The sequence below is a fragment of the Cervus elaphus genome, chromosome 15 (assembly GCF_910594005.1).
Source record: "Cervus elaphus chromosome 15, mCerEla1.1, whole genome shotgun sequence".
In the NCBI taxonomy this organism is placed as follows: Eukaryota; Metazoa; Chordata; class Mammalia; order Artiodactyla; family Cervidae; genus Cervus; species Cervus elaphus.
Genome location: NC_057829.1, coordinates 81,744,815 through 81,809,990, shown reverse-complemented (window position 1 = coordinate 81,809,990; position 65,176 = coordinate 81,744,815). Strand labels below are relative to the sequence as shown.

General features: G+C 47.4%; 1 protein-coding gene and 1 long non-coding RNA gene across 4 annotated transcripts; both read left to right on the top strand.

Annotated features, from left to right (window-relative positions):
• Positions 1-14,311: 14,311 nt before the first annotated feature.
• LOC122708622 lies at positions 14,312-16,449 on the top strand. Its single transcript, XR_006345235.1, has 3 exons — positions 14,312-14,448; positions 15,424-15,602; positions 16,203-16,449. It is a non-coding gene; the product is annotated as an uncharacterized LOC122708622 (long non-coding RNA).
• A 2,973-nt stretch (positions 16,450-19,422) lies between these two features.
• Positions 19,423-60,657, top strand: RGS10 (regulator of G protein signaling 10). Of its 3 annotated transcripts, XM_043926483.1 has the most exons (6): positions 19,423-19,570; positions 20,090-20,188; positions 33,231-33,349; positions 34,518-34,604; positions 45,754-45,897; positions 60,195-60,657. In XM_043926483.1, exons 2-6 carry the CDS (start codon positions 20,140-20,142, stop codon positions 60,339-60,341), a joined length of 546 nt encoding a protein of 181 aa, XP_043782418.1. In that variant the 5' UTR covers positions 19,423-19,570; positions 20,090-20,139; the 3' UTR covers positions 60,342-60,657. The 3 variants fall into 3 exon arrangements, with proteins under 3 accessions (XP_043782418.1, XP_043782417.1, XP_043782419.1); XM_043926482.1 differs by lacking the exons at positions 19,423-19,570; positions 20,090-20,188 and adding an exon at positions 27,206-27,350; XM_043926484.1 differs by lacking the exons at positions 19,423-19,570; positions 20,090-20,188 and adding an exon at positions 27,366-27,411.
• Positions 60,658-65,176: the final 4,519 nt, after the last annotated feature.

Sequence of the window (65,176 nt, the reverse complement as noted above, 5' to 3'; positions counted from 1 at the left end):
CATTATAAACATTGAATTTGCATTTTTAGTGTGTATTGAAAAGATACAGAAATGATTTAGACATTTACTATTTATATAAAGCCTTCAGAGGTTCAAATGAGTGGGTTTTGTTTAATAAGCATTCTGTGTATAGTAATAAATTGTCCTACTTACTATGTTCAGATAGATCACTACAGATTGTATTACCATCTTTTCCACTTTCAAATAAGGAAATTATGTGAATAATTATGACATTTTAAAAATGTGTCATTCCAAGTTGTGGTTAATTAGTGTGGTATTTAAATGCCATATGAAACCTAGGCTTGTGCCTACCTCAGTTGGGTCTATTTTGGGAGGGGGGCTATTTTTAAATATCTGCAGATAAACTAGAAACTATAATTCACAAGGTACTTTGTATAAATATCTCTTTGAGGGGCACGAATAATTTAATTTTAGAATTGCCCAAATGTGAAGAAGATTCAGTTTATATCTAGAAAATAGAGAAAGGGGAATTATATGTATTTGTCTTAGAAAAAGGGGGTGTTAATAGTCACCCTTTTGTTAAATTAGACTTTTGTTTGAAGGAATAGATTAATTCACGTAACAAACATAAATTTGGCTTTTGAACAATGTCAATTAGGGTAACAGGTGATGAAAGGTACATGTGCAATAAATGAATCCCTTAGTGTTCCAACTCAGTTCTAATACATAATGCTGAATTTTCACTTTTCTAGATGGTTGCATTTTTCAAAATCCAGTAACCATTGTGTCTTTGAGATATTCCTCTGAGAAAGTGATTCACATCTAATATTTTGAAGTCAGCTTGAAAAGTTAACCAGACATGACTAAAACTGAACTGCAATTGGATAGCTGTCAGAAGAAAGCCAGGATGGTTTTACACTGAAAAGTAATCTCTTGGGGTCAAGCCGTCCAGTTGTTGATTTTGCAACTGGGCTTAGTTTGCCCGTGGACCTCCTGTTTTGACTCTGAGTCACCCTTGTGAACTGACACGAGTTTGCAAACAGCCTGTTATCAGGTGGTTCTGCAGAACTGTTTTTTTGAGGTAAACCAGGTTTTCCTATGTATAACTAGTATCCTAACTTTCCCGACCATGATGTTTTTTTCCCTTTTGTTCCTGTATCTTTCTTCCTTGGGTTTCAATACACCAATGCAGAGAAGTCCACAAAACCATCTGGACGAAATGGGCATGAAAGGTATAGCCATATGCAACTGTGCCTGTTCTGAAAATTGATACTAATACCATATAAATTTCAGATTTTCACAGTTCACTTTACTGGCTAAGAGTTGTGAGTTGAGTTGTTCCATATGTGGAGTATATGATTGCTTTTGCTCATGAAAAGAAAGCCAATTCATAGGTCTTAGCTAAACAAAACATTTAATAACTTTAGTCTTTTTTGAAGAGGACTAGGAAGAACATTCTTAACTAAATTGGATAGGTTATATTAATATTTTGGTATAGGGCCCCATTCATCCTTGGTTATCTGGTTAATGAGATTGGGAAAGAAATGGTGGCTAGAGTAATAAAGATGGGAGAGGCCCTTGATTCTGAAGAGTGTTAACGGGAATAAGACAGTCGTGGGCAGGTGTAGTAAGCCATGCATGATGTCAGCACTTGGGTGCTGACACTTAATATGGTAGCATACACTCTGCACATTTTGTCAAGAAGACTGAACCAGGTTATTGAAAATAAAATACTACCAACTTATTTGTCTTATTTACTGGCCTTGATCATTTCAGCTTCCCTTAATGTGTATTTTTATTTTTGTACCTGTGTGTGTATTAGAATGTTGGGCACTTGGTGCTGTTTTATTAATGTATTTTAAAAATAATTATTTATTTTTATTTATTTGGCTGCACCAGGTCTTCTTTGCAGCATGTGGGACCTAGTTCCCCAACTGGGGATTGAACCCAGGTCCCCTGCATTGGGAGCTTGATGTCTTATCCACTGGACTACCAGGAAGTCCTGCTGCTGTTTTAAAATATTGCCTTTGAGCATTTTCAGTAAAATGGGATTAAGATATCCTTCAAAATCCATATTTAGTTTGTCATAACCAGAAATCTTTTAATGGATAACCTTGTTCCCAGGTTGCCTCACTATTTTTCTATCTTTGGATACTTCAGTTTCCCTCCATTAGAATGTAAGCTGCATGGGGGCAAGGACCTTCTGATAGCCACACAAATCCTAGGACTTAAATAACAATATTTGGCACATGGAGGATAGTCAGTAGATGTTCATTGCATGAATGTGATTGAGGAAGTAAAAGCAAATGAATATTTTAGTCTCCCTCTTAGAACACTGTATGAGTAGACCTTGATCAGAATCAACCAAGTGCTTGATAAAATGCAGACTATTTTAGAGTGCATGATTACTATGATTGTTACCCAAAATAGTGTTACGCATCTTTCAAAGGTGACTAGAATGTACACCTTATGGTAATGTTACCAGTAGGGACCATAACTACTCTTCAAGAATGTGAGTGATACCAGGCCATGGTATCAGGTTGGGGAACATTTTCTCAGAAGAGGGGCTACCAGCAAGGCAGAATTGGGTTCCTAGGCAGGCAGTATCTGAGTATAGTAGACTACTTGGAAATGACCATAGGAAGTGACATAGCTGAGATTCTTGAAGTAGCAATTATTTATATGTATATAATTGCTATATATATATCATAGACATCTAAAGTCTGTGTGCTTCAGCAATACTGATAAACAAGGACATTTCTTAAATTGCTTAAGTGAAAATTAGTTTGTAAAAGATTTGTAGGAAAACAGGAGGTAATTTTAAAAGTTGATTTTTCATGGTATCACCTGTGCGTGTACATTTAAAATACTGTGTTGCTTTAAAATTTGATCTGCCCTCTATCACAAAGGGTAATGCCTTATAGTCTATATTTATAGTTTGATTAGGTATTGAAACTGAAACTGCTAGTCACTCAGTCTATAGTCCGCCAGGTTCCTCTGTCCATGGAATTCTCCAGGCAAGGCATTCCCTCCTCCAGGGGATCTTCCCGACCCAGGGATCAAACCCATGTCTTCTGCACTTCAGGCGGATTCTTTACTATCTGAGCCACCAGGGAAGCCTCAAGCAAGCCCTTCACTTGGTCGGGTCTTAAATGTGCCCTGACAAGGTATGGGACTATCTAGAAAATCTATAAAGCATAATATCATAATGGATAGAAGGTTTAAAATAAAAAAAGTGCCCTGAATCTAGTGCTGTCAAACACAAAGCTTTTAAATTCTAATATGTCTGGAAATTACTTGTGTTTACTCCCAGGAATTTACAGCTGTACTGAAATTTACTACCTCTTTCAAGCAAACCTGCCTGCAATGTGTCTGAGTTGGGAAGATCCCTTGGAGAAAGAAATGGCAATCCATACCAATATTCTTGCCTAGAGAATTCCATGGACAGAGGAACCTGGTGGGCTCCAGTCCACGGGGTTGCAAAGAGTCAGATACGACTGAGCAACTAAACTTTTCAAGCAAATACGTTGTCTTGACATTCAATTTGCTGGTGCTTTTATTAGACCTACAGAGACGAGACAAAATGCAAAAGCAGAAAAAAAAAATACATCTCAATTTATAAATTTTGTCTTCACTTGCTCTCTATTCTTAAGCCAAGTTTGACCTACCATCTTTTTTCATCTGGAATACTACAGCTTCCTACCTGGAATATATCCTTTAAAAAGTTAGGACATAGAAAGGTACACACATGTGCACAACTCTGAGTTTTGAGCATACACATTCATGTAGTGCCACTAAGATTGGGAAAGAGGCATTCACAGCACCCCAGAAGCCTTCACTCCTTTTTATCTGGTCTGTAACCTCCACTTTTCCCCATAAGATAACCACTAGCCTAATTTGTATGATCTTAAATAGTTTGTTTTTACCCTCTATGACGCCTGCTCCTTGGAAGAAACACTATCTACCTGCTGTCTTTCAACCTAGACAGCATATTAAAAAGCAGAGATATTACTTTGCCAACAAAGGTCTGTCTAGTCAAAGCTATGGTTTTTTCAGTGGTCATGTATGGATGTGAGAGTTGGACCATAAAGAAAGCTGAGCACCAAAGTATTCATGCTTTTGAACTGTGGTGTTGGAGAAGACTCTTGATAGTCTTGGACTGCAAGGAAATCGAACCAGTCAATCTGGAAAGAAATCAGTCTTGAATATTCATTGAAAGGACTGCTGCTGAAGCTGAAATTCCAATACTTTGGTCACCTGATTCGAAGAGCCAACTCAATGGAAAAGACCCTGATGCTGAGAAAGATTGAGGGCAGGAGGAGAAGGGGGTGACAGGATGAGATGATTGGATAGCATCACTGATTCAATGGACATGAATTTGAGCAAACTCCAGGAGATAGTGGAGAACAGAGGAGCCTAGCCTGCTGCAGTCCGTGGGGTCGCAAAGAGTGGGACACAACTTAGCAGCTGAATAACAACAATGGCAGATAATGATGGTAAAGTAGGGACAGAAGAGAAATAGGGGCATGGTGTACAAAACTGGAGCAGCAGTCTGGTTAGATCTATTAATAAGGGAAATACATTGCTTTGGGAAGCAATATGGGTCATTCTTTTATTCAAGGCACAGTTGCTGACCTCTCACCTTGTCACTGCCAAAGTCAGGTGGGCCCTTGAGAGCTTCATCTGGGTGGTCTAGGTAGCTACTGCTGGTGGTGGGAGCCTCAGTTTTCAGCTGTTTGGGGAACAGGCAAGTCAGCTTCTTTTCAAGAGCTCCTGTTGGTGTTCATGAACATGCTTGTGGCAGTGATTGCAAAGAAAATCTTCAAGAGGGAAGCCAATCTACGTGCAAATCTAAATCTTCCCTTCTCCACTCCTGTCATGTCCCCCTCGTCCCTGTCTCACACTGGCAGCTGTTCCTATGTTCACAGTTGAATGAACCCTTATTCATCTTTTCCTTGATCGATCAGCATAAGGACGGGGTGTTCAAAAGAAAAAGTAAATATCTAAATAATTTGGAGTTAAATTTTTAAGTTCTGGGAGCAATGATCTGGTTGACTATATACATTTAAAAATTTTGAAAAGTTTTAGACAATTATTTCCTTTTTTTTTTTACCCAACTTTTATTCTTACCTTAAGCTGAAAACTTTACTGTAGATGTAAAACGTATATCTGCTTGCTGCTGCTGCTGCTAAGTCGCTTCAGTCGTGTCCAACTCTGTGCGACCCCAAAGATGGCAGCCAGCCAGGCTCCACCGTCCCTGGGATTCTCCAGGCAAGAACACTGGAGTGGGTTGCCATTTCCTTCTCCAATGCATGAAAGTGAAAAGTGAAAGTGAAGTCGCTCAGTCGGGTCCGACTCTTCGGGAGCCCACCAGGCTCCTCCATTCATGGGATTTTCCAGGCAAGAGTACTGGAGTGGGTTGCCATTGCCTTCTCCAGTATATGTGCTTAGTCGTGTCCAACTCTTCTCGACCTCATGGACTGTAGCTAGCCTGCCAGACTCCTCTGTCCATGGGAATTCTCCAGGCAAGAATACTGGAGTGGGTTGCTGTGCCCTCTAGGGGATCTTCCCAACCCAGGAATCGAGCCCAGGTCTCCTGCATTGCAGGTGGATTCTTTACTGTCTGAGCCACCAGGGAAACCCCAAAGCACAAATAGTTCTGTTTTTTAATCCAAAAGAAAAAAAGCAAACCAGAAAATAACAAATATTGATAAGGATGTGGGCAATTGAAACACTTGTGCACTGTTGGTGGGAACATGAAACGGTGTGACCGCTATGAAAAGCAGTCTGGAGAGTCCTCAAAAAATTAAAAAATAGAATTTACCATATGACCTAGTAATCCCATTTCCAGATCTATATCCAAAAAAATTGGAAGCAGATTCTCAAATAGATATTTGTGCACCCATGTTTATAGCAGCATTATCCACAAAGCTAAGAGATGGAAGCAACTCAGGTGTCCGTTGATGGATGAATGGATTATGCAAAATGTATATACATACCATGGAATATTATTCAGCCTTTTAAAAGGAGGGAAATTCTGATGCACGCTACAACCTGGACAAAGCTTGAAGGTGTTGTGCTAAGCGAAATAAGCCAGTCACAAAAAGAAAAATACTGTGTAATTTTGTAATTCCTCTTATGTGAGACATCTAATGTAGTCAAATTGATGGAGACAGAAAGGAAAATGAAAGTTACCAGGAGCTGAAGGGAAGAGGGAAAGGGGAAATGTTTCATGGGGATAGTTTCGTATTTGCAGGATGAAAATGTTCTGGAGGTTTGTTTCTCAACAATGTGACCCTGCTGAACTGTACAGTTAAAACTGGCTAAGATGGAAAATTTTACGTTGTGTATTTTCAACACAATAAAGTATATAACTTTTGAATTTTATGGATCACACTAAAAAATAATGATAAACTGGAGAAAGATTATGGTTTGGGCCTAGCCACTATTTTCCTTTCAAATTTGTCAGTGCTCTCCGACATATTCTCATTTTCTCGCCGACAGAATTAGATCCTCTGTGTAAATTTACTCTTTTCTTCCTGTTAGGTGACTGTCCTTAGATACTTCTCCTCCTGAGAAATAGTACTCTTCCATTGTTTTTGCTTGCTCAGGTCTACATTTGATGTAACTGAACTTAGTTATTTAAGACGTTAGGTGAGTTAAGATCTCAGCAAGTCGTCGGCTTATTGGTGAATTTCCTCTTGACTTAAACTACCTTAAGCTGATTTTAGTCTACTGGCATTTCTTAGCCAGTGGCATAAAAATATTAGACGTGAAGAAATTAAGTTAGGCCACCAACCTCAACAATACTAGGAGGACAATGTGTGCAAAATGTAGCAGATAGCAGTCTGATCCTCAGTTGCTGCATATCCATTTAGCCTATAAAGTCAAGAATGGTATGTTTGCCCTCGGAGAATTTACTGCTGTTTATGTTAAGGGTGAAAAAAACCTGGTGACCCTGACTTATAAAGGTTGAGGGTAGTGGTGGCTGAGAACAGACATGGTCTCAGCTGGCAAGATTGTTTGAGGTTGCAAATAGTGCCTGGCAACAAATTTCACCTGTATCTATAAATCCCTTCAAAACATGGACCCCAATCCAAAGTGTCACTTGATAGCCCATTTTATAAATGTGTGGGATTAACAGTTTATTAAAGAAAGTATTTTGGTATTTATGACTGGAAGCATGTAAAAATAAGTACTGTTAGTAGATTCTCCTGTCTTTATCAGTAGAGATCACCTAACAAGACTGATAACCAGAAATTCGTGGTATTTGCCTCCCTATAAAAGTAACTCCTTTTTATGGGCTTAAAACTTTGGGTCTGTCTGACAATTGCCAGATCTCTGTGTGGAACTACTGCCTACTCTTGAGAAGGGTAGTGCAGACTAAGGTGCATTTATCCAGCTGCTGGGCCAACAGTCCTCACTGCTCTCAGCTTGCTTACAAACTCATTTAAGTGTGCATGTGTAGATACAAGTTAATTTGTGTATGGTGGCAGTGGTTTAGTCTTTAAGTCGTATCTGGCTCTTGTGACCCCATGGACTGTAGCCCACCAGGTTCCTCTGTCCGTGGGTTTTCCCAGGCAAGAATACTGGAGTGAGTTGCCATTCACTTCTCCAGGGGATCTTCTGACCCTGGGATCGAACCTGGGTCTCCTGCATTGCAGGTAGATTCATTACTGATTGAGCCACCAGGGAATCAGCCTCATTTGTGTATACACACGTGTATTTTTCTACCCCAAGTATCTTCAAGATCTGAGTTTTGACTTTGTATATTACTTCAGCATTTTTTTTTTTTTTTGGTTTAGGGTACAAAAACAAACATGTAATGTTTAGTTTTTAATTTTTATTGGATTACAGGTGAGTTACAGTGTTGTGTTAGTTTCAGATGTACATCCAAGTGAATCAGTTATACATACATCCACTCTTTTTTAGATTCTATTCCCATATAGATCATTACAGAGTACTGAGTAGACCTCCCTGTGCTATATGGTAGGTTCTTATTAGTGCTTTTATATAGTAGTGTGTATACGTCCCTCCCAATCTCCCAATTTATCCTCCCCCCACCTTGGTAACCATAAGTTTTTCTACATTTAATGTTCCTTCAATATCTGATAAAAATATGAAACTGGTGAGCCAAAGTACACTTTCTGAGAACTTGGTCAATGAATATCTAAGAAGCAGTGATTCAGAAAAGTTTCTGACTAAAATTTAAGCAAGAACAACATGATCTACAGTCCCTGTATTTTGTCAGATGAATTTCTTACGTGTTTACCACCATTTTTAAACATCTCAACAACATACAGAACAGCTATAAAATAACTTTTAGGTGAAACTTGATGGCTGATCAAATGGTACTTGGAAATGGTAAATGGGAACGTCTTGATAGATAATCTATCTTTTGAAGATTGCTAACTTTCTTGGTTGGGTTTTATAATTTTTAAAAGCATTCTGGAGATTAGTTTATATGTGTAGAGGAATAATCAGAAGACGTTTAATTGAAATCATTAAAACTTTTGTATTTTTCAATATCAATTAGGCTTGGGTTAAAAAATGATTTTGTAAATGTTTTTCATTGAATTCTAAGTCAACTGAGTAGTTTACAAAATGTCCATTGTTTTTACAAGTACCAAGGAACATTTGTATGTTATATGATGGCCATAAACTTCAGTAATGTAACTTTTTGCTTTCATAAAGTGAATTTCTTTTAATCGTGCCAGATTTTATATATCCAAAATGGGAAGAATATGCTCATCTTAAAAACTAGTCACCCATAATCCTCTTCCCAAATGTGGATTCTTATGAAGTCATTTTCAAGAGTAAATTGGCCCAGCTATTTTAGAGCTGTGTCCCACCACTAGCATTTCACTACTGTATCACCCTCCTCATTATTCCACTTTTCATCAAATAGCTTTTAGCGATTTTCTAAAACTAATTATGTCCACACTGTTTGCTGTTAGATATATCCAAGAAGAGGTTTCTCAAAAGGTCTGAGCAGTGGTGGCACGCGGTTGTCTCAGGAGAACGTCTGCAGGACCACACTGAAGGGACCACACTTAGTGGGGCATGGGTTGCGGTACAATTGTTCAAAAAACCCAGTATTATTCTGTTAGTAGCTCAGTCGTGTCTGACGTTTTGCAATCCCATGGACGGTAGTCCGCCCGGCTCATCTGTCCATGGGATTTCCCAGGCAAGAATACTGGAGTGGGTAGCCATTCCCTTCTCCAGGGGATCTTCCTCACCCAGGGATAGAACCCTTGTCTCCTGCATTTCCGGCAGATTCTTTACCGTGGTCACGCCTCATGTGAGCATGTGTGAGTTTGTGTGCACTAATGCACTTCCGTTCACCTTTTCTTTTCCTTTTTGGCCTTTCAGAGAGCATTTTTCGTCTGAATTTTAAGGGTTTAAAGGTTTACCCCTTAATTTTAAGGGTTTGGAAATGCCAAACCCTTTTTTAATATTTAAAAATAAGATGAGGAAACAGTGTTACAAAGTAGACACTAGGGATAGCAATTTTAAAAATCATTTTTTCATAAGTTCATTTCAGTTCAGTTGCTCAGTCGTGTTCGACTCTGCAACCCCATGGACTGCTGCACACCAGGCCTCCCTGTCCATCACCAACTCCCAGAGCCTACTCAAACTCATGTCCATCACATCAGTGATGCCATTGAACCATCTCATCCTCTGTCTTCCCCTTCTCCTCCTGCCTTCAATCTTTCCCAGCATCAGGGTCTTTTCCAATGAGTCAGTTCTTCGAATCAGGTGGCCAAAGTATTGGAGTTTCAGCTTCAGCAGCAGTCCTTCCAAGGAATATTCAGGACTGATTTCCTTTAGGATAGACTGGTTGGATCTCCTTGCTATCCAATGGTTAAACTCTCACATCCATATATGACTACTGGAAAAACCATATCTTTGACTAGACGGACTTTTGTTGGTAAAGTAATGTCTCTGCTTTTTAATATGCTAAGTTGGTCATAGCTTTTCTTCCAATGAGCAAACACCTTTTAATTTCATGGCTGCAGTCACCATCTGCAGTGATTTTGGAGCCCCCCAAAATAAAATCTTTCACGGTTTCTATTGTTTCCCCATCTATTTGCCATGAAGTGATGGGACCGGATGCCATGATTTTAATTTTCTGAATGTTGAGTTTTAAACCAGCTTTTTCACTCTCCTCTTTCACTTTCATCAAGAGGCTCTTTAGTTCTTCTTTGCTTTCTGCCATAAGGGTGGTGTCATCTGCATATCTGAGGTTATTGATATTTCTCCTGGCAATCTTGATTCCAGCCCAGCATTTCTCATGATGTACTAATATGAGGCACATGTAGAAGAGCACCAGGAGCCTGAAGACCTTCATTCCAGTCCTATTTTTTCAGTCTTTTATTTACTTCCATATAACAAGAACGATATACAATCCTGTTGTCTCTTAAGGCAACCATATTAGAAAGCCTTACCACTCTGTCCAGCATCTCTACAGGCACTTTGCGTGTCTTCGGGGTTGGGTTCCCTGTTCCCAGAAGCCTGTGTTTTCCTTTCTTTTTGCATTTCCTCATATTATAGGAGCTTCCCGGGTGGCTCAGATGGTAAAGAATCTGCCTGCAATGCAGGAGACCTGAGTTCTATCCCTGGGTCAGGAAGATCCCCTGGAGAAGGGAATGGCAGCCCACTCCAGTATTCTTGCCTGGAGAATTTCATGGACAGAGAAGCCTGGCCAGCTACAGTCCATGGGCCCACAAAGAGTCAGACATGACTGAATGACTTTCACTTCACTTCATATTGTTGTAGAATATCCTCCAGTAGTTTTCCAAGAAGTTCAATGACAATTTGATTTCTTCTTCTTTTTTTTTTAATATTTATTTATTTGGCTTTGCTGGGTCTTCATTGTGCCTTGTGTAATCTTTAGTTGTGACCTGCAAACTCTTAGTTGCTGCATGGAGGATCCAGTTCCCTGACCAGGGATAAAACCCAGGCCCCCTGCATTGACAGCGTGGAGTCTTAGCCACTGGACCACCAGGGAAATCCCAACAATTGATTTCTGAAAATTTGTATGTGAGCTGGTTTTGATCTTTTTTAAAAAATTATGTATTTGTTTATTTTTGGCTGCATCTGGTCTTAGTTGCGAAACACAGGATCTTTCATTGTGGCATGATGGCTCTTTCTTGCAATGTGGGGGCTCCGGAATCCGAGGGCTCAGTAGTTGCAGCTTGAGGGGTTAGTTACAGTGCAGCTTGTGGGATCTGAGTTCTTCAGCCAGGGATTGAACCTGTCTCCCCTGCATTGGAAGGTGGATTCTTAACCACTGAACTGCCAGGGAAGTCCCCTGATCTTTGCAATTAAAAAACCCAACAATTTTGTTGAGATAAAATGTAAACCATAGAGTTCACCTATTTAGAGCATAAAATTACATGACTTTTAGTATATTTACAGAGCTGTGCCGCCATCACCATAACCTAATTTTAGGACTTTTTCATCATCCACCAAAGAAAGTTTGTACCTATCAACAACAGTTAATTAACCCCATCTACTCTCTGGGGCTTCCTTGGTGACTCGAGTAAAAAATCCACTTGCCAATACAGTAGATATGGGTTTGATCTCAGGGTTGGGAAGATCCCCTGGAGAAGGAAATGGCAACCCACTCCATTATTCATGCCTGGGACATCCCATGGACCGAGGAACCTGGTGGGCTACAGTCCATGGGGTTTCGAGGAATCGGCACAACTTAGTGACTCAGCAATAACAATAATCTACTTTCCATCTCTACAGGTTTGTCTATTTTGAAATTTATCTAAATGTGATCATACAACATGTGGTTTTCTGTGATGATTCTTTCACCTAGTGTAATATTTTTTTAGGTTCCTGCATGTAGTATATGTCAAGGCTTTACTCCTTTTTATTGTTGAATAACAGTCTATTGCATGGTTATCTGTGTATCCACTCAACAGCTGATAGACACTTGGGTGGTTTCCAGTTTCAGGATATTACAAAGCTGCTGTGACTATTCATGTATAAGTCTGTTATAGACATATGCTTTTATTTTTCTTGATTTAATGCTGAGAAGTGGAATATTTGAATTATACGGCCTATATATGTTTGACTTTTTAAAAAATTTGCATATTCCCACCAGCAGTACACTTTTCATAAGCTTTTTGGAAAGAGCTGTTTTGAAATTTCATGCTGGTGTACTTTGTTGTAGGTATATCATTATGCCCACTTTGTGGGCTCTTTCAGTTTGGCGATGAGTTTTCTTCCGTCTAGACAATTTTGTGGAATTGTATCTTTCATTTCCTCTCTGCTATTTTCTCTGCAACGTCTTTCTAGAACTTCTATTGCTTGGGCTGATTCTTCATTAGTTTTCTTTCCTGTTATACATTGTTTCATTTGTTCTGATTTTTAGGAGATTTCTTTGACCTTTTCCTCCGCCCTCCTTTAAAAAATAATTGTTTTTATATTTATATTCTAAGCTCTGTTTCTTTTATGGATGCAATAGCTTCTCTCTCTCTCAGGTAATTACAGTTTTTAAAAAAGATTTATTCTACTGTCTTTATTGTCTTTCCTCTGAATTCTTCTGTTTGTTCTGGTTTCTCTCTCAGGCTGGAGGCATTCTTTGAATGTCTGTGATCCTCGCATACCCCTCATATTTGAGAGGGAGATGTCAAAAGCTCTCAGAAGCTGCATGTGGATGGTGTTATTTCTCTATGATTGGTTAGATATGATATCTTTGGGAAATCCCTAAATATTAATATGTATTGCACTTTGTTTGATATTTATTTGGAGGGAGATATTAAATGTATCCAGGGCTCCCAACTGCTGGCTTTCTGGGTGCAGGGAGGGGAAGGGGCCACCCAATTTAGGATGCAGAACTTCACTTCACCCTCAAAGAGCCCAGAATCCCACTTGCACATCAGCTCGGCCCCTGGTCCCTAAGTCCACAGCCTCCATGCCTCCATGTTTCCCACAGTCATTTCTGGTTTCCTGGGCTGGGGTAGGAGGGAGCCTGAGGCCTCCTTGGAGATTGATCCAAAACCCATTTCCAGCCCTTGCGTGTCCTGTAGTCGGTGGCCCTGTGCCTTTTGGTTCACAGCTCATGGGTGGCTCTGCAGGGTCACTGGCCTTCTGCCAATGCCCAGCTGCCCGCACTGGGTGGAAACTCCTTTTCTCTTGTTGAAGCAGTTTCGCTGCTCCATCGGCTTTCAGATTGGCCGGCATTTTATAATATTGTAAATCAACTACACTTTAATTTTAAAAAAAAGAAGCAGAAATCTCTCTTCTGTCATTGCCTCCTTTCTTGTACACCTCGTCCAGGCAGGTTTGTACTTAAAAAACTTTTTTTGAATTATTTGGCTGTACTGGATCTTCGTTGCTGTGTGCAGGCTTTCTCTAGTTGTGGAGAGCGGAGGCTTCTCTCTAGTCATGTTGTGATGGCCTCTCGCTGCGGTGGCTTCTCTTGTTGCGGAGCTTGGGCTCCAGGGTGTGCGGGCTCAGTAGTTACGGCTCCTGGGCTTCAGAGCACAGGCTCAGTGGTGGTGCCTGGGCTTAGTCGCTCCATGGAGTGTGGGACCTTACTGGACCAGGGATGGAACCCGTATTCCCTGCATTGGCAGGTGGATTCTTAACCACTAGACTACCAGGGAAGCCCAGGTGTGTACCTTATTATCAAATACACCTTATTTTAATATCTTTTCTGTCAGCTTAGTGGAGTTTGGGGAGAGAGGGGATCAGTACTTCTCCTCTGGATTCGTCAGCGCATTGGTGGTCCCTGTGTGACAGGCACTCCGCCGGGTGTTGGGACGGCAGCTGACATTCTAGGGAGAACGGAGACTAGGGTGTGTGTAAGGACTCCGTGGAGAGCAGACATACACAGTCAGTAGGTAAGTTCCAGTGTGTTAGAAGGTGTACGTGCTACAGACAGGGCAGGGATGGAGGAAAACGGAGTGTGGACATTCAGCGGTGAGGTTGCCATTTGAAACACTGAGGAGGTAACATCTGGATAAAGACCCGAAGAAATTGTGGGCATGCACCACGTATACCCCGGGCAGACTGCTCAGGGCAGAGGGAAGCGCCACAGCAAAGTCATGAGGTGGGCTTGTTGGGGTGGCAGGGTGAGGGGTAAGAGGGATTTGCTGGAGCAGACGGGTGAGGGGAAAGAACAGGAAAGGAGCTCAGAGCGGGGCAGAGGGCCCAGTCACGTGGGGCCTTGTCAGTCTTTATAAGGTCTTGGGCTTTCTCTGGGGGCCACATGGGGAGCCACTGTCGTTTTGAGCACAACGTTGCTATGGTGACACGTCCCTTATTTTGAAAGGCTCACTCTGGTTGCTGGGTTCAGAACAGACCAGGGCAATCGGAAGCAGGGTGACCTGTCAGGAGGCTGCTGCAGTGAACCAGAGCAGTGGATGGTGGCTTGGATGGGGGTGATGTAGAGATTGCGATGGAGAATGGGCTTCTGGATTTATTTTGAAAGTAGAACCTGCAGAGTTCCTTGGACTCTGATGTGAGGTGTGAGAAAAAGGATGATCAGAAATGATTCCAAGATAATTGGCCTGAGCAAGGGTGGAGCTGTCTTTAGTCGCGATGAGAAGGCTGCGGGTGGGTGGAGCGGGTGTGGATGGGAAGAGGAGGTTCCGTTCCAGACACACTTGGTTTGCGATGTCTTGGCTTCCAAGAGGAGATGTCAAACAGGCAAGACCAGGCTGGAGATGGAAACATGGGAGTCCCGTGGTCTAAGAACGGCATTGCACGTGGGCTTAGGTGAAACTGATGTGTCGATGCAGGTTCGATTGCTTTTAACAAATGAACCACCCTGAGGGAGAAGACTGATAGGCTGTAGGGGTGCGTGAAGGGTAGCTGGGAACTCTGACCTTTCTGTTTAGTTGTGCCGTGGGACCAAAATTCTTCTGAAAAAAAAAGTCTATTTGTTTATGAGACTTGATGGGATGGACAAGGGAGTAAGCGTGCAAGACAAGAGATCCAAAAAACTTGCAGTGCCCTCCTTCAGGAGGAAGGACAGGTGGCGGTACGGGCAGCAAATGTGGCAGAAAGAAAGAAGAGTAGGAAAGCATAGTGTCTTGGAAGTCAAAGGAAGAAAGTGGTTTGGGGTTGGGGGGGGCAGGATCCACAGGCTCGGATGCTGACAGTGGGTCAAGTAAGACAGAGATGGAGCTGACTGTTAGAATTCCCAAGGGGGATGCCAGTGTGACTTTGCAAGAGCAGTTGCGTGGGATTGTGGAGATGCAAGCAGACTGGAGAGGCTTGCAGGAGAGTGAGAGGAGACAGTGAGTACAGGCAACTCATTGAGGCACTTTGCTGGGAAGTGCTGCGGTCAAATAGAGCAACAGAGAAAAAAAAATTTTTTTTTGCTCTGAGTTTGGAGAAATACAAGTATGACCGAATGGTGCTATAATTAATCTGCCTTTATTTAGCAGGAATCCCAGCTTGAATTTTAGACATATAGAAAGCCCTTCCTTTTTTTAGGTACATCTTCATGGATGCAGCATGGTACCAGACAGAGAGTGCTGAACCAGGAAGACCACCTTCCAGTGACTCAGGAAAGCAAGCATCACTCCTTGGTAAAGTCATCTGGGTCTCAGTTTCCTGATCTGCAGCGTAAGATGATGATCTCCAAGGATCCAGCTATGATATGGCATGAATGGGTAACTTGAAAAGCAAGGGAGAAAAAAGCTGGGAAAGGCAGTCAATGTCTGCTTGCTTCTTCCATGGGAAATTAAGAGTTCAAAGAAAGCACAACTAATGTAAAGTTGTGGGCTTAAGTATTCGTAGATTAATGCTAGTAGAGATTTTGATCAGTTTCCAACTACCGAACCCATCCCCTCATTGAAAAGCATATCCACCGCAGAAATTTTATACAATATAATATAATAATGATATAATAATAATATAATAATGAACATTAAAATCACCCATTATCCCAACATCTAGAGATAAATGATAGTGTGGAATCGTTTCCTTCAAGCTTTCTATCCATAAACATAATACCATATTTCCTCTCTTCCCCCAAAGAAAAATGCCTCTATAATTGTATCCTGTTTTTTTCAATGACAGCTTCACAAGCAGGTTCCCTGCATCACCACATATTCTTCACTAGTTCTTAATCCATCCTAGTTCAACACTCCATCCTAGCAATACACTGTAACTTAGCCGTTCTACGAATGGGCATTTATAGCTACCATAAATAGCGCTGATTAAAGAAGTGTTAGGATGTTCAACTTTGCACGTAAATCTTTGTACTTCAGGCTTCCCTGGTGGTGCCGTGATTGAGACTCCATCTTGCAACACAGGGGGACACCGGTTCAAGTCCGTGGTCCAGGAGGACCTCACATGCCTGGGGGCAGCTAAGCCCCCGCGCCACAGCTGCTGAGCCCGTGCTCCAGAGTCCCACGCTCCATGAGAGAAGCCGTGGCGATGGGAAGCCCACGCACCGCAACTGGAGGGCAGCCCCCACTGGCCGCAACTAGAGAAAGGCAACGCATAGCAACGAAGACCCAGCACAGCCAGGAAGGTTTAAAAATGAATAAATGAATCAATCTTTGCATATCTTATTCTTTCTTTGGCATAAGCAACCAGTTGTAGGATTATTCACTGATCCGATGGATGAAAACATCCCCAAGGCTCTTAGGCATATTGCCAAAAACCACCTTAACACATCTGCCTCTCTTACCTTCCAGAGAGGTTGTAACAATTTACTTCCCTGCCTTCACCCTGTGTGTTGACTGCATCATGCTGTTACAAACCCTGTCTACTTCCTATGATTTCTTTTTAAAAGTCCCCTTTCACTGCATATAAGCCAAAGTTTAGTACTTATTAAAACAGCATTGTAGGGGGAGTGATTCGGATTCCAGTATATTTGTGTGTGCCTACATGCTCTGGGCACTGTGCCGGATGCTTTCTTGTTTATTCTTGTTTTCTGTGAACACCACACCCTTAGAATGTAGGTGGCATCCTTTCCTTGTCCAATCCTAGGAGTCTGTGTTGAAAGACACACAGCTGGGGAATTCCCTGGCAGTCCAGTCATTAGGATTCTGCGCGTCTACTGCCAAGGACACAGGTTTGATCCTTGCTAAGGGAACTAAGTTCCTGAAAACTGCGAGATGCCACCAAAAAAACCCAAAAGACACACAGTTGGTCTGCTGTATGGTCAAGATTGGTACCCAGGGCTCTTGACTCCAAGCTGGGCACTTTGGTATTTACTTATTTTACTATACCTCACCTGCTTCAAATGGCTGAGAATAATCTTTATGACTCTAAGCTATATTCCATTTTATTGTGCATGCTCAGGCCCTCATTCCAACTCTCTGTGACCCCATGGACTGTAGCCCAGTCAGGCTCCTCTGTCCATGGAATTTTCCAGGCAAGAATACTGGAGTGGGTTGTCATTTCCTCCTCCAGGGGATCTTCCCAACCCAGGGATTGAACCCACGTCTCCTGTGTCTTGTGTTGGCAGGCAGAGTCTTTACCACTGCACCACTTGGAATCAATTTTATTATAAAAGACTATAAGGTATTCACAGCTTACCAGTTTTTTTTTAAGGTTTTGGGAATAAAAAATATATCAAATTCTAGAGTCAATGATAATTCTGAAATTCTGCTTTAGTAGGAGACATCCTAGTCCCCGGCTCCTTGCCTGGTCAGAGTGAAAGTGGTTCAACAAAAGCTGAGACCAACAGGCTAGGAAGGGGCCAAGCCGCTTGTCCTCTTCTTTCCTAGGTTGGTTACCAGTGTTTGTAGAGGTTTGAGATGAGCTACAGAAAGTGAGTGATGCTATTTGGATGGAGAGTATCTTCAGGTACTGCAAACCACAGGCAGAACTTGAATCATGTGGGAGGGGTATGAGTGCATGTATTCTTTTGGCAAGCCTTAGGAACCATGAGGCTATATACTTCTATACTTGGTCTTCTGCAGAGCACACATTGAAAACTGGCTGTTGGATCTTCAGACACTTGAGACAAGTATTTATAGCAATTTCATGAGGACAAGTCTTTTCATGCCCCGAAACAAATTTTAAACTGTGAACGTTGACCCATGGGTCTTTATTTCTGTACTCACTATCTGATGTGATAACAGGACAGTAAAAGTGAATTGAAGCTGTTCTATTTTCCCTTCATTTCAAAAAGGCCTGGCCACAGTCTTTAGCTCAGAACAGCTTAATATGGATGTCCTAGGCCACGCCAGTTTTTTTTCCAGGACACAGCGAGGGTGGACTTGGAAACTGGCATAACATTGAGCTGTGCCTAACTTTCAACCATTGCCATTCTCCCTATTTCCTGTGTTAGGATGACTTGTAATCTCTCCTGAGGAGCTTTTGGGGGAGGTTCTGCACAATTCCCTGGTTCTTGCTATGATAATGCAGCATTATTTAAATGCTGGACTCTGCAGACTATAAAAGTCCTGCTCTTACAATGGCTGAACCTATCCTGCTGCCTATTTAAGCAGGATATTTAAGCACCATGGTTCAATCCTGTTATAACCGAGAGGAAAGAGGAGGCCCAGAGCAGGCTGACAGCAGGAGAGGCTTCAAAAAAACCGGAGCTTCTCAGATGGTTCTCACTCTGTTTCTGGTCATGGTGGTTAGAATGTCTCCTAGAATTACAGCTGAAAACTCCTGTAACTTTCACGAGCTAGAAAAGCTTCTTTCCAACAGTAAAGGGGCAGGGTGATTAGAAATACTCTGAGGAAAATACTTTGAGAGGGGAAGGGATGGGAAGGACAGAAATGAGAAGCAGCCATAGAAGGCCAGAGACTGGGTGGGACTGGGACCAAAACGGTGGGTGGAGGGAGGGAGGAAAAATTAGCAGAATGGGAAGCTCAGAACAGAAGATAGAAAAGAAAGTGCCAACTAGTGAAAATCTTGAGAAAGGATGGGTGGAGGGGGAACCGACGACTGGGGAGCAGTTGAGAAAAATAGCAATTAGTACAGCTAAAAATAAAGACCAATTTAGAGACAAAGCCAGATACACAGGAGGAAAATAGGACTCGCCAGAAAGACAATTCCTCGTAAACCAAATCCTCAAGAAAGTGGGGCTAATGACACCCCTTCTTGGGCTGTTTTGCAAAAGAAATGAGATAATAGATTCGAGTGGAGCTGGCGGTGCGGGCTGGTGACCGGCGACGGGAAAGGAGGAATCAGAAGCGGAGCTCAGTGCTGCCTGAGTGATCTCCAGGGTTGATCGTCAAGGCCCTGCCGACAGGTGCACCACGTGAGTGGCGCCCAAAGTCAGGGTCTCCCGCCAGCCGGCGTGCCGGACAGAGGCATCTTTCCGCGCTGAAACTGGAGGGGGTCCTACGGAATTCCCCCGAGGTTGGCCCTTGGAGCCTCAAGACCAAGAGCAGGAGGCGCCTAAGTGTCGGTGCCCGCGCAGCGCGGCCCGGGAGAGGGCGCCCACCCGCGCGGGCTCGGCTCGCTCCGCCCGCGGACATCGCGGCCCGGGGCCAGGCGACGCCCCCGCTGGCTTTCGCGGCCGTAGGAAGGCCCAGCGCCAACGGCGTCGGGCCGGCCGGGGAGCGCAGCGATCCTGGAACCCGAGGGCAAGAGGGCGAAGGCCGTGGGCTGCACTTGGGCTTTGCAGAACCACGAGATCTCGGCTTTCCGGTCTTGGAACCAGGAGGTGACCCTCACCTGCCGCCCAGCAAAAGCGCGCGGAATCACGAAGCGCACTGCGCCGGAGGATCTGCGCCCGTTTCTCCGGGCTGCAGGGAGAGGCCGGGAGGCCGGGATGGGCCTGGAGCTGGGAGCCGGGCAGGGCTGGGCGGGGCTCGGGCGGCATCTCTGGAGAACCCCGCCAGGCGGCTAGGGATCCCCGGGACGCGCGAACGGCCAGGGCAAGGCTCCTAAGTCTCGGGCGGCGCGGGCCACTTCCAAGCGAGTGCGCGCCTTCTTGGGCTCTTAGCCGGGCTCTTGGACTCCCGGCGTTTGGGAGTCACCCGGGTGCGCCTTGCCCGCCCAGGCACCCCGGGGCGGGACCGCCGGGCCCCCACGGGGGCGGGCCGGTAGGGCGCACGGATCGCGCCACGCGGCGCTTGGCGGGGAAGAGGGCGGCAGGGTGGGGGCCGCGCGCTCCGGGGCGGTGCTGAGCCAGCTCCTCCTCCTCCCCCGGCCTCCTCCTCCTCGCCTTCCTCCGGCTCAGCCGCCGCGCAGCCCGGCTGCTCCTCCTTCCTCCCCGGGGTGCTCGCGGCGATGTTTAACCGCGCAGTGAGTCGACTGAGCAGGAAGCGGCCGCCGTCAGGTAAGCGGCTCCCAGGGCTCCGCGGGCTGAGGATTGGGGCGCCCCCAGGGGCCCCGATGAGCCGCCCGGGCCGGTGCTGCCCGCCCCCCCGGGCATCCTTCCCTCCTGCCCGGGGTCGGGCGCGGCTCCGCGATGCCCCGGGCAGGACGCGCCACTTCTCCCTGCTGTCCAGCGTCCCCGCAGTCCCAGCCGCAGCGGGAGCGCCGAGTCCCGAGACGCGCGCTGGGGAGGAAGTTTGTCTGAAAGGAGGAACAACAGCCGTTTTCTTTTTAGTGATGGTCTGGGAGAAAAAGAAGATCCAAAACATCCAAACTTTGGAGGTAGTATGGGCTCTCGATTCCGAAAGCAGAACGGAGTTCTGGAGGTCTCCGTCCCCGCTGCGGGCGTTGGTGCGAAAGATGCCAGCGCGGAGCCCGCGGAAGGCACTCCGGGACCCGGGGCATCCGACTGGGCGGCCAGGCCTGGGCTGCTGGGCGTCTTCGGTTTTGCGCCGAGGAGCCGAAATGTAGGGCGGGGAAGGAGGGTGAATACCAGGTGAAGGGCGCATCTGCAGTTCGCGCCGGGAAACAACAGACCTTACAAAGGATTCAGCTTGGCTGTCACTCTGGACCAGCCTGTCACTCTGGACCAACCACAGTTCGTCGGAGCGATTGGATAGGACGAAGAGCTCCTGGTGAAGATGAAACCATGCCCCTGATTCCAACCATCTCACCCTTTTTGTTCCTTTCATCTTAGCCCCTGTGAGCGCTCCAAGTGGGACCCAGTACGCGTTCTGTAAATTCTCTCTTCACCCTTAGGGCAACCCATTGAGATAGGCATTGTCCTCGGCCCTTGCCACCAGGGAGCTGTTAGGTAACTTGCTCCGAGTCACACTTAGGTGATGGAAAATCTTTCAAACCCAGCTCAGCCTGACTCTGGGGTTCAGAGGCTTTCCTGCCACTTCCCACTCCAAGAGTCGCTTCTGCTGGTACCAGGAGAGCCTGTACATGTTGGCCCCTATCTTTTTTTCACCTGTGTCTTATTTTATGTGGGACACTGTGGTTAAGAGGATGAGTTGAAAGTAGATTGACTGAGTCTAAGTCCCACCTCCACTACCAGGTGCACTGCTGCTGCTAAATCGCTTCAGTCGTGGCCGACTCTGTGAGACCCCATCGACCGCAGCCCACCAGGCACCCCCGTCCCTGGGCAAGAATACTGGAGTGGGTTGCCATTTCCTTCTCCAATGCATGCATGCATGCTAAGTTGCTTCAGTCATGTCCGACTCTGTGCGACCCCATGGACAGCAGCCCACCAGGCTCCTCTGTCCACGGGATGCTCTAGGCCAGAATACTGGAGTGGTTCCCCATTTCCTTCTCTACCTAGGTGCGCTATCTCTGTGCAGACAAGGACTTGCAGGATGGCAATAAAATACCCCTCCTTAAACGCTGAATTGAAACTGCTTTCCCATCCATCATATTTTGCAAATTGTTCCCTCAAATATTGAGAGCAACTCAAAGTAGGACTCCATAGAGTTACTACAAATTGCTTATATTAGTGTTAGTATTAGGGGTCATGTAAACCTTTCTGTGTTGCCTGTGAGTCAAAGGATTTCTCTGTTGTTGTTCACTTTGAAAGTGATAGTCACTCAGTTGTGTCTGACTGTTTGCGACCCCATGGACTGTAGCCCACCAGGCTTCTTTGTCCATGGAATTCTCCAGGCAAGAATGCTGGACTGGGTAGTCATTTCTTTCTCCAAGGGATCTTCCCGACCCAGGGATCAAACCCAGGTCTCCTGCATTGCAAGCAGATTTTTTACTGTCTGAGCCATTCGATTTAGCCATTCCCTATTGTTGGATGTTCACAGGCCAAAGGAGTGGTGGTCAGAGCCTGGACTCTGAAGTTACTTACATCCCTCGTTCCTACCCTGACTCTAGCATTCAGCTGCCTTGAGCAAGTTACTTGACCTCAGAGTCCATTGCTAACTGGGAAATTTGGGACCTGGTTGCTAAACCATAGGTAGCTTGAAATTGGCTATTAGTGGCCATTTCCACCATGGAAATCAGCAGATGTTAAAAATCAAGTTGTTGTTTTTTTCCTAGGAGAGCTGATTTACCAGCATACTTATGTGTCCATTTTCCCATCTGTACAGTGGATTTCATAGAGTTGTGGAACTAAATATACAAAAGCATATATATAAAATAAAATATTATATTATATATATATGTGTATAAATATATATAAAGTCCCCAGTACAGTGCCTGGCATAACTGAGTATAATGGTTAGCTGTTATCTTTTCCACCTTTTTCCTATTATAAATAGAGCTGCTTTGAACATCCCTACACAGGTCACTTTTGGGGTGAGGTCTTCCAAATAGAACAGATTATGGATCACACATGGTTTTAGGGTGCTGTTGCATATGTGCAGATTGTACCCCAGAAAGACTGGGATACCAGCTTTAGGGATACCAGTGGAGTGTACCTCTTTCAGAGTAACACATTTTAAGGCTGATGAAATGTGGTTAGGTCGCTGATAGAAAGATCAGTAGCTAAAAATCATGGATTGGTGTTAAATGTCTGGCTTCCAGGAGCCTGATTTCTTTATGATTTTTAGGGTTAACGTCTGTCTCTGGATAGGAAAGGACAAACGAGCCTCTGCCAGTTTGGTCATCACCACCCAGCAGTGAGAAAAGGGGAATGTGGGCCCCGAGGCAAAGGCACTGGGAAGCCAGCCAAGTGATCCAGGGGACCCTGGACTGAACTTTTTTTTTTTCTTTTTTGGTGATTCTGAATTATTTTCCTAAAGTGGCTGTCCAAATTGTATAAGCATCTGGCCCCTCAAAAACTCGATCCATCCCTGCTGGACCGTGACTCGGACCTGGCTGCAGTCCTGCCTCCCAGCTCCTTTTACTCCAAACTTTTTCCATTTTTCCACAAAATCTCATTGGAGACCATGTCTTTAAACTGAGGTTTGGCACTCCCAACCCTTAATTCCAAGTTTCGAAGTGTGATTCAAAGTGTGAATGTTCTCCTTTCTGAGGTTTCTCAAAGTGTGTTCATGAACCACAAGGGGGTGGGGGTGGTCTGATAAAATGCAGCTTTCCAGGCCATGACCCAGACCCCTCCTCTCTCTGATTCTGTCTTGGGCACCCAAGGTGGGAGGGAGTGTTGGCTGCATTTTTGACAAGCGCTCAGTTGATTCTTAGGCTACTGAAGTGTGAGGAACCCTGGACGATTCCCCGCACCCACCTTGCCCCCCACGATGACTTGTGATGTTGATGGTACCTGGGATGCTCCTCACTTGAAAAAAAAAGCCAAAGCCGTGGCCTTCCACCGCCCCATGTGACCAGACCAGGACTGAACGACCAGGGGAATTCCCCCACCCAGCCCGGAGCCTGTTATACATTATCCCATTAAACCTCTGGGACCAGCTGAAGATTTATTGCTGGGCTTAAGTTTTTATTTAAAGATGACAGTTGACATAACAATTTAATGTCTTTGTTATAACAACCCGACAGCAGGACTGGCTTGGCTGCTGGGGGAAATTTTCCCTGCAGAACATCACTGGGCTGGCCTGTGGGTTCAGAGAGAAGGAAGGAGGCAGAGAGGATGGGCTGGGAGAGCAGCATCGTTTATACACGCGTGTTCCATGCTGGCTGAGTCCTCCGTGCCAACTCTGAACACGGGCACGGGCAGCTTGCGGACTGGTGGGTGCCAGGTGCTCGGGGCGCTTTACTTGTCTTCACAGACTTTGTATTGGAACCGATGTGTTTTTTTTTCCCCTCACTGTTAGAAATTGTGGAAACTAGGCAGGTGCTGGGCAGGGCCATGTCCTCCGGTTTCCTGGGTGAACTGAGTCACTTCCCTCCCTGGGGTTGAGTAATCCCCTTGGGCTCCTGCTGCTGGGCTTTGGGAACTTGCTGTTTAAATTGCACTAAATTTACTCCCACCCGTTTCTTCTGCTTCCCCCAGATAGCTCTCCAGGGCAGCAACCCCGGGGGTGGCAGTAGGGGGCAGAGGGGCCCGCGTGGGCGACAGCAGCGGCTCCCCGATAAGAGCTGTCAGGAGGCGTCCACTGGGGCCAAACAGTGCCTTGCAGGCTTCCGCGGACCGGTTTCCCTCCCAAGCAAGTACCCTGCTCTCGAGGGCCCTGCCCAGGGCCTGTGCTTTGGTGCTGCTGCCCCTCATCTGGGGTGCGCTCAGGGACCCCCTCATCTGGCCTACCTTCTCTCCTGGTCCCCCCTCCTCTGTCCTGTGTCCTCCCAGAAGGCCAGGAGACCCGCTTTCCCAGACCTCCTGCCTCCCTCTCTCTCGGCACCAGAGACACACCCTCTTGTCTCTGCTTGGATCGTGCAGAGACCGCCAAGGGACAGGGACAGTCTGGAGCCGCCTATCTGAGAAGGACTCAGAGCTCTGACCCGAGCCCAGAGCTGCTGGTGTGACCTCACGCAGTATCCATTTTGTCCTCTTAGCTCACCTGTATTAACATTGAGAGTGAGTGTGACGTGCTTGCTTTTCTTTTCCCTTCCCTGCCTCCCTGTTGCCTTGCTTCACCTCCTTCCTTCCTTTTTTCCTTCCTTCTTTCTCTCCCTCTCCAATCAGGACATTAAAAGCCAACAACACCATCATCAACCGTCTTTCAGTTCAGTTCAGTTGGTCAGTCGTGTCCGACTCTCTGCGACCCCATGAACCGCAGCACACCAGGCCTCCCTGTCTATCACCAACTCCTGGAGTCTACCCAAACTCATGTCCATTGCGTCGGTGATGCCATCTAACCATCTCATTCTCTGTCGTCCCCTTCTCCTCCCGCCTTCAATCTTTCCCAGCATCAGGGTCTTTTCAAATGAGTCAGCTCTTTGCATCAGATGGCCAAAATATTGGAGTTTCAGCTTCAACATCAGTCCTTCCAATGAACACCCAGGACTGATTTCCTTTAGGATGGACTGGTTTTATCATCCCACACGTCTTTATCATCCCACAAATGAAGGATGTTTCAACACCCCCAGTAGTAGGAAAGAGACAATCTCGTGTAAAGAACTGTCCTGATAACAAGAATCTTCTAGAGGCTGTTGCTTCTAGTGAGAGGCTCTGGGTCGTTGAGGGACAGGGAGGATAGGAAGACCTGTCCCACTGTAGCTCTTGTCTTTTGTACCATGTAAATAAATGTATTTATTTACTTAAAGAAGACAACCCCAGGCTGCCTTTACTTGGTCAACACAGCTCACTTGGTAAATATTTCCTCCTGCTCATTCTCATTCCTTCATAGACCAGTGAAGAAAACTTCATGCAGTGCGTGGCAAGGCAGGCAGTGGCCATCAGGGAATGCCTGGCCTCATCTTCTCTGTCAATTTTAAGTTCCCTGAGAAAAAGGGCCTGCCTTTTTTTTTTTTTTTGCATTACATTCATTTTATTTATTTATTTCATTTATTTTTATTAGTTGGAGGCTAATTACTTTACAATATTGTAGTGGTTTTTGTCATACATTGACATGAATTAGCCATGGATTTACATGTATTCCCCATCCGGATCCCCCCTCCCACCTCCCTCTCTACACGATCCCTCTGGGTCTTCCCAGTGCACCAGGCCCGAGCACTTGTCTCATGCATCCAACCTAGGCTGGTGATCTGTTTCACCATAGATAATGTACATGTTTCGATGCTGTTCTCTCGAAACATCCCACCCTCGCCTTCTCCCACAGAGTCCAAAAGTCTGTTCTGTACATCTGTGTCTCTTTTTCTGTTTTGCATATAGGGTTATCATTACCATCTTTCTAAATTCCATATATATGTGTTAGTATACTATAATGGTCTTTATCTTTCTGGCTTACTTCACTCTGTATAATGGGCTCCAGTTTCATCCATCTCATTAGAACTGATTCAAATGAATTCTTTTTAATGGCTGAGTAATATTCCATAGTGTATATGTACCATGGCTTCCTTATTCGTCTGCTGATGGGCATCTAAAGGGCCTGCCTTTTATTTCTTGCATCTTACTCTGCCCTTCTCTTTGAAGCCTCTGCAGCCAGACAGCCTAGGGTTGAGTCCTAGCCCATCTAGCTCCTGGCTTGTTCCTTTGCTTGCCTTGGTGTCCTCATCTGTAATGGGCCAGTGAGGGCCCCAGCCTCCAAGGGTTGTGGTCGGGTTGAGACGGGAGGTAATCGGTGTTCAGTACATGCCAGATCTTTGTACAACCATCACCCTCCTTTCTGCCTTGCCCTCCCCCCCAACAATCTATCAGAAAACTGTTATCACTGTAAATCTATATATGAATGCCAAGCACTGTGAGCCCTGAGGGAGACACAATTCTTACTCTCAAGAAATACACAGTCTTCCCTACAGACACTGGAGGGGAAAAGTTGCTCATTTGCCCCAGTGTAGGGGCCGGAGTTCGGGGTGGGCCTTTGCTGGTGGCTCAGTTGGTAAAGAATCTGCCTGTAATGCAGGAGACCAGAGTTCGATCCGTGAGTCAGGAAGATCCTCTGGAGAAGGAAATGGCAGCCCACTCCAGTATTCTTGCCTGGAGAGTCCCAGGGACAGAGGAGCCTGGAGGGCCATAGTATGTGGTCACAAGAGTCGGACTCCCAGGGAGAGTGAGGGAACATTTCTGCATACATGTCTGGTCCCTGACGCTGGGAAAGATTGAAGGCAGGAAGAGAAGGGGGCGACAGAGAATGAGATGGTTGGACGGCATCACCGACTCAATGGACATGAGTTTGAGCCAACTTCGGGAGACAGTGATGGACAGGGAAGCCTGGCGTGCTGCAATCCACGGGGTCGCAAAGAGTCGAACACGACTGAGCGACTGAACAATAACTGGTTCCAGAGGAAGCACAGGGGCTTCTGGAAAGTGAGAAAAAAGTGCTGTCAGGGTCTTTACTTTCACCTCCAGAACTGGGCTCTGGGGGAGTTTTATTTTTTCTGGGCTTTTGCCTAGAAAGTGAGGACTCTAGGAGGCTACAAATAACAGTCTGGCGTTCTTATTTCCTTCCCTCTGGTAGAAACTGGAAACCAGTGGCCATCTGTTGTTTAGTCCACTCAAAAGAGGATGTTGAGGCTTGTTTTTCCTCCAGACCCAAGGGTGCTCAGGAGCCCCGTAGCCCCTGCCCGTCTTGTACAACGCGTCTCTGAGAAGACGGCGGAGTGTGGGGCTGCGTGGACGTCCCCAGGCGGACCCCAGGGCATGGCACGTAAGCAGGGTCCCCATCCCTGGAGCTGATATGCCCTCCATTCAGCCATCGCTGGGTGCTGGTAGGCAAAGTAGGGTCGGGGGTGTGTGGTGCAGTCACAGGTACACAGGGGGCCTTTTTGGGGGTCGCTGAGCACTTGACTTTTTTTTTTTGAGGCTTCAGACCTCGTGGGAAAACGCCAATGAGGCCTTTTCTGCGCTGACCTCTCCAGCCTGTGGGCCTGCTCTGGTCTTTGATGCTTTCTATTAGTATGATTATTTCAAAACGTTTTTATTTTTATTTTCTGCTAATGGCAGTTCTCGCAAACCTTCCCACCAAGGGAATTGCATGCCTGAAGGGTCGTTATTCTCAGAAGCTAGATACTGGAGCTGATAAACACTTAAGGAATATTTAGATAGAGGGTTTCCATGACCCAGTTTCTCTGGAGCCCTCCATGGATCACCAATTTTAAAAACAGATTCTCCGCTTCTAAGTTGGGATGACTTTTTTAAAAATGTAATGTTTGGCATGATGTAGGTGATACAAGGTTTTGAATAAGTTTTGTGGGGTGTGTACTTTCCCTGCGTATTTTAAAGGAGTCTGGGGTGTGTGTGTGTGTGTTTGTGTGTATTACCAACCACTTTAGAATTTAGAGCTAACGTTTTTGCCTTTTCCTGGGCTTGAATGTTTATTTTTTAAAAATAAGCCGTGCATTTGAGGGGGTGCCTTTGACAAACCCTTTGAGGATGTAAGTTGACTCTGCTGTTGAGGAAGCTGGATATTGAGATTTTACTAAAATCTTTGGCTTGGGGAAATTGTCTCAGGATCATTACTCAGACCTTCCTGTAGACGAATAGCAAGAATCTGTACTGTGAGCATTCAGTTGTGATGAATGTTAGAGATGCCTTTTGAATGTGGATTTCCAAGGAATTAATGTCTGGAGAAGGTCTCTGGCAGATATGACATCATAGCATCTATAAATAATGTATCACAGAATGTGCTACAGGCAACCCTCCTCAGGCCTCTGCACCTGGATGCAGCACTGGTTTTGCAATAACAGCTTTTACTGAAGTCAGAGACTGTACAGAACAGGGCCAACGTAAATGAAAGCATATGCCCATTGTATTTATGTGCTGGATGATTCTGGCCCAGTCGTGTGTGGGATTTTGTCTGCGAGGAGTTAGACCCTTAGTTTCACTGTCTTCTCCCACATAATTGTTACCACTCTTTTCAAGGCTGGCATGTTCTGGCCTCTGTGAGGGTGAAGATCAGCAGATATAAAAAATAAAGATGGCAGTCAAGCCAGTGGCAAATGGTGTGTTGTGCTTTGGAGCCAAGGCTGCCTAGGCGTGGACCATGAGTCCCCATTTCCAAAGCTGGGTGACCCTTGCAAATTAGTGTGCCTCAGTTTCCTCATCTGTGAAGTGGGAACAATCTTAACCACATCAGAGGGTCATTGTGAGAACAAGATGATTTAACCTACAGAAAAAGCTCGGAATAGCTAGTGCCCAGCATGCTGTGAATAATTTATAAGTGCAATGGTTACTACTAGTCTGTGATAAACTCATCTGAAGATGAATTTCTTGAAAAGTAAGTATTGTGCCTGCAAAAATCTGAAAATCTAAAATACTTTGAAGGGCCCAGGAGGTAAAAAAAAAAAAACCTATTTTTTTTTCATTGCAAAAATGCTTTGCAGCTGATCTAAATGACAACAAGTGTGCAGAGCTGAACAAAATTGAAACAAACAAATGTTATCACCAACGGCTCTTTACTAACTTGAGTGGTCCTAAAGCTGCTAGATAGATAGGTTTAACTTTTTTCCTCCTGCACTTTCTTTTTTTTTTTGACTGTGCCCTGTGGCATCTTAGTTCTCAGACAGTGATGGAACCCATGCCTCCTGCTGTGGAAGCACTGGACCACCAGGGAAGTCCCCCTGCCTGTCGTTTCCAAACCTACCTTCTTGTGTAATCTATCTAAAGCGGAAACTTTTGTCAATGAAAAAGGAAAGGAGAGTGTTGGACCTTTGTGTTTCCAAGTGCTAGGGACTGGGGAGGAACTGGGAAGCTGGGTACCCTTGTTATAGTTGCTCAGTCATGTCTGACTCTGGGCAGCCCTATGGACCATAGTCCACTAGGCTCCTCTGTCCATGGGATTCTCCAGGCAAGAACACTGGAGTGGGTTGCCATGTCCTCCTCTAGGGGATCTACCCAAGGGGGACTGAACCCTCTGCTCTGGCCACATCTCCTGCATTCCAGGTGGATTCTTTACCTCTGGGTTTTGCTTTATTCTTAAGCTCAGAAGTATATCTGATTGCTATGAAGAAAGGTTATTTCTTTCTCCTGGACATCGCTGGACTATTGTAATATTTAAAGTGAACCAACTTGTCTTAGGAAATCCTTACTTGTATGCATTGGAAAATAGTGGAAGTCTCCTTGTGCAGAGGCTCCCGAGGAACGGAAATGCCTCAGGTGATGAGGCAGTCTCTAGGGCAGTGCCAAATGGAGTGGACCTCTGCCAGGCTCATTGGAAGCTGGGGATAATGACTTGGAAAAGAGAGACACCATTAAGTGAATGGAGTTTGCAAATGTTGCTCTAACTAGAGCTATCTATGTATATTGATACAATCAAGAAGGATTTTTTGTTTTTTAAGGCAGAGGCAGAGGCCTTAATCAAAATTGAAAGACAATCGGGAAGTCTTTGCAAAATTCGAACCAATATTTCTGGAGAAGTGAAAACACATGACAGAAGAGTGTGAGTAGAAGATTCTTATAGTAAGAACTGTTAGGGCAGAAGGTGAGCAAAAAAGCAAGAAGGAATTTCTCTTTATCCAGAGCACCAAAGCCAGAAGTCAATAGCCATAGTTATGGGGATGCCAACTGTATCTTGGTATGCTTTCTGGGCTAGCCCTAAAAATTCTATGCCTTCTGTAACAGTGTCGGCCATAGATGTATTTCACAATATTGATGGAAGGGAAACGGTAGCCCAGGAGGGAACTGAAAGGAAGGGTCACCCATTTGCAACCTCCTGTGTTCTGAGGTACCCTGGGGTTCCAAGGAGGTGGTCCTGGTGGGGACAATTGCCTGTACATTTAAGTCCCAATACTGGTCCATCCAGCAGTTCCTTAGCTGGGTCACCTTACCTCTGAACCCTTATGTCTCAGTCTATTAAATAAGGAGACTAGATCAGATGAGTGGGTTTTGAGTTGTAAAACTTTTTGTCAAGTGGCACAGAAAGCTGGCACAGAAACCTAATATGCAAAATGAGTAGAGCATGAAATGAAAAGGGGGGGAGGAAGCGACTGGCTCCTGGTGTCTCATAAGACAGCTCTTGTCTCTCAGTTAACCAGAAGACCTAGTTAACCAGAGCACTCTGTTGGCTAAATGGGAATCCACCAACTATATTTGCTTGCAAGACCATGAAACTGTGAAAACCCAATTGTGGTTTCATTTATTATTGAAAAGAATGTCAGAGAGTTTTGGAATCACCACAGGCCAAGGTTGAAAACTTATAGAGAAAGGAGTTGTTCTGCCATGGCAAGAGAAAGTTCTGGCTGCCTAAGGTTTTATTCCTGGAACAGCAAATTGTGTCTCTAATTTATTTACTTAAGAGAAGACCTGCTGGGGAAGTGGAGAAAACCGTCAAACTGTATTCTTCGGGCAGAGAACAGAGAGTAAATTTGTGAAATGCTTGGCAGAATGAACCCTGCTGCAGAAATTCCTTATGATAATGATCTTTTAATTTGATTTATACTTCGTTGGGAAGAAACACAGTGTTCAGAAGCTTGCCATTTTAGCATTTGCAAAGAGAGCAGAGAACTAATTTAATATCCACGGACTGGAGATTCACTTTAGAGAAGCATCAGGTCCATTTGTGATGTTTGAGTCAGTTTGCCTCTCCAAGGAGTGGCTTTGTCCCAAATGATTCTCTTACTCCATCACCAAAGTGTATTGCTTCTGGTTTATTTAGCCTAGTGGCAAGATACTGGGAGAATGCAATCTCTGCTGTTCACAGAAATGAACCTGTGTTGACCCCCAGTAGTACATGAGAGATCACGGAAGCAGAGGTACTTCGAAGTTCATCATATTCTGGTACAACGTTCCTCTAAAAGCATTTGAAACCATATGGTCCCCTAGCTACCTGCAGCAATTAATATTCATAAGACTTTTAAGATTTATCCTTTTAAAATGATTTGTTTTGCTGATTTCTTGCAGCAGTCCCCAACCTTTTTGGCACCAGGGACTGATTTTATGGAAGACAATTTTCCCATGAACCGGAGTGGTGAGGGGATGGTTTCCGGATGATTCAAGCACATTACATTTATGGTGCACTCTATTTTTATTACATCAGCTCCACCTCAGATCATCAGGCATTAGATCCCGGAGGTTGGGGAGCCCTGATTTAAAGTTTATTTTCTCCCAGATTCAAACTTTTCTTTAGAGAGACATAACTATACTTTGAAAAAAAGCAATGGAAAAAGAAGTATTAGTTATAAAAATATTCACTTGATAGATTATACTTTTAAGGAAGCAGAGAGAAGAACTAGTATTTCTTGAGGGTCCACTGTGAACATCTAGGTGCCTAATGTGTTTCCTTCTTTAATCCTTCTGATAACCCCAAAGATGCAGAGATTATCTTCATCTTGCAGAGAGTTTTGCCCATGTTCACATATTAATAGTTCAAGGGCTTCCCTGGTGGCTCAGTGGCAAAGAATCTGCCTGCAATGTAGGAGATGCAGGTTCGATCCCTGGGTTGGGAAGATCCCCTGGAGGAGAAAATGGCAACCCACTTCAGTTTTCTTGCTGAGTCAATCCCATGGACAGAGGAGCCTGGCTGGCTACGGTCCTTGGGGTCGCAAAGAGTTGGACACAAGTGAGTGGCTGAGCAGAACACCCAGGCACGTAGTTCAAATTGGCCAAAGTGGCTTTGGAACCTGGGCCCATCTGAAGTGACATTCCATGGTGTTTCCCTTGACTCCAGGGAGGGGCCAAGTGAGAGGAGATGTGTTTGTGCTATTGCTTCCTCCTTTAGGCAAGTAGCCAGAGTGTGTTAGTTGGAGGTTCCAGTCCCCTTTCCTTTAATCAAGAGGCTCTTTTTGGAGGCAGGAGTAAGAGAGTGCATGAGATGGGCATGTGCAGTCATTAACTCATTCAGTCTTTGTCCATCGTGTCAGTGTGATGCCGAGCCATACTGGAGTCTGAGGGGCACAGGAAAACTCAGTTATAACGACTCTGTCTTTAGTATTTTGCTCATTATGGAATTTTTTGCATTAATTTTGGTTTTTCAATATATTGCATGAAAATCTCTTTCATCTGATGCCTGAGTTTTTTGGCGTCCCTTTAAAATTGGCACCTGTGTCCATTGCCTCCCTTTCCCAGCTCTGGTACTTACTTTGTGTGCCAGGCAATGACCAACCTCCTGAGATACAAGATCAAGACACAGAGGAGCCTTCAGACTAGTGAGAGCCGACTGTGCAAACAGTCACAACACAGCAGGGTAATTATAAGACTGCGCACAGAAAGTAATGGGGAGGAGTTGCCGTTGAGTCAAGGTCCCTTGAAGGAGGGCTTGAGGGAGACCTGAAGGCTGCCTGTGGCTCGGCCAGTGGCTATGTGGGTGGAGGAAGGATATATGGGGAGTGTTGGAAAATGACAAGTCCCTTCCTGACTCTGAGCCTCAGTTTTCTGCATCTGTAAAATGGAATGGTAGCACCTACTTCATCAGGTTGTTGTCAGGAATGAATGAATGAATGAGTTCCCTGTGTTAGCCCAGAGAGTAGATTCTGGTGTGTAACCTGATGCTGTGTCTTAGTCATAGTGGTGGTGATGATGATGAAAATAATGCTCCTTATAAGATGACAGTATCTTTAGACCACACACACAGTCTCTGAACTTTGCTTTGCAGACATCCACGACAGTGATGGGAGCTCCAGCAGCAGTCACCAGACCCCCAAGAGCACAGCCAAATGGGCGTCTTCCCTGGAGAATCTGCTTGAAGACCCAGAAGGCGTGAAAAGATTTAGGGTGTGCCTTTTTCCTTGTTGACCAGAATTGACACGCCACACAAAGTTTAGAAGCCTGTGGGGGAAACACAGGCCAGTTTTTGATACTGTCCATCCCAACTTGAGAGAAAACTTCTCACCTGTCATGACCAACGTGGGCACGCTTTCCCGGGTGGTCATGGACCAGCACTGAGAGGCTTGCCCTGACTGTGTCTGGTTTTATATAACTGGGAGGGGTAGGGGATGGGGAAGAGGTACTGTGCCCATTGGCAGAATCTGCAAAGAATTTCCAGCTCTGTGACACCTAGGAGGGGGCAGTCAGGGTCTCCCTGATGTGAAGGCTTGTTCTCTTGTGTGCTGGGGCTTCTCAGGATACACTGCTCATAGAGTAAAAGAGGCTGGACAACAGCTGGTAACGTGAAGCAGAATTCAAAGGAGGACAGGCGGATGGGGAAATGTCAGGACTACCTAGAAATGGCCTCCAGAAACCCCAGGTGTCAGAAGAACCTGTAAATTTCAAGAATGCCTGTATCTGCCTGAGTCCCACTGACTTCTGTCTTTAGTCCTGGGTCAGGCCATCAAAAGCCATCCTACTGTTGGTTCCCTTTGCAGACTCCAGGGAGCAGGTGGCAGCCATTCCTGGACATGGGGCCTCCGTAAGCACCATCTAGATCTCGGGGAGAAAACTTTTCCATGCACATTGGGATAGCTGGCTGTGCCACTGACCCCCAACATCTGCCGAAAGAAAGCACACCTCCAACTTAAAATAGTTTTCATTGTGGCATTTTTAGATGTGCTTAATATGTTTTCTTTTCTTTTGTTTAAAAAAAAAATGAGCCTGATTTTAGAGGAATATTCTTTGTTTAAACACTGTCTGGAAGGAACTAATATATCTTCCACTTTAATTTACTTTTTGGTAATTTATTTTTAGTTAAGAATTGTTGAGTAGATTCCTGCTTCATTTTTACACTTCTTCACAATGTTAAAACCATTAAGTTGAAATGCATATGAAATTCTAGCTTTAATATTAAGCATAACACTGTTTTTGGGGGTGGAGCTTTTACAGAGTGAGTGAACATGCTCATTTGTCGAATTTTGACTTATCACTTCTTGAAAGGAAATGCATTATTTGTTTCTTTGTTTTTTAAGTAGAATACTGTTTGATATTTTTTTCTTCTCTTCATCCATAGGAATTTTTAAAAAAGGAATTCAGTGAAGAAAATGTTTTATTTTGGCTAGCATGTGAAGATTTTAAGAAAACACAAGATAAAAAGCAGGTACTTCTTTCACTCTGTAACCATGTTCTTGCTAACTTTTTTTCTTTCCTTAAAAAGTTACAATTACCTTTCCAATAAATTTTGAAATTGCCAACAGAAATCCGAACCATATTGGATTTGGGGTAGGATTTAAGATACAGAATAGCCTATCTTGTGTTGATCAAATATTAACAATTTTTAAAAGAGTGTGTTAATCTGTTTTCAAATGGAGCTGTTCAAATGAACAAATATTTAAAGTAGAAATAACGATTTAAGTCACTGAGAGTCTCTCATCGAGTATGATTTTTTTTTCATGAATAATTTATGTGAATGCTCCCTCCAGGGCTTGACATGTTGGCGTTTTGTACGGACGTCGTAAAGCAGATGCATGGTGATAAAAGCATAAGGCGCATCAGATGGATTGTCAATTATTCAATATATCTTTACAAAACATCTTGTAGTTGGCAGGGATCCCACATAGAAAGTTTCTGACTGTTCTCCGGGGTGAATATGTGCTCTTTGCAGGAGGCAGTCTTTAATTCCAATGTCAGCTGAATTTTCTGCCACTGAAGGTTGGGTGTCAGGGGAGGTGGAGGAGATTCTGGGCAAGGATGCTTGTGGATTGGGTGTGTTTACAAGGCTCGTGCTGGTGTCTTTCTAAGAGGCTCATGGCTAAATGCCTACATGCGTGTGTGCTAAGTGGCTTCAGTTGTGCCTGACTCTTTGCAATCCTATGGACGTATGGCCCACCAGGCTCCTCTGTCCATGGGATTTTCCAGACAAGAATACTGGAGTGGGATGCCATTTTCTTCTCTAGGGGATCTTCCGGTAATAATGTGCATGAAGGAGATTTTTGGTGTGAGGCTGTAGGGAGTGGTGGGGATTGGGGCATTAGAGGGTGGCCTGTCCTGCCTCCAGTGGCTGGTTGTTTAGCTGACTTCAGCAGCAAATGCCTTGGGGTCTGTGGCTGCCTGAGCTTTCCCTGCCTTGGGTTCTACCCACCTAGGTCTTCGCTGAGGGACCTTGCTTCTTAGGGCATCTTCTCCCATCTTTAGCCCAACCACTGCCTGTTTTTCCAGAGAAGCTGGACGTTTGGATTCTTATGTGAAACCATCCAATCTTATAAATGATGGAACTGATTTTTTAAAAATGTGAAACGTTTCCTGCCAAACAAAACATAGCCATGGGCAGATGTGGCTTGTGGGCTGCCAGTTTTTAAGCCTCTGGCTCCAAAAAGCTGGAATCCATGAAGCCAGAAGCCATTACGTGTTTGCAGAAAATATCTGTCATTGGTTTATTCAAAGGCTTTTCTGCCTCAGACACTCTTTCCCCAAGATGGAGTGGTGTGGCCTTTGTTCTATGCCTTCCCTTCTGCGGGGGCAAGGATAGATGGATTCTGAGATTCCTGGAGCTGGATTTCCCAGGTCAGCCCAGAAAGCCATCCTGGGCATGATCCTTGACATCGGCTTCCTTCTTGCTTCTCCCCACTGGATGACTTTGCCTGGGCCCTTTGGGCTTCACTGGTGGCTCAGACGGTAAAGAATCTGCCTGCAATGCAGGAGACCCAGGTTGCATTCCTGGGTCAGGAAGATCCTCTGGAGAAGGGAATGGCAGCCCACTCCAGTATTCTTGCCTGGAGAATCCCCACAGATGGAGGAGCCTGGTGAGCTACAGTCCTGGGGTGGCAAAGAGTCAGACACGACTGAGTGACTAACACTTGGGTGATGTCTCACCCATTGCTCTCCTTGGCCTCCAGCACCCAGCCCAGAGCCCAGGGGCCACTGTCGATGAATGCTGACCTAGGCAATGGATTCATCTGGCCTCACCCTAAAGCCCTAGGTCAGAGTCAAGGGGGACAGATGGACAGATGGCCACTCTTCTGCCTCAGTTTGCGTGATGGAGGTGCGAGGGGCTGACCAGTCAGCCAGCCGCTCCTCTACATGCAAACAGGGCAGCGGAGGTCCCTGCACGGCTGAGCTGGGACTTGAACCTGCCTCCTGAGCTTCCCAGGTGTCCCTGCCCGTGACACTGACATGCCCTTCCTTTCGGTCGAGTTTGCCAGACCTTTTTGGCGCACCTGCTCAGGGCCAGGCCTTGTGCAAAGCATGGGTGCCACGCGGGGACGAGACAGCCGAGCCTCTTTAGGGAACAGGCCCCGAGAGCGGAAGCTCCCTGTTCGCCAAGCCTTTGCAAGTGCGACGAACCCAGAAATGGGAAGTGCAGGTTCCGTGGGAGCACAAGCAGTCGGTGTGGGGCAGGCCTCTGGGGAAGTGACTCTTCAGCTGACATCTCAGTAGAGTTTGGGGATGGGGGTGAGGTCGGGGGTGGGCGGAGTGTTCCCAGAAGAGGGCACAGCCTGTGGGGAGGACGGCCTGGAGAGAAGAGCTGAAGGCAGACCAGGGCGGGGGGTGGGGGGTGCAGGAGGCTCGTGTTTGGGGGCGGGCTGGCTTCGTTGTGCCTGTTTGCGCATTTGCTGGGAGGGAGGTGGGGTCACGGCCGGAGAACCCTGGGTGCCAAGGTAAAGATTGGAAAGCCATGGGGTTGGAGTGCATGGGCCCATCCAGCTCCGACAGCCAGAGCTTCCAGAATCCAGCAGCCCCTCTCTGCACCCCCAGCCCTGACACCCAGGGTTTGTGTCCTGAGGCCTGGACGTTGCTTCAGGGCAGTGAACGCTGCCTCGCCCATCAGCTGCCTGAAGATGTGGATGGCTCTGGGACAGACGGAGCGTCCCATCTGGGAGGCCCATGGAGTCCACACCTCCTTCCCAGTCATCACACTCAGCGTCCTGACCGTTCCTCCCACCTTCCCAGACACCGGGGCTGTGGTCTGAGAGGTTAGGCTGTGGCTCGCCCACGGCCCCACGGGCTCAGTGCAGACAGAGCCGGGAATGCAGCCCGGCTCTCTGCTCCAGACGGTCTTGCGGGTCCGGCAGCAGGGAAGTAAAACCAGAACTAAGTTCTGCTTCACTAATTTTAAGATGCGGAGGAGGACATGGCCCAGGGAGAAGTCAGCCCAACTGCATTTCACAATCGGACTCATCACGTCTGAGCCGGCAGGGAGTTTGTCGACTGTCTGTCTCTACCGTGAACTAAGGCAGTTGCAAGATGGAGGCCAGTCTCACCTTGGCCTCGGTTTAAATTGGACCTGTGCTGGGTGCTGGTTTGGTTCTTTTTCTATCATGATCCAGCCAGATGGCCCCATAAGCTCTAACCAACTTACCTGGTACCTTATATTTATTTATCTCCTGTTCAGTTTGCCTTTCCCTCTATCATGAGGGCTCTCTAGGGTTGGCGAGCTTTGTCTGTCTTCGGTGCCAAGCCTAGGACGGTGCCTGGCTCACTGGGTCCTCCCTGATCGCCACTCAGGTCAGCTGACCCCTGAGGACCCGCGGTGGGCAGGATCGTGGCCTCCCTGCCCACCTTGAGCTGCAGTCACAGTCTTAGGGGTAGACATGAGAAAGGGGCGTGCTGTCTGTTCTGCTGGGGTTTGAACTCTCAGAAACTCCAGACAGTGGACCCATACTGTGCCTTCACTGCCTTCCCTGGTCTGTGCTTCCCTGGCCGGCGGGAAAGCAACCCTTTAGTTTGGGAGGGTCTCAGAGCTCTGTATTTATGGTGGGGGATGCTGGGACTATAGGAAGTTGGGAGGTGATGCCTGCCCCGCTCCCGTCTTGGGGTTCCTGGGGGTTGTAACTGCCAGGTGTTCCTATTCCGCAGACAGCTTTCAGAGTCGTTCTTTCCCTTGGCGATTTCCTTATGGTTTGACATTTTTCTATAAAGGGTCTCTTCCCCGTGAGTTAGCATGGGAGATACATCTACCTTCTAACACAGAGCAACATTCATGCCTTATAAAACCTCTGAAAAAGCTCCAAGAAGGTGTTTATTCTTTGGCTCTCCCTCATTCATTCATTCATTTTTACTCATTCATGCATAAAGGGCCTATTTACTATGTGACAATGATTGAAATGGATACAGCTGCTCCTACAGATTTGTAAAAACCAAACTGAGTGGGGGTGGGGAAGTGGGGTGGTGCAAGATTTCTAATAATCAAAGCTCTGAGAGCAACTTGCACTGGTATTTAAATGTAACAAACAGTACCTTGCCTTTTTATAGTGGTTCAGAGTTAACCAGTACAGAGGGAGGGGTCTGTAAAAGAAACGTGAAGTCGCTCAGTCGTCTCTGACCCTTCGCGACCCCATGGACTGTAGCCCACCAGATTCCTCTGTCCATGGAATTTTCTAGGCAAGAATACTGGAGTGGGTTGCTATTTCCTTCTCCAGGGGATCTTCATGTTTATTAATTTTATTATATTTAACACTAAAACTTGATCCAGGATTTTAGTGTTTGGTGTTCTTATTTAAAGTAATCGTAAAGGTCTTCCTAAAAAGGCTAACACATCATCTTCTTTATTAAATATATATATATATATATGTATATATATATATAATTTAAAGATCCAAAAGTGCTCCTTATGTGAAGCTCATTCACTTCACAAGTGGATGGAGTACGAAGGTCTCGTTTCCGTCAGCCCTCAGGAGCCTCCAGCTTTCCCTCTTTCTCTGGTTTGGGCTGTGTCTTTCTGACCTTTGATATGGACTTGACCGGGTCCAGGCAGGAGCGGATAGGAACTCAGCGGCTCATAGTGTGGTCTGGGGCCTGGTGCAGGCCTGCCCTGCATCTCCACCCCATCCTGGCTCACTTCATCATTCTCCGATATCCTCTACTGATGTCTTTTCACCATTACTATGAGTTTCTACTTACTTTATATCCCTGTCTATGGCATTTTCATTATTAAAACTTTATTGTTTATTGTTTGCTGCTGAGCCCAAGAGGATGCTACGATTACATTTTTTTTTCTTCTTGGATCATTTTTTCAAAAAAAATTATTGATTTATTATTTATGGCTGCGCTGGGTCTTCCTTGCTACTCACAGGCTTTCTCTAGTTGCCGCAAGTGGGGGCTGCTCTCTTCTCGTGGAGTGTGGGTCCAGCAGTTGTGGAGCTTGGGCTTAGTTTCCCCGAGGCACGTGGGGTCTTCCCGGACCAGGGATGGAACCTGTGTTCCCTGCATTGGCAGGCGGATTCTTAACCACTGGACCACCAGGGAAGTCCCTGGACCATTTTTTGCTTCTCTTCTTTTTATACTTTCTAGTAGCCTGCGAAATGCTTCTTGTTATGATGTGGCTTAGGCCTCTCATCTCTGCAGTCCGGGTTCCCCTGGGGGCCCCTCCTGGGGCCCTCTGGCCACAGCTCCCACCCGGACATCCCCAGGTCTTTCTTTGCTGTCAGTGGCCACTCCCTTTGCCCCTCTCCTGCCATCTGGACCCAGGCCCTCACTTGTCCTGAGTCACTTCCTCATCTTAATGGAGCAAGCCCAGTCATAACTTCTTGAGAAAGGGCACACGGCAGGTAGACCTTTGAAGATCTTATCGAGTGAAAATGTTAATTGTTTTCCCATTCTCCTGCTTCATGGATAATCCGACAGGGCATAAAATTGAATTCCAGGTTAAAACTCATTCAGAACTTTGAAGCCATTGTCCCATTATCTTCCATTTTTGTTACAAATCAGTACGTTACATGTAACCTATTTCGTTTTCTTTGCTTTTTCTCTCCAGAATAACATAATACCCTCTTTTCATCACCAGTATTCTCAAGCTGTACAGTCAGAGGCTTTGGAGGGGGGTGAGGCTCATTCACTGTGTGGGACATTTTCTGGAGCCTTTTCATCTGGAAATTTGTAGTTCTGGGAAATGTTCTCGTATTTTTATTATCATTATTTTTTTTTGAAACTTCTTTCCTTCCGTTTTCTCTGGTTTCTTTCCCAATGATGGCCTTCCTCCCCTGGACTGAGTCTTTAATTTTCTCTTCTTTCCTTCCTAGTTTTTCATCTTTGTGCCTTTCAGTTCCTACATTTTCTTTTGGAGATTTCAACTTTATCTTTAAATCTTTCTGTGGAATTTTTTCTGCTTCTGTTTTCTATAGACTGGGGCCCTCATCCTGGTGGTGTCAAGCCTGATAGGCTTATAAACTAAACATATTTCCAATGAGCTGGGTGGGGAGAAGTTTGCTGCGTGTCTGTGTGCGGATTTTCAGTTAACCCTTGTATTCAGTTTGGTATCTCTTCCTTTCCCTCCTACCTTTGTCTTCAAGAGAAGAAAACTCCAGGCTGTGGGTGGGGGTGGTAGGTGGGTGGGGAGGGAGGAGATGACTGCCCAGGGCTGGGGATTAGAACCTGGGGGTCTAACGGCTTTTTCCTGCTGCCCCCTTCATCCCTCCGGCCTGGGTTCCCAGATACCCTTGAGTTCCTGCCATTTCGGGATGCTACTTTGCACGCCCCCACCCCCCACAAGCTTGCAGGGCCTAGGTTTCTTTCTGCTGCTGTCTGCAGTGTCATTCACTGTTCCTCCAACTGCTTTCCATTTCCTGAACCCCTTCTCAGAAGTAATCTCAAATCATTCACTTGACCTTTTCCTTGCCTCATTCTCTTTCTGAAGCTGACAGTAACCCAGGTGGTGTGTGGCTTGATCCTTGCCTTTCCTTATGTGTCCTGCCCCTTTGTCCGTCTCTGGCAGAGTGATGGGAAGAGCAGGGGAGGGGCTGACGCAGGCCAGGTGAGCAGGACTCAGGGACAGGCAGGGTGCAGGGATGAGTGGGGTGTTAGGGGATCACCACCCCCAGGTTCCTGGAGTGGATACAGGGGGACTCCCCCCAGGCTGGGACTGCTCCTTTTCTCGGTGTTAGGTGTGAGATGTCTGTGGGATATCTAAGCCCACAATTCTAGACACGAGTTATCTGCATGGTAAGTTGCTCGGGGCAGAGGAATGGGCTGGAATCTTGGGAGATCATGTGGTTAGGAAAGTGGTCAGCCTAGGGCCAAACTCAGGAAACCCCAGAATTTGCAGGGTTGGGGGGGACAGAGAGACAGGAGCTGGCAAAGGAGACAGAAGCAGCAAGGTATTGGAGAATCCCGAGAGGGCAATGGGGGTGAGCAGGGTGGGGGCCTGGAGAGAGGTCCAGAAGAAGGGTGTTGGTAGGAGGACAGGAGCCAGGGACGGGGGAGCAGGTGGAAGGGAGAAAGTGGAGACAGAAAATGCATTTCTTTCTTTTGAGATGTTTCAGTGAGAAATCATTAACTACAGGGGCACGTGGAGTAAAAGCTTTTATTTCTCCCAGTGGATGAAGTTAAAGCACACTTACTAATGAGAGAGAAGCCAGAACATAGAGAGCAGTGCTCGTCCGCACTCTGGCCTGCGAATGCCTTTGCCTTTGTTCTGGGTCGATTTCTCTTTCTGGGGCTGATGAGGCTCAAGTGAGTTTGCTTCTCCTAAACATGCACTTGCTGGGAGCCGGGTTTGAGTGCTGACTACTGCTGGGTGTTGCTCTTGGCTGACGCGCTGCCAGGCTGGGAGGAAGGCTCCGGGCAGAGGGGCTGGGGTCTGTGTCTGGAGGCAAACCTGGCTACACACGGCTTCTAACAGGGGGTCCTCAGGTTGATGCCGGGAGTCATCGCCTGCACCCAGGGGCAATCCTTTTCCAGCACCTTCTGGGGCAGGGTTGGGAGCCGGGCGTGGCTGCTGTCCACGGTGGCGCGGGTGCTCTGGTGGAGGCTGGAACAGCTGGAGGAGAGAGGCCAGACATCCTTCCACATCACACCCAGAGTCCGAAACCCTGGGGGCCCCCACCAGTGGGGGATATTCTCACCCTGTCCCGACAGGAACTAGAATAGGGTTAACCACACTCTGGAAAATATCCCCAAATAACTTGAGAGACCTGCTTCTTCTTTTTTGTTACGCATCCTCAGCGTGGACACCAGGCCTTCCTGTGACCAGCTTGTGGTTGGCAGTCTCAGGGTTTCCCTTCTCAGTCATGCTTCCTACCCCGGCCAGATAAGCTCTGCCCATGAAGCTGTCACCCTGAGCCATCAGCCAGAGATGAGGGTGGTCCACGTCCGGGCGCCTCGGGGACCCTGCACTCTTTTCCGACAGATGCTCGGGGTGGTTGTGGACACCGAGCTGAGAGGGGCTGAGAGTCCCGAGGCCTGTACACCTACAGGCGTCCCCCCAAAACCTGCTTCCTGTCCTCCCCCACCCCCTGTCACCCCCACCTCTAAGCCTCAAGCTACTCATTACACTTCTTCTTTTTAGAACCACCCAAGACAGCCTGGATCCATCTGGAAAATGTGTGTGCGTGTGTGTGAGTGAATGTTCAAGGGGGAGGGGAGGCCTAAAGCTATTTCTTCTTCTAGGGCCCTACATGGAGTTTGCTAATCTGACTGGTTAAAAGTCTGCTTTTATGAATTATCGTTAAAACAGGAAGTGGTTTTCCAAAAACGTTCCTTTCTGACAGAATGGGGGTGGTGGGAGGGAGGCTCAGAGCTTCCTGAAATAAGTGGGTTTTGGAGGGGTGGGCGGCCCCCATGTACTGGCCCCCTGGGTCTCCTCGATGGTTTCCCGGCCTGTCCCTTGCAACAGCCACATTTCCTTAAGGCTCCCACCTGGGTGGTCTTCCCGCACTTCTCCCCAAGGTTTTCTCTCTCGGTGACGGGAGATGGGTCAGACCTCCATCTCGTAGGATCTTTTGTCTACTAGTCCCCGGAACCAAAAGAAGTGAAAGGATTGCTTTTCTCCTCCTTTCAGCACTAAGTATTGAAGCCTTCCGGTGGTCTCTATGAGCCCAAAGGGTTTTCAGAGCCTGGGGTTTCCTAAGCCAAGCCCTGCAGCATGCAGGACCCCAGGTGGGCTATCTAGAGAGAGTGGAGTTTTCTACGTAGACCCTGAGAAGCCCCTGGTTTCCTGTGCAAATCATAGTTCCGTAGCTCCATTTCAGAGGTTTTTATTGTCTGGTTTCCTCTGTAGGGTGGGCTCTAATGTTTGGAGAAACAGCTTTGTGAGGGATAAGCACAGGATGTCAGAGAGCAGAGAGCCCTCAGGGGATGTCCTGCGGGACCCTCGCCTGGAGGCCTGCTGTTTGTGAGACAAAGTGTTTGCCATCATTGGAAAAGACCCTGAAGCTGGGAAGGATTGAAGGCGGGAGAAGAAGGGGACGACAGAGGATGAGATGGTTGGATGGCATCACCCACTCGATGGACATGAGTTTGAGCAAGCTCCGGGAGTTGGTGACGGACAAGGAAGTCTGGCGTGCTGCAGTCCATGGGGTTGCAAAGAGTCAGACATGACTGAGCGACTGAACAACACATTCCTGCAGCAGTCACTGTTGGGTTTTGGTGACGCCTAAGTGCAGGTGTGCACACCTTTCCCGACCCTGCTGACAAGCCCTCCCAGGGCAGTGCCTTTTAGGGCTGATGCCTTCTGGCCAACTGCACTTGGGGTTCAGGGCAGGCAGCAGTGTTCTATCTCTTGCTAATGCTCATCTCTAGTTCTGTGAAAACAACCCCCAGTCCTGCAGGGCTGACACTGCATCACTGGGGGCAGGGAGAGGGTGGATAATGTATGTCACAGGTGTGAAACTGAGCAGAAATGCAAGGCTTGGGAGTCAGATGGTCCCATGTCTCCCTGCAGGCTCCCTGGATAAGCCACATCACCCCTCCTGGCCTCCTCATCAGGGACGTGGCAGTAACAGGAAGATGGCACTTTGCTGGACTCCTAAGGGATTAAGGAAATTGGACCATAGTCATAAAATGCCTAGCATGTGTTTGGCACTTAGTAGGGGCTTGATCACTGGCTGGGATATGTGTTCATTGTTTAATTTGATTATTTTGGTATTGTGGTAAAATAAAAAGGGCTTCCCTGGTGGCTCAGTGGTAAAGAATCTGCCTGCCAATGGCTGTAAAGAATCTGTGGCTTCTTGGGTGGTTCTTCCCATTTCCCCCTCCGCGAGCCGACCACTTATCTATCTGTCTCTGTGGAGTTGCCTATTCTAAATATTTCATATGAATAGAAAAGAATCATGTAACATGTAGCCTTTCATGTCTGATTTCCTTCACTGACATAATGCTTTCAGGGCTCATCAATGTTGCTGCAGAATGTGTCAGTCCGTCATTCTTTTTTTATGGCTGAATAATGTTCTCATGGGGCTTCCCCGGTGGTAAAGAATCCGCCTGCCAATGCAGGAGATGCAGATTCAATCTCTGGGTCGGGGAGATCCCCTGGAGAAGGAAATGGCAACCCACTCCAGTATTCTTGCCAGGATAATCCCGTGGACAAAGGAGCCTGGTGGGATACAGTCTATAAGGTTGCAAATAGCTGGACACGACTGATGACTGAGCACACCCATGGTAAAATAGACACACTTTTTACCACACTAACCATCTTTAGGGCTCTCATGTTCACCATCTTAACCATTTTAAAGTTCAGTGGCATTGGATACATTTACAGTATTATACAACTGTCACCACTGTCTAGTTCTGGAACTTGTTTATCACTGCAAACAAAGCCCTTACTCGTTAAGCAGTCACTCCCTGTTCCCCCCTCCCTGAGCCAACCACTTATCTCTCTGTCTCTGTGGAGTTGCCTATTCTAAATATTTCATATGAGTAGAATCATGTAACATGTAGCCTTTCACGTCTGGCTTCCTTCACTGAGCATAATGCTTTCAGGGCTCATTGATCCTGCAGAATGTGTCAGTCCTTCATTCCTTTTTATGGCTGAATAATGTTCTCATGGGGCTTCCCTGGTGGCTCAGTGGTAAAGAATCTGCCTGCTAATGCAGGAGATGCAGATTCAATCCTTGGGTTGGGAAGATGCCCTGGAGAAGGAAACGGCAACCCCCTCCAGTATTCTTGCCTGGGAAGTCCCATGGACAGAGGAGCCTGGCTGGCTACAGTCCATGGGGTCACAAAGAATTGGACACGACTGAGTGACTAAGCAACAACAAAATTTTCTCCTGAGGCCTTAATTTGGAGAATTCACAGGATGGTCGTGAATGCTACTCAATGTCCCACACTCTGGGCTGGGATTCTTTCTGTCCTCATTTCGGAATGAATAGTGTAGATTTTGAAGCAGGAGATGTGGCCACAGATGCATTGAAGGGAAGGGGAAGGGGAAGGGGCAGGGTGACCATGAGCCCCCCCACCCCCCTGATCCCCCCATTCAGCTTAGCTCTGGAGCCACAGCCAGATGCCCCAGGGCTCTCCCAGCAGTGGTTCCTTCTGGGCTCCGGCTGGCAAGGGCTGTGCTCACAGGTAACAGACAGGCTCCCCGTGTCTCCCCGCAGATGCAGGAAAAGGCAAAGGAGATCTACATGACCTTTCTGTCCAGCAAGGCCTCGTCCCAAGTCAACGTCGAGGGCCAGTCCCGCCTCAATGAGAAGATCCTGGAGGAACCGCATCCACTGATGTTCCAGAAGCTCCAGGACCAGGTAACCTGACTTCCCCAGCTGCCCCTTGATGGCAAAACTGACATTTCTGCCCCCCTCCTCCTTTGGAAGAATTCAGTTAAAACTAAATACTGAACACCTTAGAAGTAGTCCCATCCATCTGGGTGGCCTGAGGCATGTGGAGGGGGCGTGGTTGGTGAAAGAGACAAGCTGGCCTGCCAGGCCCAGGATTTGACCCATCGGCTCCGCCCTCAGGCCTCTTTACTCTTGGTCTACTCACAGTTTGACCAAGCAGGGTTATCAGTCTTCTCAACCAGATTAGAAGGGAGGCTGGAGCTGTTTGAGGTACCCACACTGAGGAAGCAACATGTGATAACTGCTAAAGGTGGGAGCAGCCAGATAAGTCTAGAAGAGCAAGCACAAGACCCGAAGTGGCAGGGAACCTGAGGCTTTTGTAACAATATCCAAACTTCACCACCTGCTTCAGTTGGCCTGTGGTCCACTTTGTCAATGTAGTCCACTTAATGCAGGAGAAGTTAGGTTTAAAAAATGGACCTCTAAGGGATAAACTCTAGTTTTCTGGCCAATTGTCATATAAGGAATGCCAGCAATAAAATAGGCAACAGGCTGAAACTGTACTTGCAGAGGTTTTTTTCGGATATGTGTTTGCAGATGTGACTATTCATAGCAGGTTCTGTTCTTGTGAAACCTTATATACACACCCGTGGACCATGGAACACTGACAAATTGCTAACTTCTGCTGGCCCTGTTCTTACTGGGGAAGCAAAGGCCTTCTTTGGCACACAGGTGGAGACTAGCTCTTAGCTTAATTTAGCAATCCTCCAACATGAGCAAGTGCAGAGCCACCTGGAGGGCTCTATAAAAGAGAAACTGGGCTCCACCCCCAGAGTTAACGAGCAGACTTGATGGTTTCCAGGTGGGTTGAGACCTTGCTCTCCTTGCAAACCCCCAGGTGATGTTGATGCTGTAGGTTCTGAGACTACACTTTGGAAACCACTGGTCCACAGCATCAGTTGGCCTTTTTTTTTTTTTTTTTTTTGATCAGCTGGAGTGTGCACAGAGCTCAGAGCATGTCCCAGCATCCAGAAGGCTTCATCTGCTCAACATCAGATAGAAAACAAATAGACAGGTAGAAATTATAAATATGAGAATTAACTTGAGAATGTTTTCCAGTTGATACAGTAGCAAATGCAAATTCCACATGAGTTCAACCTCAAATTTGGGTGTCGAAGGGACTCTGTAGTTAGCATGGGAAACTTTTTGAGGGCCTCCTGGAGGTGGTGATGTTGAGCAGATGGGAGGGATGCCGTGGACATGGGCTTGTGGAGGGAAGGGAAGGCAGGGTTAAAGGCAGTGCTTGTGGCTGTAGCCACACAGAGGTCTCCGCTTCACCCAGACCTCAGAATCATTTACAAGCTTCCTAGGGTACTGTGAAGGGAAGCCAGGGTGAGACCCTGCACTGACACCCCTGTGTTCTAGGTTCTCCATAAGAACAATATCCACGCTTCAGGGGTGCCCTTCTGTGCCCCCTTGGCACATATTTAATCTCCAGTGAGGAGTTGTACTCCCATTTTGATGATGGGGAAAGCAAGGTTCAGGAGGACTACATGGTTTGTTACACAGAGTGCCACAGGTCTAGGACATGCTGGAGGCCGATGCACCTGCCTTCCAAGACGGCACTCTGGGGGCTTCCCTGGCAGCGCAATGGTTAAGACTCAGCGCTTGCACCGCACGGGGCTCAGGTCTGATCCCTGGTCGGGAAGGTCCCACATGGCGTGAGGTGTGGCCAAAGCGAAAAAAATAAGACTGTACTCTGGACTCTCACGGCCCCTCACAGCTCCTCAAAGCCCCAGGAGTTGGAGCAGAGAGATTACATGTGAATACAGCCCTTTTCCAGGGCTGCGAGGAATGAGGAGGGCTGCTGTCACCTCCGTCTCCCAAAGACGCTGCTCTCCTGTGAGAGTTAGGCCTGCGACACGTCTCAAAAAGGAGCTGGACTGCTGTGACCAGGGCACCCCCACTGGATGCAGATCTCGGGAGGTTTAGCTGGTGCAGGAGGGAGGAAATACAAGGGACCAAGGATGATGTTTTTAAGTGACAAAAATATTTTAATTTAATCTTGTTTTTTGGCCTCACCATGCAGCATGTGGGATCTTAGTTCCCTGCCCATGGATTGAACCCATGCCCACCTCCAGTGGAAACCTGGAGTCTTAGTCCCTGGACCAGTAGACAAGTCCCAAAAACATTTAAAAAATAATTTTTGTTACAAAAATCTTTCATCTGCCTAACTAGAAAAATTATATGTACTCAACCAAAGAAACTTGGGAAACCAAAACATAAAAATCAAAAAAATTTGTAATTTTATACTTGGAGCAAATCACTAAGTAACAGCTGATGTCTAGACTTTCCATCATTTTTTTCTATAAGTATGTATGTGTACACACATCTAACAAACGTGGCACAATGCAGTTCAAACTATTTCCTGTAAAGAAAGTACTTTTATATCCTGTTGTTGAAAGTCATTTACTTGAGGGGGAAATAGAGGTGCTAACTGTCTTCCTTGGGCATAACTGGATGGAAACAAGATACTTGGAGGGGCTTCCCCAGTGGCTCAACGGTAAGGAATCCAGAGCTGCAGGAGACGCAGGTTCAATCCCTGGGTTGAGAAGACCCCCTGGAGGAGAATATGGCCACCCGCTCCAGTATTGTTGCCTGGGAAATCCCATGGAGAGAGGAGCTTGGTGGGCTACAGCCCAAAGGGTCACAAAGAGTGGGACATGGCTGAGCAACTGAGCATAGCACAGGGTACTTGGAATCTGAGTTGATTCCATAGTGAGTCCCTGTGAAGGCCTCTGGGTTCTGTTTCGCTTCAGAAAACTGTCTCTCAGGGGCCTTGCTGGTAACCATCGAAGTGCATGATCAGCACGGTTTGTGGTTCTTTGCCCCCCAAAGGCCCCCACGAGAGCCCTGTTTTCCTAAGGAGAGTAAAGCAGAGGCGAGCATGTTTGGAACCACAAGACTTTAGATAACTTAAAAACCCTTCTCCGTGGCTCTGACTTCATTCAGCCAGGCTCCTCTGTCCATGGACTTCTCCAGGCAAGAGAGTACTGGAGTGGGTTGCCATTTCCTTCTACAGGGGATCTTCCTGACCCAGGGATCGAACCCAGGTCTCCTGCATTGCAGGCAGAGTCTTTACCAACTGAGCTACTAGGGAAGCCTTGACTTCATTCAGCACCACTTGGCTTTATGGCTGAGCTGTCTGAGCGGGCTGCTTTCAGCACCAGCTCACCAGGAAAGCTTTAGGGAGCCTTAACCCCTACCTGTGCTGGACAATGCTCCAAGCCCTGGAGGCTGCTATTAGGGCAGCGTGGACTTGGGGGCACAGCTGAAACCTAGAAGGACGGGAAAAATCTTCCCTGAGCATCAGATGAGATGACCTGATGTCCATGAATCTCATTTAAATGAGAGCTTCTTGGGTCTTTGCTCAGGTCCTACTGATTCTTGGTTTACACACAGTTCTAACACATTTTGGTTTTTCAGTTCACAGCCTATTTGAAGTGCTGGTAGAGGCTGTGGAGTGAGGAGCTGCAAGAAGCAATGGCTAACAGCCAAGGAGGAGGCAGAAACATGATACTAAAAACAGAAAACCATAGCACAGTGATTGGGAACCACCAAGTGTGGGGGACCACAGTCCCACACACCACACTGGGGGCATCCCAGTACTGTAGGATAGTGGTGCAGTTAGTGATCCTAATGACCCTAAAATGTCAGGCAAAACTTACATTGTGGTCAGCATAGTCACTGTAGAGTGTGTTAGATGTTTTAATAAGAATTGCATACTTATTAAAATGATATCTTAAGAGAAGTTTGGAGGCTTAAAACTTTGTTCTCTAGAAAATTCGTCATTGGAGAGATTGTCCTCTGATTTAATTTTGCTCTGCTGATGGGGCCCAGTTGTGTTGCCGAGCACGTGCTGGTAAGGCCAGGAGAGGCAAGGGTAGTACTAGGAGCATCCTTGGAACTTCAGCCTATGGTCACAGGCTGTTGTTGGACAAAGTTAAGTTTCAGGAAACTGGAAGCGGGAGGAGGTGATCTTACACAGAGTTGATTTCTTCAATGAATCGCAACTCACTGCAGCCACTTTTTAATCTTCAAAATTCCCCTGGGGGACTTCCCTGGTGGTGCAGTGGTTAAGACTTCACCTTCCAAAGCAAGGGGTGCAGGTTTGATCCCTGGTCAGGGAGCTAGGATCTCACATGCCTAGGGACCAAAAAACCAAACTATTAAAACAACAACAACAAAAAAAAACCCAGAAGCAATATTGTAACAAGTGCAATAAAGACTTTAAAAATGGTTCATGTTAAAAAAAAAAATTTCCCCTGGGAGGTCTGTTTCGGTTCTAGTTGGTTTGCTGGTGTGTGAAGTTGTTTTTTCTTTCATTCCTTTATGCTATTAATATTGGTGGAGGGGGCCTACTATGTACCAGGGACTGTGCTTGGAACTGTGAGTGCAGTGAGGAAATCGGCATCTGACTAACCATGAGGATAGGAAATACAACAGGCAACGGGCTAGGAGTGACCGAAAGGGGTCGAGTGATCAGGGAGTACTGCTTGAAGATCCGAGTGGCAGAAGGGGGAGCCAGGTGAGAAGACGGGGGCAGGACCTTCCAGCAAGAGCCAGTGGCACATGCAAAGGCCCTGGGGCAGGAATCCAGTGGGTGTGTTGGGAGAGGTCAGTGTGGCTGGAGGGGAAGGAGAGAGATAGAAGAAGCCAAGTTGGGAGGGGCTGGCTGGGTTTAGGCCCTGAGGGAACCAGTTTAATTTCAAACTGGTGACTATTTATGTGCCAGCTGGGCTTATAAGGTTTGGTTCTCTTGAAAGCCAGGCCCCTTGGCTCTGACCCCTGATGCCAGCTGCTTCCTTCCTTCATTGGGATGGGGGGCAGGTGGGTGGCAAGGGAATGCAGATGACTCAGTGCAGAGCCATCTCTGCTGCTAGAAAGTCAGTTGCACACCCACAGTCTCCTGACCATGGTTCATCTCTGTACCAAATGGCCTGACTCCCTGCCCCCTCGCTCCCCACTCCCTGCCCATCACTTCCTGGACGCTGAGTTCACACTCATGTCATCATCACTGTATGTTAGGTTAGGCAGGAGGGGAAGTGGGGGCTTATGATCCAGGATGGCCTCCATCCTCCCCCCGCCAACTGGGTCCTGCTTCCTGGCGTGACTTCTGTGGCCTCATCGGTAACACGGAGCTCTCGGCAAACATGGCTGCCTCTCCAGGCTCCTCCGCAAGGCAGTCCACAAGCCTTCAAGGACCAGGTGTTAAAAAGTCGCTCCCTGATGGCCACAACCTTGTACCCTTAGACCCAACGTGTCTCTCTTTTCTTTGACATGAGCATTTAGCAGCTGTGAAACTTTGGGCAAGATGCCACCCTTCTCTGAGCTTCAGTTTCCTCGTTTGTGAAATGCGGGTTATGATAAGGCAGTTCTGAGGATGAAATGCACTCGTGTCTGTGACGTGCTGACCTAGTGCAGAGGCTGGTGTGCAGTCCATAAGTGTTAACTCTATAAGTGTTAGCTGTGCGTATGTCCTTTAAATTGCTTTCATGCAGTTCTCAACCGGGGGCGGTTTGGCCCCTCTGGGGAATGGGCAGTGTCTGGAGACAGTTTTGGTCGTGGCAAGCGGAGTGGGCGTGCTCCTAATGGTGCCAGGATGCACCCCCCACCCCCGATGCAGATGTATCCGGTCCAAAATGTCAATGGTGCTGAGGTGGAGAAAAGTATTGAAAGTATTAGTCGCTCTGTCATGACCGACTCTGTGCAACCACATGGACTGTAGCCTGCCAGGCTCCTCTGTCCATGGTATTCTCCAGACAAGAATACTGGAGTGGGTACTCATTTCCTTCTCCAGAGGATCTTCCCAATCAAGGGATCGAACCTGCATCTCCTGCATTGCAGGGGGATTCTTTGCCATCTGAGCCACCAGGGAAGCAGAAATCCTGGCTTAATGCGGCTTTCAGAAATGTAGCAGAATTCATGTGGCTTACCCTCACTGAGCCTCAGGGCCCCACCTTTTTTAAAAAAAGCAGCAAATAATGTATATGGCTCTCTACACTTTAGTGAGTCCTGGGAAAACATTCAGGCTGCACTTCTTCAGTTTACACAGTGCCTCTGTGTGTGCGTCTCATTTGACTCTCAAGCGGTCTTGGGGAAGGTGGGACCTGGCACCTCAGTTTACGGGAGAAAGTTCCCTAGAGGGGGAGGTGACCTGGCTAGCCCGAGCTCCCAGAGCTGGAAGAGGGGAAAAGGGGCAAGCACTGAGCGCTTCTGGTTCAGCTGAACTCTGCCTGCCACACAGCTGTCCTGTGAGGCCCAAGCTCCATGGGAAGCCATGGTGTTTGTTCCCACTGTTCTCTTTCTGGTTTCTGCCGCCTTCTTCCCTTCCTGGGGGCTGGTACGGTGGCATGGTCTTTGGCATTCAAAGACCAATCAATGCGCTTACCTTCTTCTCTTTTCTCCCCCTTGGCCTTCCTTGCTCAGTTGTCCTCTCCTGTACCTCCAGCCCTGGCTAATTCTAGAACATTCCCAGCAGTCACTGAGGCACTGAGAATCACCTACAACCTAAAGAGACCAAATTGGTCACAGCAGCCTAACGTGCTTTTCTTTGTACGAGAAGTGATGGCTTCTGCCTGTGCTGGCCCTGACAGCCAGGCGTCCTGCTCACCCACTCGGCCGGAGCTCCAGCGGGGCAGGCCAGCAGAGGAACCCGCGAAGCCACCGCCAGCCACGAGCACATCCTGTTACTGGCCCGCCCAGGATTCTGGACAAGTCAATTTTGTTTTTGGCTGCACCCCACACAGCATCCGGAATCTGAGTTCCCTAACCAGGGATCAAACCCATGCCCCCTGTAGTGGAAGCTTGGAGTCTTAACCACTGGAACACCAGGGAAGTCCCCTGGACAAGTTAATTTTTTAAGTTATTTTTCATTGCAAAAAAAAAATGCAGGAGCTGACTCATTGGAAAAGACCCTGATGCTGGGAAAGGTTAGGGTTAGGGTTAGGGTTAGGGTTAGAAGAGGGCAACAGAGGATGAGATGGTCGAGTGGTATCATTGACTCGATGGATATGAGTTTGGGCAAATTCAGAGAGATAGTAAAGGACAGGGAAGCCTGGCGTGCTGCAGTCCATGAGGTTGCAAAGAGCTGGACACGACTGAGCGACTGAACAACAATTGTAAAATTACTACATGCATTGTTAAGATTAAGAAGAGAAAATGACACCATCCAGAAGATGACGTGAAAGGCTAAAATCCCCCAGTTGCTGCCTCTTCACTCTCACTTTCTGCCTCATGCTGTGTATCCCTCCAGACCCTGAACGTTTGAAAATGGAGTGCTTTGAAATCTGCTCAGTGACTTGAGGTTGTGGCAGATGAAAGATTTAGAACAGGATTCTGCTCCACAAGTTTCTGGGTACCTGTTTACACGCTGGTCTTGCTCTGAAGCTTCTGGGTTGAATTCCACAGTGTAGAATGGTGGGTTCCCTGGAACAGCAAGGAGATTGGAGAAGAGGGAAGGTCCTTGCTCATGGGACCATGAAAGAGAGGGCTGCAGGTTCGAGGGGGCAGGGGTGCTCTTTCTCCTTCAACAAATCGTAGGAACCCCAATGCCTACACTTACTGCAGATTTTGAGGCTTTACAGGAGGCCCTCATCCAGGCTTCAGGGTTGAGGCATGCTAAGTCTCGTCTGGGGAGGACAGAGCGGAGGCAGGTTTTTTCCACTGAAAAGGAAGTCCTCAACCTCTGATGTTTAAAAAAAAAAAGAAAAATTGAAAGACTTCAGTGAGATGTCGACGCTCCCAGCCACATCCTTGACAGAGAAAGGAACCAAGCAGCAGACCTGTTCTTTTTTTCAGCAGTGTCGTTTCTGTGAACTTTCCCAGACCCCAAGAAGTAAGATTCGCTTCCTTCGTCGACCTCGGTAAGAAGGGCTGGAGCAGCTGGTGAGGACCCAGAGGAGGCGGAGGGGCTGCCTCGCCTCCCGGGGTCCACTCCCTCTCCCAGTCCCTCATCTCTGCAAGGCTGCGATGGTGGCTGAAGCAGGGATTCCTGGGTGCCTCAGTCTTGGCGCCAGCTGACCTTTGCTCCCGAAGATCGAGCCCAGTCCAGAAAATGGCATGTTCCAACGGGCACAGCCAGAAAGAGCAGTTTGTGGGTTTCCACTCAAATGCAAGGAGCGTTGGATCCTGGCGTTTGCCACAGCCCTTTGGCTTCTGAGGGTGGGGCAGGAAGGACAGCATTTGAAATACTACTTTTTTTTTTTTTTTTTACAACTTAAAAATAGTGTTTAAGGGAAGAAGGCGGGGGAAAGGTACCAGTATAGCCCTGAACTCTCTCCGTGATGGCAAAAGGCAAGGATAAAATACCTCCACCCCACACAGAAGGTGTGTCATTCAGCTTTGGATTTGAGGATTAGGGACTTCAGGAACAAGTGGATGGCCACCTCCTCCATCCCCCAGCCCCTGACAGTGTGATAGCACCAGACCCATGGGCTTGCGAGGGGATTCCACTTTCAGGGGCCACTGCCTCCATCCGTGTTCGGCCTCTCTCTGGAGTTCTGACCTCACCCTGGCACGTGGTCCACCTCTAGGGGGGCCCGTTCCAGAAGCAGGAGCAACACCCAGGTGACGGAACCTTCTCTGTGGCCTTCCCTGGAGCTCTGGGACCAGGGCCGACCCAGCTTCGTCATCTCTCCCGCTCTCCGCCAGCTGCCCTCGGGCCTTCTCTCCCATACCCCCATCACAGAGGGGAAGGTGGTCTTTGACCCAGGGGTGGGGGTGTCCCCATCAGTGCCCCTGCGCCAGGAGCCTCTACAGCACCCAGCTGATCCTTGCATGGGGACTGGCTCTCTTCATGCTTTGCATCTGCTTGCGTGGTGTGAAAGTGTGTCTGCAGTCTGCATGTGCAATTACATTCTAGAACTGCAGTTTGTGGACACTTGTATACCTTTTCAGTCATTTTCACATCAAAACTAAATCAAGTGCTTGAAGCAAATATGAAATCCCATTAATAAAATTTTCTGTTGCAGGAAAGGTTTCATGTTTTTTCCTCTTGGTATCCAGTTGAAATTACATTCGTGGAAGGCTTTGCAGTGTATATGTTTAGTTTAGGTCTTTAATGTCCTTGTGTTTTTTGTTGTTTTTTTGGGGGGGACCATGTCACATGGCATGCGGGATCTCAGCTCCCCACCAGATCAGGGATGGAACTCATGCCCCTTGCAGTGGAAATGCAGAGTGCAAACCACTGGACTGCCGTCTTGTCTTCTAAGATGGGTTAGAAGATTTATTAGCCTTGCAATGTACTTGATTGAGACAGGGATGAAGCCTCCACGGAGGGGCCCTCAAAACTGGTTAAGCATCTCATTCTCTACACGACTGAGTATGTGTCTGTGAGGGAATCCTTTCCAGAGCAGCAGACAAAACAGTCTCAAATCAGAGCCCCTCGTGGGTATTTTCCATCACAGAAAGGCAAATCCTAATTAGTTGCGCTGTCTGGGGCCTGGGGAGGGTGGGGTGCCTTGCTGTGTATCAACCTTGAGTTGGGGGACCTCGTGGCAGGAAGCCTCCCTTCTTGGTTTTCACTGTGAGTCCCACCTCTGGCAGACTAAGGGTTGGATCCCAAGGCCAAGACACTAAGTGATTTACAGTCCTGGCATGTAGCTCCCAGATGTGGGGCTGCTGAAATCTGAAACCTGCACGGACACAGCTGTGTTGGCAAAAAAAAAGGTAGAAATGCAACTTTGCTGCCAACTTGGGTTTTCTGCTCCATCGGCTGCCTGTCTCCCCGAAGGGCTGTCTGTGTGCGTTAGAGCTCTGCTCCCTTGGTCTATGGTCCGCTGCCCACAGTCCCAGCCCACCTGGGTCTCCACCTTCTTCTTTCGCTTCCCTGCAGATAACTTGAGGTGCGTGGTCGGGCTGATGACCGCAGTCCAGCCCTGGTGAGTCTAGTTCTCCCATCAGAGAGTCCTGGTCTTGTGGAGCCTTCTGGAACCCCTAAGGGCTGTCTCATTTTCTGCGCTCAAGCAGGAGTGAGGTGACGTCAATAATTTACCTGTGTTCATTTCCAAGAGCTGTCGTAACAGATGATTGCAAACTAAGTGGCTTAAGAAAACAAGTGGTGTTTTTTTTTTCTCTCATAGCTCAGGAGGCCAGAAGTCTGAAACCTGAGTATCAGGCAGGGCCGTGTTGTCTCTGAAAGTTGGAGGGGAGATCCTATCCTTCTCTCTTCCAGCAGCTCCTGACAATCTTTGGTGTCCCTGGCTTATAGTTGCATCCCTCCAGCCTCTGTCTTTACTTGAGCTTCTTCTGATTGTATGTCTCTCTGTGTGCTCTCTCTCTTTTTCTTTTAAGGACATCACTCCTTGGATTTAGTGAAATGAAAAGTTGCTCAGTTGTGTCTGACTCTTTGCGACCCCATGGACTATAGCCCGCCAGGCTCCTCTGTCCATGGGATTCTCCAGGCCAAGGATACTGGAGTGGGTTGCCCTGCCCTCCTCCCGGGGATCTTCCTGATCCAGGGACTGAACCCGGGTCTCTTGCACTGGAGGCAAATGCTTTACTGTCTGAGCCACAAAGAAAGCCCCCTTGGATTTAGGGCCCACTCTAAGCCAGGATGACGTCATCCTGAAAGCCTCAGCTAACCCTATTCCTAAATAAAGTCACATACTGAGGTTCCGGGTGGATGTCAATTTGGGGGACACACTGTTCAACCTCCTACACTGACCTTTGGGGATGTTTATTTCCCACTTAAATACACAAGCTAACACATTAGAGAATGTATTTGGGGTCATTGTTTTCAGTTTTAGTGAACTTTGAACATTCGGTGTTTAGTCACTTGACACTCATGTTCATTTTTCCACGTTAAACTCTTTTCACAATCTCCGTTTTTAGTGACCACCTCTCACTCTGCCATAGGAGTGGTGGGATGGCCTGGAGGTAGGCGTGTGGGCTCGAGAGCTGGACGGCCAGTGTTTGCATCCTGCCGATCTCTTTCGCTCACTGTCACAGGCTGAATTGTGTCTCCCCTCAAATTCAGATGTCAGACTCCCAAGCCCCAGGACCTCAGAGTGTGACTAGTTGGAGATGGGGGTCTTCAAAGAGGTGATTAAATGAGGTCCTTGGGGTGGGTCCTAATTCAATCTGACCAGTGTCCTTATAAGGAGAGGTGATTAGGACATAGAAACACACAGAGGAGAGACCAGATGAAGACCCTGGGGAAGACGGCCACCTACAAGCCAAGGACAGAATCCTCGAGAGAAACCAGCCCTGCTGTCACCTTGATCTTGGACTTCCAGCCTTCAGAGTCCCGAGAAAGGAAATTCCTGCTTTTCATGTCACCCAGTCGTTGGTACTTGACATGGCAGCCGAGCTGACAATATACCAGCCACGGGCGCAAAGCAACCAACCTTGGCCCAGTTCTTTCCCTTGTGTACTCGGGGTCCTCAGGGGTTCAGTGAAGATTAGAGAGGATGCTCCATGCGTTGCCTGGCATGTGGTTTGAAGGCATTCTTACTGGGATTGGTACACCTTGAATTGTTTCACCAGCCCTTCTGTCGTTGCTCAGTGGATGGGCCCCATTCATTCACTGGGTGAACCTCCGACATGACCATTTGCCCTGTGATGAAGGCTGAAGGTAACTGGTCTTTGGCCACTTTCTTGCAAGAAATTTTTAGGACATTCTCAAAGTCATCATTGCTGAGGACCCACGAGGGGCCCTGGGTTGGAGCTGCCTATTGCCATGAGCCCCAAGGCCAGTGCCCAGGAGACCTTTTGCTGGTGGCAGTGAAGACCCCGTCAGAGGTGCCAGGCAGCTCCTAGCCCCAGAAAATGAGGCTCTTGGTAACCACATCCCTTTCCTTCTTCAGATCTGTCCCGGTCTGATGCCTCCAGCTGCTACCCGGTGACTCGGTGGCACCAGGAGACTGGCGAGGACTCCTGAAGAGGGAAACCCCAGCTTGAGGGCCTCCATGGGTATCTCACACCCGCCCACGGCAGGGAGTGGTCCGTGCGCTCTTGTTAAATAGTTTATAGCCCCGTCCTCCCGAGCTTGCTGGCTCCAGGCGTGCCGAAGGGGGAACTGAGCATCTCCGTGAGGCTGAGCCCTCCTGCTGGAACCACCTCCCCGCCCCACTCCCCCACCACCTCGGGCCGGGCGCCTCCAGCCCCGGCCTTTCTTCTTCTTTTCTCGAAGAGCCGCAGCAGGCAAACAGGATGCACCACTCCCACACGCGGAGACTCAGACGAGACACTTGGGTCGAACCGCATCCTGCTGGTGGTGCTGGGTCCCATCTGCTGCGGGCCTGGTTGGGAGGAGGGGGTGGGGGCTTGGTTCCCCAGGTCGGGGGCACTCAAGAGCCTGGTTTCATTAGTCACACTTCAAGCATCATTTCAAACGGTGAACTGGATGAGCGTCTCAAAGTCCCCTTTGGAGGTTCTTGTGCCTGGAAGGGCTGAATGATGCAGGTCGTGATGAGGGATGGTAACACACCTGCGCGATATGATACTGGCATTTCTCCCCTCCTGGCTCACCCCCGCCTATGACTTTTGTATTTTCTGGGAGGTTTTTGGCTTTAATGAATACTTTCTCCAAACCTTATCGAAGCAGTCTAAGATGACAAGATTGCTACAAAATAGATGCCCACTCTGGAGAGGCGCAAGGCGGGGGCCTTTGGAGCATGCTGTCTCTGAGCAGGTTGACCGAACTGGAAGGGCACTCCCAGAAGGGCAAGCAGCAGCTCAAGAGTTTTAGGAAAACCCGAAGTCCAAACTCGGCTGAGAGCAAAACGATGTAGGCAGTTCTCCCATGTTTGGAGCTGTCTTGGGAAAACGAAGGTGTCAAGGCCAAGTTCCAGCTCTCCCAGCCCCCGGCCAGATGTTCCGAGTCCGTGGACACCATCAGGCGTTTCATTTGCGGCATAGTTTATGTGCCTGTGGTGAGAGGGTGGGTTTAAAAGATGTTTTACCGCCCACTTGGTGACCCTGCCTGGCAACGAGCGTCTTTCTAGACGCCCCTGGAGCTTTCTGTTTGTCGAGGCCATGGTGGTGCAGTCAGTGAAGGTGCCAGGTTGCGTGGTGTGAATTCTCAGTCTGCACAATGTCCTGAAAGTCCAGTGGGAAGGTCTGAGACAGAGAGAAACTTCTCAAAATAAGAGACTGTCCCTCGATAGCCTGAAGGTGCTTCCCTTTTGTTTCCCCCTGTTCCCACCCCTTGGCAGGGCAAGGGAGGACTGTAGCAAAGCATGAGGAGGCATTGGGGGAGGAGGATGTTGGGAACAGGGACTCTGGCTGAGAAGGGGGGAAACTCTTTGCAAACTTGGGGTGCAGCAGGTGGCACTCCTCTAATCCATCAGGGGTCCTCCCCTCGCACCTGGCAAGTATGTATTAGAATGACTTCTTTCCCAGAGATGCTCTCCTGGGCCTGTGTGAGCGAGCAGGTGTCTGCATCCTGCAGCTGACTGCTATTTTCTTTAATTAGAGCCTGTTCCCAAAGCCCCTCCTCCCTGAGCTTGTCATTCCACTTCTCTGCCCTGCACTGAATAAGCCCCATTTTGTTTCTTGGCGTAATAATAGGTTTGTGTAAGACCTTGGTTGCCAGACTTCTGGGGGCCTAAATATTAGCATCGTCTTATATGATAGTGGCCTTTACTTCATCGTCTCTACAGATATGGCTTCTCTTCTACCTCAAGTTCCCGGAGACCCACATCCCTGTATTATCTAACCTGAATACAGTGGTGATTCTATTTTTTTTTTTTTTTAAAGTGGTGATTCTTAAAGTACCTCTTGATCCAAGGGTATGCATCAATGCTGTGTGAATCTAGACTTCTGTGAAAAATATAGATTTGCTCGTGTGACTCTTTAAGCTCTTATATTCCATTGAGATAATTTCATAATGACCCCAAACATCCAGGAAACCTGCATGGTCTACCGCAAGACTTACTTCAGCTTTCCTTGGGTGTTTGGCATGCATGTGCATTCCTTGGCACATGATCATGCCCCTGCTCAGTCGCTCATTCGTGTCCAACTCTTTGTCGCCCCATGGACTGTCGCCCCTGCAGGCTCCTCTGTCCATAGAATTTTCCAGGCAAGAATACTGGAGTGGATTGCCATTTCCTCCTCCACGGGATCTTCCCGACCCAGGGATCAAACCCGTGTTTCCTGCATTGGCAGGAGGGTTCTTTGCCACTGTACCACCTGCAAAGCCCCAGCACATGATAGGTATTTAATAAATATTCAATGATTTATAATTTTCCTTTTCCCCTTAGATCTTCAACCTCATGAAGTATGACAGTTACAGCCGCTTCTTAAAGTCTGACTTGTTCTTAAAACACAAGCGGACCGAGGAAGAGGATGAAGAATCACCAGATGCCCAGACTGCAGCTAAAAGAGCTTCGAGAATTTATAACACATGAGCCCTCCAGGCACTAGCAGGACTGGCAGCTTTCAGAACCGAAGGAACTCACTCTCAGGACCATGCAGGGTGCATAATGGCTTTGTTATCTGCAAGGACTGAAATGTACAAAAACCCTTCCATAGGATCTGTGTATTTTATTATCTGCTTGACCAGTAAGTTTTGCATGATGGCTAATCTTAGATAAAAAGACAAATAGCTTTGAAGTTTTAGTTCTGTCTCACACACAAAAGTGAAATAGTCCTTACACACTGGACATCTTGAGTATTTTATGGCTTGATTAAACTTCATGTGAGGCCTCCAGGTGAAACTTCACAGCCACATCTTCTCTTTGACGTCTTCACCCTCCCTCCGTGGGTGGGTCACTCGGGTCCACGGCTTCACTTGGTGAATCAGCTCAAGAATGAGTTGATCTGGCATGCTCAAGCCACTGGGGGCTTGTCTGTCAGATGCCTCTTGGGTTAAATATTTCTAGAGAATAAGTTCAGTGCTGGGAAAAGAAAATTCATCGCAGCCTCTAAAGATTCGGGGAGTTGCGTGTGAGTATCATCAGAGGGCTTTTATTTCTGAGGTTTGGGTTTGTCCTGGTTTTGCCCACAATCTGTGACATTTCATGCAACACAGATAAGCAGTTCATTCTGACAGAAACAAGATCTCAACCAGGAAGAAAGAAAACCGGGAGACGGTTCAGGGTCCCCATGGCGATGCAAGGTGGTGCTGAATGGGAAGGTGGCACCCGGCCCCTGCTGATGATGGAGGGTGGGGGAAGTTCGCTCCTCTCACAGCCCATTGGGTGAAACCCTTTCTTCTTAGTGCCTACCCCTTGCTAGACTTCTTAACTCTGGGCTTGAGACTTTAACCAGAGGATGGAATGGAAATGCTGTCTTTGGAAGCTCCCTCTTGGGCTAGAGTCTGTGAGTGAAGTCCAACGGTCCCAGGTGGTCCTAGCCAGCCCAAGTTCCCCCCACCCCTGCCCCCAGCAAAGCCCAAGGTCAGGCATGGTTACTTTCTGCTCACTGTTCCTGCCATCTGCTGCTGCCAGACCTTCTCCAGCATATTTGCCAAACCTTAAACTTCTGTTTATACAAACAAAGCAACTAGACTCTTACTTGAGAGCCTTCCAACTCAGACATTCCATTTGCAAAACTCCCTGCTGTTGACTATGACTCTATGATTTATCAATCAAACCAGGACACTTGAGAGAGAAAGGCAGTGAGTTGAATCATTGCGCTGGGATAACAGGACATCAGCCAGTTCTGTTCTGGGTGAAACCCATTCACATTGTCGCCTTGCTGACCCCCCTCTCCTGGCATGACCACTTGGGCAGTCCTCCAGATTCTCATTGTCCCTTCACTGTGGTTGAATGCCCCCATCTTTCCTTTCTGGGTCTTAGGGTGACATTGGTTGCTTCCAACCGAAGCACACAGCTGAACCTCATCAGAAACAGTAAACACTTGATCTCCCCCGCTCCCAACAGGTGATCTGCCTCCCCAGGTCATCCCAGACAGGTTTTCTCTCTGCCTGGAATGAGATGGTCGTCCTGAGAATGACACCCAAGGGCCCTGTCATCTGGGAAATTCAGTCCATCTTCAAGCAGAACAGATTGATGTGCTTTTAGGAGTAAGGAATGAAAAAAAAAAAAAAAGAAAGAAAGAAATAGGTTCTCTAGCTGAACTTACAGTTTACTAGCCAGAGAAGTGCAGAGATGCAGACCGCCCCGCCCCGCCCCCCAACCCCAGTCCTGCACTGTCCCAGACTCAGGATAATTTCAAGGCCCCATGGAGCTGAGCGAGTGGCTTGTGTGATATTGCCTAGTCGTGTCCGTCTCTTTGTGACCCCATGGACTGTAGCCCACCAGGCTTCTCTATCCATGGAGTTTCCCTGGCAAGAATACTGGAGTGGGTTGCCATTTCCTCTTCCAAGGGATTTTCCCGACCCAGGGATCAAACCCGTGTCTCCTGCATTGCAGGTGAATTCTTTACCCACCGGGCCACCTGGGAAACCCTGGTCGTCCTATTTGAGAGCTTGTTCCGGGCGGGTCCCAGAGACTGCAGATGGCTGGGAACCCTCTTTCCGGCTTTCACATTTTTACCCCTGGGTTCAGAGACCCTTTGAGGTGGTGATCTCTTCAGAAACACATAAAGGAAACAGCTAGTTAGCCGGAAGCCTGTCTGCCAAGAGAAGAGCCTCTTGCTTAAGAGCTGCCTGAAAAACTCCCCAGTGGGAGGGGGAGCCGCTTATGTTTAACCACAGCTTACTCCCACCAGCATGTACTCACACCACCTCCCCCAGCTTGCTCCCGCCTGGCTGTCTACAGCCCTTCCAAGTGCAGAACCAGGCAGGTACAGAATGCAGCTTCCAAAAGCCGTTGCAACAGTGAGATGGAAGTGTAGGGCATCTGTGTCCCCAGATGATGCTTCCACACTCAGCTTTTCACTTTCCCCCTATCCATTTATTGATTAGTAACTTAATTGCACCTGGGGCCTCCGTGATGGCTCAATGGTAAAAAAAAAAAAAAAATCCGCCTACTGAGGCAGGAGACACAGGTTCAATCTCTAATCTAGGAAGATCCTACACGCTGTGGAGCAACTAAGCCCATGAGCCACAACTACTGAAGCCTATGCACCCTAGAGCCCACGCTCCACAACAAGAGAAGCCACTGCAATGAGAAATCCGTGCATCACCACTTGTCGCAACTAGAGAAAACCCAGCGCAGCGATGAAGACCCAGCACAGCCAAAAATAAATAAGTAAATAAAATTATTTTAAAAGAATAAATAATAGTGTCTTCTATGGGCTAGGGACTATGTCTGGTTGTTGTTGTTGAGCTGCTAAGTCGTGTCTGACTCTTTGCGACCCCATGGACTGCAGCACACCAGGCTTCCCTGTCTTTCACTGTCTCTCGGAGTTTGCTCAGACTCATGTTCAACTCTTGTCCATTGTGTTGGATGCTCAGATTCAATGGGGACCGGGTAGCTGCCATGATGATTCAAGCTTCAGTGGGATTCACAGGTGTGTTAAAATGTAGGTGTTATTATTCAGGTATGGTATTATTCAGGTATGGTTAGCCCAGGATATCAGGAGATGCTTATCATTGACAGGAGAGTCTGTTACAGTTTCTAAGTAAGAGGAGGGAGCAGGTCCCGCCATGCAGAGCTGATGGGAAATCACCAGGGTCGGTCAGGAGGTGGAGAAAGTGAGGGGGAAATGTTGGCAAAAACCTTTATTGTGGTTTCCTTGGAAAGGGTGGGACAAAAAGTAGGACTGGCCAGCTTGGATCATTTCCATGGGCTCTGGGGCTTAGGCGGTGTCCCTAACGGCCTGGTATCTGGGTTGAATGATTAGGGCAGGTGGCCCAGAGTGGAAGCACCCCATAAAGAAGGGTCTAGGGGTGCCAGCTCTGGGTTGCTCAGTTGTTTTCTATCTCTAGGAATTAGCTGGTGCTGTGAGGAGCAGTGCCTCCAGGGCCAGCCAGGACCCAGAGGTCAAAGTTTAGTCACTCAGTCGTGTCCGACTCTTTGCAACCCCATGGACTGCAGTATGCCAGACCTCCCTGTCCATCACCAACTCCCAGAGTTTACTCAAACTCATGTCCATTGAGTAGGTGATGCCATCCAACCATCTCATCCTCTGTCGTCCCCTTCTCCTCCTGCCTTCAATCTTCCCCAGCATCAGGGTCTTTTCAAATGAGTCAGTTCTTCACATCAGGTGGCCAAAGTATTGGAGTTTCAGCTTTAGTATCAGTCCTCCCAATGAATATTCAGGACTGATTTCCTTTAGGATGTACTGGTTAGATCTCTTTGCTGTACAAGGAACTCTCAAAGAGGTCAAAGCATCAGAGTAAAACATACATTTAAATCAACAGGCTGCAGGGTCTCAAAACATAGATGCTAAAAAAACAAAACAAAACAAAAAAAAACATAGATGCTGTGTTTGACCGGGCCTATGTTTTAAAGCTGTCCAAGCAATTGCCTCGGGCAGAGCACCAGTGGGATCTCCGATTGGCCGAAGAGTCGTTCACATCCTATTGCCTTAAGGCTGGTCACATTCTATGTTATCTGCTAGCTCCAGAGTCTGTGCCCTGATTGCCATCTCCTGTGAGCAGATCAGTACAGCCTTGGTGATATTTTCCTCTGTGACTGCGGTCATTAACGATACCTCCAGATCCACCCTGCTGACTGGCCCAGAATCTGCCGTGGTCCACGCTCCGGCAGCATCTTGCCTTCTGATGCACAGAACTCCCCTCCAAAGCATGGCAGGGGTCACCTCACACTCAGAGAACACCTTTCCAAGTGTTTCCACCACTTCATCTGCAAAACCTTAAAAAGGAGAACAGCTATTTCTCCCATTGTAGAGACGAGGAAATGAAGACAAAGGACATGACTCACACAGGCTCATGAGTGCTAGGGTCTGTGTTGGAACCAAACACAGATCTGTCTCCTGATCCTAGCTCCCTTTTTGGGTCCATCCTCTGCCTGGACAGGACCCTAGGGGAGCCCAGGGCTGGGGTGAATACTGGCAGTTAGTAAAAATGGTCACTTACACAGCAGATACTTAAAGAGCAACTACTACCTTCTCCTGGGCTTCCCTGATAGCTCAGTTGGTAAACAATCTGCCTGCAATGCAGGAAACCCCCGTTTGATTCCTGGGTAAGGAAGATCTGCTAGAGAAGGGATAGGCTACCCACTCCAGTCTTCTTGGGTTTCCCTTGTGGCTCAGCTGGTTAAGAATCCACCTGCCATGCGGGAGACCTGGTTCGATCCCTGGGTTGGGAAGATCTCCTGAAGAAGGGAAAGGCTGCCCTCTCTGGTATTCTGGCCTGGAGAATTGCATGGAC

Bases quoted from the DNA above. Each gene is read 5' to 3' on its own strand.
- RGS10 (XM_043926482.1), top strand. From the start codon at position 27,209: ATGTTGAGGCTTGTTTTTCCTCCAGACCCAAGGGTGCTCAGGAGCCCC. The intron at 34,605-45,753 runs GTACTTCTTTCA...GTCTCCCCGCAG, and splicing joins AAACACAAGATAAAAAGCAG to ATGCAGGAAAAGGCAAAGGA. The intron at 45,898-60,194 runs GTAACCTGACTT...TTTTCCCCTTAG, and splicing joins TCCAGAAGCTCCAGGACCAG to ATCTTCAACCTCATGAAGTA.